Source organism: Myotis myotis, unplaced genomic scaffold (genome assembly GCF_014108235.1).
Source record: "Myotis myotis isolate mMyoMyo1 unplaced genomic scaffold, mMyoMyo1.p scaffold_m19_p_4, whole genome shotgun sequence".
In the NCBI taxonomy this organism is placed as follows: Eukaryota; Metazoa; Chordata; class Mammalia; order Chiroptera; family Vespertilionidae; genus Myotis; species Myotis myotis.
Window position 1 is genome coordinate 97,712,974 of NW_023416346.1, and position 72,089 is coordinate 97,785,062.

General features: G+C 42.1%; 1 protein-coding gene and 2 pseudogenes across 1 annotated transcript; 1 reads left to right on the top strand and 2 right to left on the bottom strand.

Moving 5' to 3' along the window:
* The first annotated feature begins 11,327 nt into the window (after nt 1–11,327).
* Nucleotides 11,328–21,494, top strand: TBX22 (T-box transcription factor 22). The gene is made up of 9 exons (XM_036304189.1): nt 11,328–11,499; nt 12,090–12,131; nt 12,186–12,345; nt 13,180–13,281; nt 14,659–14,833; nt 15,708–15,872; nt 16,260–16,324; nt 16,711–16,796; nt 20,905–21,494. The coding sequence occupies exons 1-9, from the start codon at nt 11,328–11,330 to the stop codon at nt 21,492–21,494; spliced, it is 1,557 nt and encodes a 518-aa protein (XP_036160082.1).
* A 10,739-nt stretch (nt 21,495–32,233) lies between these two features.
* LOC118654206 lies at nt 32,234–43,031 on the bottom strand (annotated as a pseudogene).
* A 12,616-nt stretch (nt 43,032–55,647) lies between these two features.
* On the bottom strand, nt 55,648–58,882 carry LOC118653531 (annotated as a pseudogene).
* Nucleotides 58,883–72,089: the final 13,207 nt, after the last annotated feature.

A 72,089-nucleotide genomic window follows, 5' to 3' on the forward strand; every position in this document is an offset into this window, starting at 1 on the left:
TTTCAAGTCCCTATGGATCACTTGGTGCTAGTTAAGTCTTCTGGCTTAAAGTTTTAGCCCTTTTCAATTCTCTTTGAGTTACCCTGGACAAATAAATCAAATAAAAATCAAATATGTTCTATTCTGTATGAAGGAAATCAATCAACCAACACATTTTTTGTATTCCCCGTGGTTTACAAATTAATATTCCTTTTGACTCTTTCCTTTTGGAGGTGTACAGTTTGAATAAGTAGCACCTCTGGACTCAGGAGGGACCAGGGCTCGTAAAAGTCTCTGTGCTTCCCAGGGCACTTAGCAGCCCTGTAGCCTGCATGGAATCCCTGAAACTCAATGGGTCCCTTAGTAAGACTTAGTAGGTGAACTGGAAGCAAAACAGAGCAAGAGCAAGCTGGGACCCCACCAGCACTGAAGCTGCTGAACTGCTGTTGATTGAGGTTGAAAAGGGTGTTTTCTTGTTTTCCGGTAAAAAATGCATTTATTATTTATTATCTGCATCATGCTTTATCCTCCATGTTAACATGGGAAAAGAGGCCAGGAGATGCCAGCTTCTCCTCCACTTTACACTCTTCTTGCTAAATAGGAACATTTTCACTCACAGAATGCCTAACCTTCACTTTGGCTTAAAATGTTCTTTTTAAATTTTTTGTCTTTATTGTTGAAAGTATTACAGATATCCCCTTTGTGTTTTTTTTTTCCATTTACCCCTTCCGCCCCACACCCACCCCTCCTAGGCCTTCACCATACTATTGTCTGTGTCCATGGGTTATACATATGTGCATATAAGTTCCCCAGTTAATCTATCCACCCCAACACCCCAACTCCCACTTTCCCTCAGTCTGTTTCATGCTTCTATGTCTCTGGATACATATATATATATATATATATATATATATTTCAGAGAGGAAGGAAGAGGGAGTGAGAGGTAGAAACATCAATGATGACAGAGAAATGATGACAGAGAATCATTGTTTGGCTGCCTCATGCACACCCCCCACTGGGGATTGAGCCCTCTACCCAGGTATGTGCCCTGACCTGGAATTGAACCATGACCTCCTGGTTCATAGATCGATGTTCAACAACTGAGCAATGCTGGCCAGGCTAGATCTATCTTGTTCATCAGTTTATTTTGTTCATTAGATTCCACATATGACTGAGATCATGTGATATATTTCTCTGACTGGTTTATTTTGCTTAGCATTATACTCTCCAAGTCCATGCTGTTGCAAATGGTAAAGAGTTCTTTCTTTTTTACAGCTTCGTAGTATTCCATGGTGTAAAGGTACCACAGCTTTTGTATTCACTCATCTGCTGATGGGAACTTAGGTTGTTTCCAGATCTTAGCTATTGTATATTGCACTGTTATGAAAATAGGGGTGCATATACTCTTTCTGGTTGGAATTTCAGGTTTCTTAAGATATATTCCTAGAAGTGGGGTCACAGGATCAAATGGGAATTACATTTTTTGTTTGTTTGTTTGTTTGTTTGTTTTAGGAAACTCCATACTATTTTCCATAGTGGATATACCAGTCTTCATTCCCACCAGTAGTATATTAGGGTTCCCATTTCTCCACATTTCACCAACACTTTTCTTTGGCTGATTTTGTTGATTGCCATTCTGACAGGTGTGAAGTGATACCACATTGTCTTTTTAATTTACATCCCTCAGATGATTAGTGACTTTGAGCATTTTTCCAAGTCTCTTGACCTTTATGTCCCCTTTAGAAAAGTGTCTATTTAGATCTTTTGCCCATTTTTTATTTGGATTATTTGTCTTCCTTTAGTTACGTTCCTTATAAAGTGTGAGTTCCTTATAAAGGAGGCAAGAGCATACAGTGGAATAAAGACAATTTCTTCAATAAACAGTATTGGGAAAATTGGACAGGTACGTGCAAAAAAAATAAAGAAAGTAGACACCAACTTACACCATACACAAAAATAAACTAAAAATTGATAAAAGATTTAAATGTAAGTCATGAAACCATAAAAAATCTTAGAAGTAACCATAGGCAACAAAATCTCAGACATCTCTCATAGCAATATGTTTACCAATGTATCTCCTAGGTCAAAGGAAACTAAGGAGAAAATAAACAAATGGGACTACATCAAAATAAAAAGCTTCTGCACAGCAAAAGACACCATCAACAATATGAAAAGAGAGCCCACTGTATGAGAGAGCATATTTTGCAATGATGCATCTGATAAGGGGTTAATTTCCAAAATATATAATGAACTCATAAAACTTAGCAAAAGGAAGACAAGTAATCCAAATGAAAAATGAAAAGTTGTTGTTGTTTTTTTAACTGTAATTACTGGGGATGGAGATGCAGGGATTCAACTTGTAAGGTCAGTCTTTTTCTGGTTCAGAGGCATTTTTCCCAAGAAACATTTGCTGGCAGTTCATATCAGAGTATAGCCTGGCAAGCAGCCTAGAAAGCTGAGGGAGGAGGCCAGAATCCCTTAGCTTTGCATCCCTGAAAGCTGAAATCAGACTGTCATTGTGTCTTCACAGCTGTCCTTGAGTCACAACAGGTTTCCCAAGTTGGAGAAGGTGAATACTGGGTCCAACCCAGAAAGTAGCAAGTGCCACTATGGCCCCTGGAGCCCAGAACATAAGTTCTCTTACATCCTGGCTCCAGGCCACTCTCCTGTGGACTTTAGAGATTAGTTGGTGCTGGCATCTACAGAGTGAATAAACCCAGACTGAGACTCAGCTTTCTGACCACAGTTGGCCTAGCTTCTTGACGCAGTGACCTACTGTTTCTTGCTTCCCAAGTAAAAGCCCCTGTTAGGCTTGGGTTTTCTTAGGGATGGCTTCAGTCAAAAGACTTTTACTCAGCATCTGCTTCTCCCATTAGCTATCACTAGGCAAGTGCATAAAGCTAGAGAGGTCTAGCTAAATTCATCTCCTTCAACTGAGGGCTTTATTACAGGGTTTTTGTGTGTTTTTGAAATTTCTACATCTGAGGGGACCCAAAGTAGAATGTTAATGTTCCTTAAAATTAACAAAGGCTAAATTTGGCCTTAAGTATCCAGTAATAGTTCCTCTCCTGATCCAGGAAATCTGTTGGAAGACCACCAGGCCCAGGAAACTGCATCGGACAGATTTAGAGACAAGGGAGCTAAAGGAAGAGGCATGAGTCATTGGAAGGTGAAAACTGTGGCCTGCAGTCAGGCCAGATCTGAGAGAAGCATACTAAGCTAAGTGCCAAGTCTCTAGCACTGAGTGGTGACCAGAAGGCTCTGAGCAGTGATGCATTCTCCTCAGGCTCTTCCCCAAGAAGCTCCAGATCACTCAGCCAGAAGGCTTTTCCTGAGCTCTTTTTGCACTCACTTGACTTCAGCCCCTTACCCTCAAGAGGGGGCCTGAGGCCTGAAAACTTAGGGCATTGACCACCCCCAGAGGAGGGGGCAGGGAGCAACAGGGTACATCAAAAGACACTTTCTTCTTTTACATATTCCTACTTTTTCTCACCAGTGTTTTAGTTAAGACACTTCTTTGTAAACACCCCACCCCTGCCTACACACACACACACACACACACACACACACACACACACACAGTACACACACCTGCCTTCAAGCTAGAGACAATACTATACAAGGAACACTGAAATAGATGTCAAGGAGTTTGCTGTAGGGTAGTGGTATGGTTGCTTTTGTACAGCTCCTCTCTATCTAAGGTTATTGGAAGGGGGGGGTGGTAATAAGAGATGAGAGAGATATGAAGAAGGGGAAAAGGACTAAACAGAAAAAAAGAGAAAAGAGAGAGAGTGAAGAGAGAGTGATAAAGACAAATTGAAACAGAGGCTGGGGGGGGGCCAGGGAGGGAGGGAAAGATTCAGTAATATAACAAGGAGATTCAAGGATAGAGACATAAAGAGACACACTGAAACTGAGCACAGAGTGGGAACAGAGCCCCATTGTCTTGTATCAGTAGATGCCTCTGTGCCAGATTGATCTAGTCTGGCTTGTTCTTTCTGCAGAACTTGAAATCCAATCTGATTTTTTTCAAACCAAAATCCTCAACCCAAACCAACTCTGATACACTGGGCAGTCCAGCTAGTGTATGGTAGCTCTAGTTTATCAATAAGTCATCTAAAGGAAAAGTGAACAGTGAATCCACTCTGGATAAACTCACTGTCACAAAAAAATTAAAACTTTCAAATATTTTCAATTCCAAAACAAAATGATGGGGAATGTAGAGTGGAACTTCTGGTTTTAAAAAAAGAAAAGAAATTACTCCTGAGAAGATGGTTCATATCACTCTCTCTGCATGTTCTCAGACATTATTCCTGAAAATATAAACCTGTGATAATTTTCACAGCAGACACAAAAACAAATACCTATTGTGAAAATTTTCTTCCAACTACAAAATTAAGAGTTATTCTAGCTAGTCCTTAGAAAAGGAGAAAGAAGAGGGGATATATATGTGTCAGAGAAAATGATTGTAACATTTTAAGTTTCCCAAAATGAAAAGTAAGGACTATGTTTCAGTTTAGGTTAGAGTTTTCTAAATTCATCTCCTTGTAATAAAATAAATCAGACTAGGATCAAAATCAGGATGGAAATCAATTGTGAAGAATGATACCAAGTGCTTCAGTATTTATTAAAATGCTAGCACAATGAACATCCTAATCCAATTATTTTTCAAAGAGTCACTGGTAACACTTCCTTGAAAAAATTCAATATCACTTTCCATGAGAAATATGTATACACACAATTTAAATGACTCTGGATTCACAGTCATAAAATAGATGTGTAGTCCACCTTTCTGTCAATCATTTTTGGTGTTTCCAGGTGAGTCAAATTTTAGCCTGGGGTATAAAGTCCAAAGTTTGAGAATTGGAAATTATTTAATTGGCTTCAATGAGGTGGTTTAGTCAGTTCCCTAACTGAGAAGTGATCAGAATGTATTGCCTCCAGGGTGTATATCATGGTCCTATGGACCCAGTTTATTAAAGTCTGGCATTCATTTGCCAACTCATATAACCATTGATTTTCCTTCATGCTTTCCTTCTCCTCCAGTAATTAAAACATGGTGAATTTAGATAGTGAATTCCTTGTTGTTTTCATTTGCTTCTCTTTTGTATCTTTCCTTGTGTACCTTTATTGCTTCATTATTAAGGCCTGCCCCTTTGCCCCTTAGAAGCAGTGATCAGGGTGTCCTAAATGTAGAAACATTCATGCAGGAGCAGAATATATATATATCCCTAATATGCAAATAGACTGAATGGAGGAACAACCAACCAAACAAACAGCCGCTATGATGTGCGTTGACCACCAGGGGGCGTGTGTGGAACATGGCGGGCATAGGCTGCTGTGGGATGGTGGAGCAGGTGAGCGGGGACGCCAGATCAAGGCAAAGTGCTGGTCACTGTCATCGGGGCTAACCTCTGGTGGTTACTGAAAATTCTTTGCTCCCTCAAGCTGTGGTCCCACCCGGCACTCACACCTGCTGCCAGCACCGGCCCCACTTGCACCCACTGCCATCAGCGGGTGTGAGCAGTGGCTGCTGGCCCTGATCACCCCTGAGGGCTTCTCCACCTCCCCCTACTCCTGAGCAACAATCAGGGCAGCAGCCACTGATCACACTCACTGACGGCACCGGCCCCACTCGCACCCACTGCTGGTACTGGCCCCCAATTGCTCTGTGCCCTCAATGGGTGCTAGCGGGCTGGTGCCATCAGCATGTGGGAGTGGCAGTGGTGGGAGTGGGGCTGCAGGCAGGCAGGGGACCAGGGGCAGCAGTGGGAGGGGCCAGGCAGGGGCGTGGAAGATGGGCCGAGACCTGCCCCTGCGCCCACCAAAGCCTTGCAGCCCACAGTTCCTTTCAAGGTGCACGAATTTGTGCACTGGGCCCCTAGTGTTAATATATAAACCCTCAGAAGGAAGATAGTGGGTGAATATAGCTTGGCTTTAAGTTAGGCAAGATCAGTGTTTGCCTACTTTTAATGTTTTTATAGACTAAGGAAAGAACTTTCAGCCTAATAATAAATCTTTCCCACTATTTGGTACTTCTGTGGATGTTAGGTATTGAAAAGCCCTGATCAAAAAGAGATCATTATGAAAATAGGGAAGGAAGTTTTTAAAACTTTATTCACTTGCCCTGAACATGATGGAGTGTGGTGTCAAAGTAAGGAGGGAAACGTATAACAAGGAGGAAATAAAAATAAATTAAATGGGTGTAAGTTTTGGTGGGCCCAGTCTATGAGTTCAGAAAGATTTCCTTCTTAGTGGCAGGATCTGTTTCTATTGGGCTCATTGTTGCCCAGATTAGATAGAACCAGAAGAAGGTGGCCCACTGATCTGAAGTCAGGTTTTTATTGTGTTGATTTCATGCAGAGTAATTTGGTGAGAGAGTGTCAGGGAAGGGTGTAAAACAGGCCTTTACCTGGTTTCAGAGAAATACAATTATTATTGTTAAATACTATATTTTCCATAACTCACTGAGGGAATGAACTTGGTATATCCTTGTTTTAAGTGACCTGTGCTGGTGATGTTTTGCTAATTGTCAGGATTATTTATTTAAAACTATCGAGCTTGTACTTGTAGCCATTTCTCAAATACTAGCCACTTTCTTTGGAGCTGATCCATAATGCATATTTGACAGTAATTCTGGCTCTTATCCTCATTTTTTTAAAGCCATATGAAAGATAATACAAAGAAAGGGAAGACTGAGTGTGGTGAAAGTATAGGAAACATATAAAGTATAAAATCCAAGTTAGAATGGACCAACATTAAATTTCACACACCACAAATGCATCCCATTACAAAATTTTTACTTCTTAGTAATCCTGATTGAGCCTTCAGTTCATATATGACTATACAAATTCATGGAGCACCAGAGAGGTTATATAAATAAAGACTAGATTTTACTCAAGCTCATTATTTCAATGGGGAGTGTTTGAGGCTGAAAAGATGCAGGATACATTTACAATTATTAATTACTGTCACTGTGCCAGGTAGTCAAAGACAGCTGAAAAGTGAATATGCAAAAACAGTGCTTATTTGGGGAATTACTCAGTTCATATCTGGACTAGTTCTTTTTGTTACTCATTAGCATTTTTTAATGTGTTAACTCTGCCCAAAATTAGTCAAAGACAAAATAGTTCTCACAATTCTAGGGGCAAAGGTCCTAGATCCAAACATTTTTAAAAATTTGCCAGCCATAAATTATGAATTGAATAGAAAAAAATGAGAAAAATAGTTGCATGCCTTTGATATACTTCAGTAAGAATGTGAAATATAATGAGCCCAAGAGTAATGTAATTATTAGCATAGGAAGGCCTTCATCATTTGAGAGCAGTATCAACACATGATTAAATTCAAAGGAATAAATTTTCCTTCAGCTAATGGTTTGGCAAGCATAAGCATTTAACTACCCAATTGCCCCATGAAAAGAACACAATGAGCACAGACAATAATTTGTCTCCCTATTCTCTCTTTCCCAACTCTACTTAGGAACAAGAATTACAAAATAACTCAATTGAAACACAGAATTCTTGAGTGATTATATTGAATTAAGCTAACCAGAAGTTGAGGGATTCAGTGTGAGAATTACCTTTAATATTTTTCAAGGTTTTTGTTTATTTGTATTTCTTATTGAATTTATTGGGGTGATATTGGTTAATAAGATTACATAGGTTTCTGTAATAGTGTCAACAATAAAAATAAAGTAAAAAACAGCTGGACATTGGTCAAATATATGGTGACAGAAAATGATTTGATTTAGCGTGGTGGGTACACAATGCAATATACAGATCATGCATCATAGAATTACTTTTAATATTAATCAGGCCAGTTCTCTTAATTTCGTGGGGTGAGAACAAAGCTGTATGTTAGAGGTCTTTATTTTATCTACTTACTATAAGAACAAGACCAATTATTACATTGGTAAATACCAAAAATATATTTCCAAATATCAAGATGATAAAATCAGAATATATATTCTATCAGATCTATTTCTCATGGGCTTTTGAAACTCAAATGCAATATTTTTATTTAATTCACTACTTCTATCTATTAAAATAGATCTCAAATTTAAGAAACATGATTACTATAAAGCCTTCTGAATTATTGAATTTGCTTTAGGATTTAACCAAAAGTTGGGGAAATTTCTTCCCCTTCTGGTATTTGTCCACAAAGGGTTTATAGCTGTATAGTTAATATAAATAAAGATTAGCACATTCTTTCATATGGCACATAAATGTTGAATAACTATGTTGTACATGTGAAACTCATATATTATTGTATTCCAACTATACTTTAATAAAAAAGAATAAATTTTGTCATGTTTAAAATGTCAAAGATTAACACATTCTTGAAATTACACTTTCTCTTCAATGATAAAAACGGCTGTGAGTGCTTACTTTGTTCTAGGCATTATGCTAAGTGGCATTTATATATTTTTTCCTAAATCCCCAGATACATACACAAACTTACAGAATCATACTCTATAATGAAGATAGTAGATGTAAAAGCATAAAAGGGTAGAAAAACTAAATGTAAAAAAATAATTTTTTAAAAGATGTGTAAATTCCCTTAGAAAGTAGCAATTTAGAATTTGAATGATATCAGTCTGAATTCAAAGTCTGACCTACATGATATACTGCTTGAATTTTACTACTTTTTGTTATTTATAATAATCCTAGGAATTTGTGTTGAAAGTAAAGTTTACTTTCAGGTTTTATGATTCTGGGATAGTCTACAGCACATAATTTTCCTAATCATAGAACCAGTACTGTTGAAGGAGTGGAAGAAGGAGAGGAAGAAGAAAAACTAGAAGAAAAGGAAGGTGATATTCCAAATTTTTATCAAGATGAGCGTATTTGTCAAGGATTATTTAAGTTGCAAGTGATAGAAACCAAGCTGAAACTCACTTAAACAAAGAAAATTAATTGTTCAAACAACTTAGCCAGTTCAGTAAAGTTGAATTCAGGTACTGAAAAGTATGTTGTAAGAAAACTGACTCTGCATTTCATGACTATGCTTTCCTGGGGGTTCATTCTAGGTAGGCTTTCCCAGCCCAAGTGACTTGTACACTGGTCTTGCACAGTGAGCTTCACTCTGCACCTCTAGGGTATACATCAGTGGTTCCCAACCTTTATTTGGCCATGCCCTACCTAAGCATCTCTAAAATCCTGATGCTCAACCTGTGATATAGAATACTTATTATTCAAAAAATAAACTCCTATTCATGTGGAGGAAGCCTAAAAGGCCATTAACTTAGTCTAAACAAGCTTCCAAAGAACATGGCACCCGTGAAAGAGAAAAATAAAAGAAATAAAGGACAGTTGAAGTCCTGAGGAAGAAATCACTAAGAAATTGTTTAAAAAATAATAATATGAAGTGATATGAAAAAATAGCAAATAAAGTTTCAAAACATAAGAGAACTGAAATGCATAAATATGTCAATACATATTTATATACTATATATGAGGCCCCTAGAACCATAAGAAATGCAAAAAATTCACTGTTAATAACTCATTCTTAAATTGCCCCCCCTTAAAAATCAAATCCCTCCCCCCTGGTGAGGCATGTGCACCAGGTTGGGAACCACTGGTATAGGTAGTGTCTTGCCCAGACCTGCATGGTGAGCAGTGGATAACTGATTATTGAACCAAACCCTTCAGAAGTATTCAGGCTGTAATTAACCCTTTGCCATACTACCTGGGATTATCAGATACTTACCTGGTTGCTTGAATATCTCCTTCACATGGACACTAGCCACATGTGCCACCCCCCACCACCACTACCACATTATCGCCATGCTTGTGCCTAAGAAGCTGAAACTAAAAATGTCACAAAAAGTTTTTTTTACTGTGAAACTCCAGTACTGACATACTATCAGTTCATTCAAGATCCATTATATTTTTAAAGTCGGATTCACTTTAAATGTCCTTTGAACACATGTATCAGAGTAGAACAGGAGAACCTTTCTGAAAAGGTGCAAATGTCATTACCTAGGATGCAATCTGCAAGAGTCCAGGGGTACCTGGTTTCTTATTTCTGATGAAAAGTGGATGACAAAATCCCACACATAGAGGTAGAATCTTAGATCTGCATGCCTAAACATGCTCCTTGGAAGTGGTAGACAATTCTCTTCCTAACAACAACAACAAAAAAAGATGGCTTTATCTAATTTAAAGAAAAGTAAAACCCAGCCCAGGAAGATATACCAAGAAATGCTGGAATCAATTATTTGAACGGAACATTTTGAGATGTCTCATCCTTGAAAGCAAAATTCCCATTGGTGCTCTGCTGGTAGCCCTGAAATCCTTAAGTTGTTTGTTGTTTAAGTCATGTGAAAAATAAGAGGTTGTGGATGAGAATACTGGGCTCCTGTACAGGCATTACTTGAAGAACTCAAATTGCATGATTATTGACAATATACATCTGGGAGTGTCCCACCTGCCCCTTACCTCCCCACCTGGATAGAAAGAACAGACTATCATGCTGCCCACCAGCTTGAGACCCAAACTTCAGAAGAATGTCCCCAGAAAGCATGGGCTCCTCTGTGTTTCTTCAGTGCACTCACTGGAGAATAGAAGACACTGATACACTCCTCTGGATTTAGTTAAATAACATTTGCACTTTTGTTGGAAAACTGGCCCCTTGTGGGCAATTATTTTCTATGTTCTTGAATTTCACAATTTAATGTAAAACAGTAACTTTGTGTATCCCACGTCTCCACTATCCTGAGTCCCTTTCCAGCCAAACCCTCAAACTCAGTCCATCCCTGCTCCCTGTCAGACTCTGAAGAGTCACTCAAGGTGTTCTTTTGTGTTTCCAATAGTTTCCAAAACAATCAGAGGAGGCTGCGACCAGCTGAGTATTCACTCAATTGGATGCAACAGCACCTCCCAATCTGAGCTGCCTGAGCCACCATTGGCGGCAGGTCAGCTCCCTAAGAGGCCCTGGTTTGCCAATCTCTGCACTCTGCCATGTCCTGAAATCAGGGAGTTAAGAACTGATGGTCCGCACATGTCCACTGGGAGGGAGGAGACCGCAGAGGAAAGGGGGACTAGACTCCAAAGGACTTTGGCTCCGGTTGGATCTTCCTTTCCTTTCATCCTTTTCATCCTTTTCAAAGAAAGAAATATATATATAAATTACACACACACACACACACACACACACACACACACACACACACACACACTTTTTTTTTCTTTGAATATTGATCCAGAAATTGTGTTGTTGTTTTTTTCTGATTTGGGGATTATTTTCTCTCTTCAGTCCTCTGCGCTCTCTCTCCCTCCCTCTCCCTCCTTAAACCAGTTCAGGTTGAAACTTTGCAGTGCACATTCCCTTCTACCCCTCCAGGGATGGCTCTGAGCTCTCGGGCGCAAGCCTTCTCAGTAGAAGCCTTGGTGGGAAGAACCAGCAAAAGAAAACGGCAAGATCCAAGAAAGGAGGCGCCGCCTGAGCTACAGGAGAAAGAGGAAGGAAAGGAGGAAGAGAGGAGCGGCGCCACAGGGAAGAAGAGCGAGCAGCCGAGTAAGTACCCCTACCTCATCCCAAAGCCCTGCTATTGGAGCTTGCTGGATCTGCAAGTCCCAGCCTAGCCTAAGACGCTGCAGAAAGGTAGATGTCCTGGCCCAGATGAATGGCTGATATTGGGCCGCGGGGACACTTCGTCCATTTGGCTGTAGGGGAAGTTTCAGAGCCTCCGAGTTCAGCCTGTAATTCTGTGGTTCATTTACGGTGAAGGGGAGGGTCCCCACATGTTTGTGGAGACGTGAGACTCTCCAGCCTCCCTGATACCCCGAGAGTCGCAAGGTGGCTGTTTCTCAGGGTAGGAAGCAGGGTACACACCCCAATTCCAAGAAGATTAAGCCTCAGGGACCGAAAATCTCCGAGAGAGTAAGGATGGGCAAATTTGAAGAAGGACCATGCCTTTAACAGAGCGCATCGTGAACCCATTTGTCTCCATCAGGGGACAACAGTGGTGTTGTGGGGAACATGGGGATCAGTCTCCAAGGTCCCCGGGGAAGAGATAGTGGGTGGACTCCGAGACAGGCATTAGCGAGAAGGTGGCGTGCGAACCAGGAAGCTTTCTCGAAAACTCTAGACTTCTCTGTATCCAGCAGAAAAGCGACCCAAGACAGAGTCCTCAGCAACTTTCTCAGGTTGCGGAGGCCCTGGAGGAGGCGGCGGCGGCAACTGTGGCTGCGAGGGCGGAGGCGGAGGCGGGGGCTGCAGCGGCGGCGGCGGCGGTGACAGCCACAACAAGGGTGAAACTCTGGAAGAGAAAGATGCTATCCAAGTGGAGCTTCAAGGATCTGAGCTGTGGAAGAGATTCCACGCCATTGGGACTGAGATGATTATTACCAAAGCCGGCAGGTTCGGCTCTATCCAAGCTGTTTAAGGTCACACAGTAGTCCCTTATTGTTCTGCTCTCATAAGATGTGATGCCTCCAGCTTTATGCTCTAGCACTCATCCCCACGTGTCCCCATCCCGACAGGCATTAGAACGCCACTGTTTCTCAATTGACCAGATTAGGATGTGCCTGGCCCATGTTAATGGCTCCTTATTTCTTTTCTGTACATTGTGACTCCCCAAACTCATTCTTGTTATGTGATATATGACAAAAATTAGACCTGCCAAGCTAGGTGCCAGATTCCAACCCCACATCTTAAGCTTATGGTCATGGTACTCTGTTAAAGCCTCATAATTTTCAGAGGAAAATATCCCATCTAGCAGCTTCTCAAATCATCATCCCTAGCCCAGACCTGTCAGAGGTGGAGCATTCCCACTTTACCTGGTGCCGTGGGGATATATTTTAGGGGCAGCTTAGCAACTTTGTGTGTGTCAATCCTAATTTCAGTCTTTTTCAAATCTGCCTCACAAAAAAGTTCCACTGAAAACTTGAGAAAGGGCAATAGCATTTCTCTCTTGCTTTCTCTTCTATAGCTTTTCTTTTTTTATGGTGGTAGGGGGGAGTGGGGTAGACAAAGTCTTGTGGTAAGGATATTCCACTCCAATCAGAAATCCTGAACTTATTCAATCAAGTATATAACTAACAGTCTTTGTTCTTGTAGCAAATGTCATTTCCTAAACCTGTCTTAGAATGGGAAGGGTATTGTGAATTCCTTCACTCCTCATTTGACCCCAACCCTGCCACACTTGAAATGTCTCTAAAAGCACCCAGGTCAGTTGCTATTTCTCTTCTGCAGGCGGATGTTCCCCTCTGTTCGGGTCAAGGTGAAAGGGCTGGACCCAGGGAAGCAGTACTATGTGGTCATGGATGTAGTGCCTGTGGATTCCAAACGCTATAGGTAACTGGGCCCTAAGGAGAGTACTACAGGCTCAGGCTGGGAATAGAGTCTGGTCTTTGGAAACCCAGAGTGCTATTTTGAAAACTCTAAAACTCTACCACAGGTAAGGGATGTGGGATTGCTTTCCTGTGGGTTTTGAGAGTCAAATTTTCTTGATCAAACCAAATTGTCTTATTCAAACCAGGGTTCAGACTGAGAAAAGGTCATTCCTCCTTTTTCCTTTCCTTCCTAGAAAGAGGTGCCATTTGCTGTGTCAGTGTTTCCCAAACCTCTAGTCTATCCATTGCTCTGGCCTTGTCTGTGCAAACTGCAGAAGGTGTGGACTCAGATGGCTGTTTGATGGAAGTTTGGGAAGAAATGCCTGAGATTCTGCATCCATACTGGGCTCTAGGTTGTGCTACTTTGGCAGAAGGTCCTGGAGTAATGCCCTGGTTTGCCATCCAATGCTAGTCTAGCAGTTACTGTACTTAGGTCCATCTTTTCTTTCTTAGCCTCTTTCCTGAGGCGGAGGTCAGGTCACAGAGAGTACAAGAAAGCTTGCCTCTTGCTATAAGCACTCTACTTAGTGCTATCTAAAAGTGTCCGAGTTAATCCAAAACCAAGAGGCCCAAAGTGTGGGCCTGCTAGCACTTTGGCTCAGGAGCTATGGGGTTTGTGCAGGAGCCACTGCACTCTGGCTGTGAGCTGAGAGCTGTGAGCTTTCTACTGAAGTGGGTGTCAAGCCTTTCTAGGAGACAGCTAGGTTTGGAGGTCAGGGGAAAAGCACAGCTCAAGAGCCTGCAGGAGCAAATATCTGGGAATAACGGAACAAGCTGTTAGCCTCTAGCATTTGCGCTGTCTTGAAAATGCTGTGCACAACCCAGGGGATGAAATTGGAAATACTGTGAAAATCAGCCCAGAGGCCACATGGGGAAGAGTTCATGGGAATATTCTGATATGAAGCCTTGTTGGCAAAAGTGCTTCCACAATGACTCCTGGCGGTGAACTGGACAGACACCTTCCTCACTTCCTCTGCTTCTTCCCTGACACTTGTGGCCCAAGGCATGAGGATTTTTTCTGGCATCTCTGTGAGATAAAACGGGTTAGATCAATTTCTGTTGTGATTTCTGGGAGGAAATACAAACCAGACTCTGAAATCCCATGACATTATACTTGTTCTGGCACTGCATTACGTTTTAATGACATATGCTTATTTACAGTTTGCTTTCTGTCCCTGAATGATCTTTGGAAATCAAGTTTGAACTTCTACTAGTTTCCTTTGGGATTAGTTGGCAAACCTTGGCTGAGGCCATTGGAATCAGATCTTGGCTGCCTTCTTCTCATGCCCCTAGATTTGGCTGGCTGCAGCTAAAGTTACATTTCTCTCTCCTTTTTCAGGTATGTGTACCACAGCTCTCAGTGGATGGTAGCTGGGAATACTGACCACTCCTGCATCACTCCCAGACTCTATGTTCACCCAGACTCACCCTGCTCGGGAGAGACCTGGATGAGGCAGATCATCAGCTTTGATCGGGTGAAACTTACCAACAATGAAATGGACGACAAAGACCAGGTAAGTGTGCAATCCTTTGTCCTGAGAAAGGGAGGGAGATGCTAAGGCATCAGCGAAGAGGTCATCTTGGATATGCCAAGGGAGCTTCTTCCAGGTGAGTTAATTGTGGTCTTTAAGAACTGATCAAGTTCAGGGCCTATAATGAAAGTAGCTCCTATGGCCTTTGGTGGCTGAGGCTGAGAGTGCTGCAGGTTGGGAATGGTGAATTAAAGGAGTGTGAGGATCAAATGACACTTGTTTAAGCCTAGATATCTGTACTGGGAGAGTGGAAAGGAATGTTTCAAAGAGCTCCCTGAAACCTCAGTCTACCAGGCAATTGCTGTGGGCTCTGATTGCCTTCTAGTAGATGGGCCCCTTTGGTGTGGCATGATGTGTTGGAAGTCTCCTTTCCAGCCACCCGCATAGATGGCCTTTTCAAGTCACTTCCATCTTGAGCTTCTTAGGTGCACTCCTTCCTCTCCCCTTCCAAGTCTGGTCCTATGCCAGCCACACAAGGAAATAGGCAATCTCCAGAAATTAAGAGGTGGGGAATGTCAGATGGTTGCCCATCGGTTACCATTAGCCCAAGGAATTTATGGCAGGCAGTCAGATCCCAGTGACACTTGGGTACAGCACATGGTTACCCACATTTGGAAGTATGGAAAAGCCCCTAGAAATGGAATCACTGATGGCTCTGATGCCCTGGTGCAGAAATCCCTTAGCCCTGAGCGTCTCTGCCTGGAGCAAAATGGCAGAGAAAAATCCTTGTGTGTGACTAGCCTTTCTGGTTTAGCTTTACTTTTGGTGTAGGCAGACTGGGGGTGCTGATGAGAGGAGGACAGTATTGGGGAGGGGAAGCCAGTTTCTAGGCAACATTTCATCATTTCTCCTCTAGATCATTCTGCAGTCCATGCACAAGTATAAGCCCCGTGTGCATGTGATGGAGCAGGACAGCAGAGCCAACCTGTCCTGGATTCAGTCCCTGCCCACCGAAGGAGTTAAAACATTCTCCTTTGAAGAAACAGAGTTCACCACGGTAACAGCTTATCAAAACCAGCAGGTAAAGCTAACTAGATCCCTGACAAGCAGTGGTGGCCCCAGAGGGACTTGCAGAATAGAAGAAAGTTGCATATGGATTGAATTTTCCTTGATTTAAACAAACAAACAAACAAACAAACAAAAACACAACATAGTCTTATTGCATTTTTACCAAGGCAAGTTTGATTGTGAATTGTGTGGGATCTTGTGATTAAGAAAGGAGCAAAACAATGTGCCTGGAGAAAAAGAAAATAACCATTCTAAAGTTGACTTAGAAATATGCTTGCATTTATTTAACATGCCAAAGTACATGTTAAAACGTGTTTTATGGTTTTTGTAACCATTAATAGCAATGGAGACAGTGTTATTACTAGTGCACTGACTTTATCTTTCTCTTTTGATTTCATAGATTACCAAACTGAAAATAGACAGGAATCCTTTTGCTAAGGGATTTAGAGATCCTGGAAGAAACAAGTAAGCAATATAACAATCATATCTAATACTTACATAGCCCTTTTCACAATTATTACAGATAAGAAAAGTGTGGATCAGAGACTCTGAGGCCTTCAATTTTGTAGCTACTAGATGGTAGGAAATGGACCTAGATTTTTTGTCTCCAAAATCTTGCTTCCTCCCACTTTCTCCCCAATCCACTTTTAAGATATTGCTTATTCTAGCTTTGTGAGTTTTTTTATTAAATTAATATTTACTCAGGATTTTATTTACAAGTCTAGCTATAAAAAGAATGATATTTCAGATATTCACCCCTCAAAATCATAAAATAACTCACAAGTTTACATAAATAATTATTTTCAGGAAAAACATTCTGGACTTGCTGAAGTTTGAATCTCTTTTTCCAGGGGTGTATTGGAAGGGCTTTTAGAGACCTACCCATGGGTGCCTTCTCTCACTCTGGATTTTAAAACTTTTGGTTCAGACACACAAAGTAAGAAACATTTTATTAATATTTATTTTTAAATGTTAATTAAATAACTACAGACAAAGCTTTTATACCAAATACTACACATGTTAGAAAATGTGTGTTTATAAGAAAGTCGGTATATATTTATCTTGATGAAGAGGTAAGAGGCAAAAAGGGAGAGAAGCTGGCATGAAGGTAAAGAGCAGAGATGTGGTAATGGTGAATTTATTGACTTCTGTCTTCTTGAGAGCTCCAGATCTCACCTAAATTCTTTAGCATCTTACTATTCGTATTCTTTAGGATCTGCCTGTGGTTCATTTGTGGACTTAATTGCAAATATGTTAGATATGGAAATAAATACTTTGTGTTTTATGAGGAACATTTATCACATGTTAAAATGACTTCCATTAAAATAATTTTAATTGAATTAAAAGTTTCACCATACTTAGCTCCACTTTTTCTATTGTTGTAGTTGGAAAAATAAATGTTAAAAACAATACTAAGCCATTTCAATTAGCTTAATTACCACAAGCATTTAAAATATTTGTAATGTATTTGTTCTCAGGTAGGACATTACATGACTAAATAATAATCATAATTAGACAATGCAGGCTTTCTCATGGAAGAATGTATACCTTCATTTACTCTGATATTTAACAATATATAAAAGAGCTTACTTACAAATGACAACAAATTATTTTATCCCTCTTGTCTTTACTTCATTAAAGTTCTTTGTTTTAGGACATAAATTCAAGGTTACAATTACCTTGAGAAATCATCAATATTACAGTTAGGTTGAGTTTTACACAGTACCATAACAACCAATTGAAATGTAAAGAGATGAAGTCTAATCATTTGGCAAAATATTTCACTGGATTGACTATATTAATTTGGTCTGGAGGAGTGCATAAAATATTTTTATATTATCACTTTAATAGCATCAAGGCAGCATGTTTTTAAAAGATCCAAGTCAACACAAAGTGCACAAATAAAGAAAAAAGCTAAAGATTATAATTAATTGATAATTTGAAAAGCACATTTTCTTAATTATTTAAGATGTCCAGAATGCTCTCAAATTGCAAAGAAAAAGGGTACAAATTTTTAAAAATAATTTTGAGCCCTAGCCGGTTTGGCTCAGTGGATAGAGCATCGGCCTGCGGACTGAAGGGTCCCAGGTTCGATTCTGGTCAAGGGCATGAACCTTGGTTGCGGGCACGCCTCCAGTAGGGGGCGTGCAGGAGGCAGCTGATCGATGTTTCTCTCTCATTGATGTTTCTAACTCTCTATTCCCCTCCCTTCCTCTCTGTAAAAAATCAATAAAATATATTTTTTTAAAAATAATAAAAATAATTTTGAATGTTTAGATATAAAATGTATTTGCCACCCTGTTGATAAAAGATTAGCCCATGTACATAAAAAACAATAGTAACACACACACACAAATGATTACATTCAGTCAATAACAAATATTTTCAATTCAAACACAAAAATAAGTGAAGAGTTTAGATGTTTGTGGACCTTATAATTATCCCTAATTTTAGTAGATGCTAGGCAACCATAAAAGGTCACCTGACAACACTGATTTAAACATTTTCATTTTCATCTTCATATTTTTTAAACTGCAAAATTGTCTTTAACTCTTGATGTAGTGTACTATGGAAGTCTTCTTTTTCATGTATGAAAAAAATCTAATGCATTTAAACATATACTTATTCATTTTATTAAATTTATTGGTTGACATCCTATGTAATAAAAGCCTAATATGCAAATCTACCGAATGGCAGAATGACCAGTTGCTATGACGCACACTGACCACCAAGGAGCAGACACTCGATGCAGGTGGTCAGTGCGCTCCCACAGGGGGAGCACCACTCAGCCAGAAACTGGGCCCACAGCTGGCAAGCACAGTGGCGGTGCCAGGAACCTCCCCTGCCTCCGCAGCAGGCAGGCGGTAAGGAGCAAGGGGTTCTGGACTGTGAGAGCCATGGATTGTGAGGGGGACATCCCCCAAGGGGTCCTGGACTGTGAGAAGGTGCAGGCCAGACCAAGGGACCCCCCCCTCTCCAAGTGCACGAATCTCATGCACCAGGCCTCTAGTTGGTTAATAAAATTTTATAGGATTCAGGTGCATAAGACTATAATACATCATTTATAGATTGTACTGTTTTAATTTGTAAAGATTACTTTCATGTGCACTGATTTTTTTTATCAGATTGTTGCTTTCTATAGAATCCCAATCAACCAATTTGTTTAATTTAGTCAAGAAGGAGGGGGCTTGGAGGACTGGAGGGAAGAAGGTAAAGGGATTAAGAAAAAAACAAAAACATACATATAACACATAGACATAGGCAATAGTGTGGTGATGGCCAAAGGGAAAGGGGGTGGGGAATAGATGGATGTGGACAAAAATGGGGTAATGGAAACAAAAAGAGATTTTTCTTGGGGCAAAGGGCACATGATGCAGTGTGCAGATGATGTTTTATTGAGTTGTACACTTGAAACTTGTATTTATTAATTTCACCCCAATACATTCAATTAAAATTACATTTGAATTTTGATGAGGATTACATTAAATCTGTATATTGCTTTGAGTAATATGGCCATTTTAACTATGTTGATTCTTCCAATCCATGAACACAGGATACTTTTCCATTTTGTTGTGTCTTTTTCAGTCTCTTTTAATAATGTTTTATAATTTTCAAATCAGTAACATTTCTGCTGATGTAATTCTTTTAGAAACTTTATGGATTCACTGTGAATTTTATTGGGTGTCTATACAATTAGAAAATAGCCATAGCCACTCATCTCTTTTTTTTATTGTTATTATATTTTATTGATTTTTTACAGAGAGGAAGGGGGAGAGATAGAGAGTTAGAAACATCGATGAGAGAGAAACATCGATCAGCTGCCTCCTGCACATCTCCTACTGGGGATATGCCCGCAACCCAGGTACATGCCCTTGACCGGAATCAAACCTGGGACCTTTCAGTCCGCAGGCCGACGCTCTATCCAGTGAGCCAAACCGGTTTCGGCAGCCACTCATCTCTTAAGGATAAGTCTTCCTCTATCTTCGGCTTTTGCTGAGATGACAATGCCCTTAAGCTTTTCAGTGTTCTGTAGAAGTCCATTTGTCTGACTGAAAGGTACTGTTAGCAAATGCCTTTTATCTTTCTGAGGTCCTAATAAAGGATTTTATACCTCCCCAAAAAATAATAATAATAATGTTTTGTAATTTTCAGTATATAGGTCTTTCACGTTCTTTGTTATGTTTATTCAATAAAAATAAAAAATGGAAAAGGAACTTTAGTAATTTTTTTAGTTTAAAAAATCTACTTTATATTTATAAGATACTAGAGGCGTGGTGCACGAATTCATGCACCAGTGAGGTCCCTTGGCCTTGCCTGAAGAATCAGGCTGAAATTGGCTCTCCGACATCCCCCAAGGGATCCCAGATTGTGAGAGGATGCAGGCCAGACCTAAGGACCCCACCAGTGCACTATCAGGGCCAAGGAGGGATGCGGGAGGTTGGCCAGCCAGGGAGGGACTGCAGGAGGGCTCTAGGGCGTGTCCAGCCCATCTTGCTCAGTCATGATCTGCTGGACCCCAGCAGCAAGCTAATCTACCTGTCAGAGCACCTGCCCCCTGGTGGTCAGTGCATGTCCTAGTGACTGGTCAACCAGTCGACTGTCTGCCCCCTGGTGGTCAGTGCACATCAGAGCTAGTGGTTGAGCAGCCTTAGCATATCATTAGCATGTTACACTTTGATTGGTTGAATGGACGACCAGACGACCAGACACTTAGCATATTAGGCTTTTATTACACAGGATAATTGGCTCTTGGTCATATTTAATTGGGCTTCTTTGTAATTCATTGGATAAATATTGCCTAGCACAGCTCTTGAGCATAGTGAGTGCCTGATACATGATACATAATAGTAGTGTTAAGATTAATAGTGGTAGTAGTAGAGATACAAATTCAACTTTCATCAGAGGAATAAACATATTCTTTCTCAAAGAAGTTAAAAAAAAAACATGCAAAAAAACCTAACCTATGAATGAAGCAGGGACAACTATGGACATGATTAGTGATTCAGTAGGGACATCAAGTTCATTGACTGAATTGTCATTCACAGGTGGAAGCAGTGTCTCATCTCCAGTGACTTCTAGTGGAGGGGCTCCCTCTCCTTTGAACTCCTTGCTTTCTCCACCTTGTTCTCCGCCTACATTTCACTTACCTACAAGTTCCCTTGGAATGGCCTGTCCGGAGGTGTACCTGCACAGTATCAACTTTCCCCTTTGCTATAAAATTTGTCCAACTGATTGTTGGCGACAGCAGCCTCTTGTCTTGACTGCTGCTGAAAATCTAGCAATCAGCAGCAGTTCTCAGTCTTTAAGCCCACTCATGATGGAAGTTGCCAATTCAAAAAACAGTTCATCTACAGAGATCAATGGGCAGTGTCTACCAGAACCTAATTCTTCCAATCAAATACTGTATGGATTACAGGCACCTGGAAACATTTTATCACCAAACCTCATTGCCAGGGAAACAGTTCATTGCTCTTTCCATCCTTCCTTTGGCTTTTATAGATACAATTTCACTATGCCATCTAGAATCGTAAATGCTTCCAGCCATCTCAAAATGAATGACAACACTCAAGTTTCTTTTGGAGAAGGTAAACACAATCATGCTCATTGTTATCCAACCATTAATCATTGCCATTAATGAAACAGTCACATTACTATAACAATTACAAGTAAGCACATAGTTTTTCAGTTGTATCCAAAAAACAGTCAAGAGTTATTGGGCTTAAAAAAACTTCATTATCAGAGAGCATTTCTCTGTTATACATTTAAAGTGCCTTATTAAATGTTCATGAGAAGTTACATTCATTTTTCACCTATGCTAAATATGATCCATAATAATCTCTGATTACAGTGGCTTTGGGCCTCAAAATAAGATAATAAATGTTATGTGATGAGATGGACTACCAATGAAAATTTACTTCAGGTGATGAAGTCTCTAATTATAGTGAAGCCAGTGTACCATATCAACTGCTCTTACACATTGACAATGACCAAAAGAAGATGGATTTAATTCTTGTGAAAGCAGTGAAACAATTTTAGATCTATCTATGAATATTGGCTTCATTGTAATTGTCTTTTTAGTAATTGCAGGAGAAAATTTCATTGTTCATTTGTCATATACTTTTATATTCTATTATATCTGTATTATATACACTAGTAGCTGATGAAGGGGCTACTAATATCAATTTTAAGATGCAAGTAAGGATGCAAACTTTTAAATATTAATATTTGCAGGCTAAAGATCATTTAATCCTGAAGGAAAATGATGATTAAATGAAATGCAATCTATTATAAATAAATTCAATCTTTTATTTCCTTTTATTTTTGAATCATTCAAAGGTGAAAAATGTTTATTTATTTCCTTTAACAAACCTCGTATTTTATACAGTTTATCCAAAAAGATTATGAAATTGGGATTTGAAAGGGAAGAATACATTTGAGCCCATAAATATAAAAATACCATTACATTGTTACAATTTAATTCCACTCCTGTGCAACAATCACAGTAAATTAGACTAGACAAAGGTAGCATAAACAAGACTTTATTTTAAACTAAAATGTTTATGAAGTTGAAAAGTTTCCTTTCACTTGGTCCTAAAATTTTTTTAAATCTTATATATATTTAAAAAACAACAACACCTATATAATAAAAAGCTAATATCCAAATTGTCGCCTTGACCGGGAGTTCGGCCAGGAATTTGACCGGGGGCGGGACCAGCCAGCCAACCACTCACAGCCCCTCCTCTCCCCTCCCCCCCCGCTGGCCCTACCTGATTGGCCCTGATCAGGGTGGGCCAGCCGGACCCGACTAGTGCACAAATTTGTGCACTGGGCCTCTAGTATATATATAACCTGTATATCTTTAAAATGAATGAGATTTTAATTTTTATGCTACTAACTCTACCATTATTAACCCATGGCTCTTCATATCACAATTGCATGACCTAACTTTTGACAAACTAACCAAACTTTTAAATTGCTTTTCCTAACTTTTCTAAAACATATTAAGAAGAACATATCATTATTTACTTTGTTCAAAATGGTTATTTCCTCTTAAATGTGCCTTATATGTATGCTGTACAGTATATGCAGTTAATTTATATGTCCCTTTATTTCTGGGAGTAGGGTTAGGACAGACTATGGTTACACTCAAACTGAGTATTCTAGTAAAGATGAAATATTATGTTGCCCCAAAAATAACTAAGCATCTTTATAAAAGTCTGAAGCAGAACACCTGTACTACCCTGGTTTATCAAATCAGGGATTAAAGCAGCAAGTACACTTTATTACTATCTACTGTAAAGCCAGAAAGTTGTAAGCTAACATTTACTGCTAAAATAAACTTTGATTTTTTAAAGCAGAAAAGCCCATGCCATATGATAATGAAACTTATTCTGATGGCTTACATGACAGATATTCAATAATTAATGACATAAAGTATTTAACTGAAAAATTCAGAAAATCTCTAAGTTGCTTTCCAAATGATAATATTTAAGAGAAGGTATTAATTTTATAGTTGCTCTAATACATGTATCCCATGCTTTATAGTTCAGACTAGAGGCCCAGTGCACAAATTCATGCATGGGTGGGGTCCCCCTGGGTGGCCTGCAGGGATCTGGCCAAAACCCTCAATCCAATACTGCCTGCAGCTCCTACCTGCCACTCCCACTCATCCCGGCCCCACTGTGCCTGCAGCAGGCTTGCGCCCCATCAGTCCCCGCAGCAGCACTTGCCAGCCATGAGCCCTGCATCTGGCGCCCTCCCAAAGGGAGTGGCCTGCGGGATCGAGCTGAAATTGGCTCTCCGACATCCCCCAAGGGGTCTCGGATTGTAAGAGGGTGCGGGCCAGGCTGAGGGACCCCACTGATGCATGATTGGGACCGGGAGGGACCCCCAGAGAGTTTCAGGGCTTGTCTGGCCCATCTCGCTCAGTCCCCATCAACCAGACCTCAGCAGCAAGTGAACCTACCGGTCAGAGCATCTGACCCCTGGTGGTCAGTGCACATCATAACAACTGGGCAACCAATTGACTGTCTGCCCCCTGGTTGTCAGTGCATGTCATAGCGAGTGGATGAGCAGCCTTAACATATCATTAGCATATTATGCTTTGATTGTTTGTTCAGTTGTTCTGCTGTTCCATCTATTTGCATATTACCCTTTTAATATCCTATCTAATAAAAGACAAAAAGGGTAATTAACTGTACCTCCGCTACACTTCCCATTGGCTAATCAGGGCGATATGCAAATTAACTGCCAAGAAAGATGGCGGTTAACCGCCAACAAAGATGGCGGTTAATTTGCATACGTAGGCACAATGATGGGAGGCAAAAGGGGAAGGATGGTGATGGTGATCGGAAACCCAGGATGCAGGCAAGAGCAGGAAGGCAGGGCAAAGGCGGCCCCCAGGGAGATCGGAGAACCGGGACCACCTTTGCCCGCCCCCAGCCGGTGATCAGAGAAGCCGGAGGGGGCAGGGAAGAGGCGGGCGCAGGCGCCCGCCTCTTCCCTGCCCCCCCCTTCCCAGGGATCGACAACCAGAGAAGCTGAGGGGGGCCAGGGAAGAGGCACGCACTGGCCGGTGCCTCTTCCCTGGACCCCCTGCCCAGGATCGATGACCGGAGAAGCCAAGGGGGGCCAGGGATTGGCGACTGGGCAAGCAAGGGCCACCCCAACCTGTGAAGTTTCGCACAAAGGTGGGGAGGCCAGGTTTGGGTGGGTTTTTCAGGCCCAGGGAAGGCGCCTTCGCTCTCTGCGCCCAGACTGTGGCCAAGGGGCCCTCTGGAGACATGTGGTGACTGAACCCAGGCCAGGCCAGAGTCCTGCTCTCACTGAGAGGCAAGTAACTGGTCACCGTGCCCCAAATGCATGGGGAGCACCAGCGGCTCCTCTCTCCTGCCCTGGAAGGTGGAAGGCCTGGTGGGATTCACAGGTAAAACACAGACACTGATGGGTCCCAGACCCCTTTTCTTTGCACACACACCCACCCCCACCCCTCACCCCCACCCCCCATCATTCTGTGAGGCTAAGGTTCCTGAGCCCTGATCCAAGGACTGCAAAGGGAACAATTCTCCTGGTGAGAACATGCAGGCAGGTGCTTCCTGCCAAGGTGGCCAAGTTTGACAAACAGCGCCTCCTGGGGTAGGGAAAACAGAGTGCCGTGGAGCAGCACCAGCTCCCAGCTACCCCGGGGGCAGGTGGCCACCACGACTCCCTCCTGGCCCCAACAGCTGGGCGGCGGCCTCTGCATGTCTGGTGCACCTAGGCCTTGCTGACCTTGTGACCCTCAGAGCATGCACCCACCTCCTGGTCCTAATTGCCTCTCCCCTCTCCACACACACACACACACACACACATGCATCTGCAAAGGTGGGAACAAGGCCTAGGCAGCCACGTCCATGCCCTTGCTGGTGAAAGTCACACTCCAAGTGGCCGGCTGTCTGAAGGGTAGTGGACACACATGCAACTCGCTCACTCTCTCCCTGGAAAATCCAGGGTGCACCTCGGCTCCTGCAACGTGCGGAGTTAGAAATCGAACTGTTTATTGTCTCCTAACTTTTCTCTGGTTTCTTTGGTCACTCACTGTGACTGGCCCCACTGTTCTGAGTGGGCCCTGGGGGCTCCTCAGCCAGACCACAAATCCCCAAATCAAACACTCGCTTTCAGAAAGCCGTGCTTCTCTCAATGCACACCGCAACCTGAAAGGTTGCCTCTCCGTGAAAAGCTTGGAGGAGCACAAAGCTGGGAAAGGACAGCTGGTGCTTGGCAGGGTCCCTGGGACCCGAAAAGGTGCAGGGAAAAAAAAAAAAAAAAAAAAAAATATATATATATATATATATATATATATATATATATATTTTTTTTTTTAACACATTTCAATTTCAAGAAGTAAAAACAAAATCAAGAAAGAAAAACTATGCTTTCGGAGCCTGAACATCCACAGGGACCTCAGTGCAATCCCGAGCCGCCACCTGCTCCAGTGCAGGATCCAGGCCTGCCATCTGCAACTGGGGGAGACGGAGCAGACAACGCAGGATTGGACGTGCCATCTGCCACCAGGGGAGCGGGCCTAAGCCAGCAGGTGGTTATCTCCCGAGGGGTCCCAGACTGTGAGAGGGCACAGGTTGGGCTGAGGGACAGTCCACCCTGCCCGGTGCACAAAAATTTGTGCACGGGCTACTAGTCCTATCTAATAAAAGAGAAACATGGTAATTAGCATACGGCCAATACCCTTCCCACTGGCTAATCAGGGCGATGTGCAAATTAACTGCCAGCCAAGATGGTGGCCGGCAGCCAGGCAGCTTAAAGTTAACATGAGGCTTGCTTGCTTCAGTGACGGAGGACTCCAAAATTCCCCACCTGCCTTGCCGGCCTCTGAGCTTGCAGTTTGAAACATTGTTACAAATATACAAGCTAAACAAAACCCCAGAAACCTGCTTTCAGCCATCCAGGATCTCAGAGCTGGAGTTGATATGGTGTTTCGATTGTAGAACCCAAACAAACCAGATACCTGCTTTCAGCAGCAGAGGCCTCAGAGCTGGAGCCAGAGCTAAAGCTGGCCCAGAATAACAAAGAAAGAGAAAAAAAAGGAACAGTTAGGAGCTTCAGTCACCCGCCAGCCTGAAAACAGCCATCAGCCCCTCACCCAGACTGGCCAGGCACCCCAGTGGGGACCCCCACCCTGAAGGGTGTGTGACCAGCTGCAAACAGCCATCATCCCCTCACCCAGGCTGGCCAGGCACCCAAGCAGGACCCCCACCCTGATCCAGGACACCCTTCAGGGCAAACCAGCCGGCCCCCACCCGTGCACCAGGCCTCTATCCTATATAGTAAAAGGGTAATATGCCTCCCAGCACTGGGATCAGCGGAGCCGCAAGGCCTCCTGGCACCGGGATCAGTGTGACAGGGGGCAGTGCCCAAACCCCCTGATCGCCCTGCAGCTCTGTGTGTGACAGGGTGTGGCGCCCCACCGCCCCCACCCCCACGGGGCCTGCTCTGTGTGTGACAGGGTGTGGCACCCCAACCCCCAACCCATGGGCCCTGCTCTGTGTGTGACGGGGTATAGCCATAACCTCCCCATCGGCCCTGCCCTGAGTGTGACAGTGGTGGTGCCCCAACCTCCTGATCGGCCCTGCTCTGTGGGTGATAGAGGGTGGTGCCCCAACCCCCCCCCCAAGGGGCCCTGCTCTGTGTGTGACAGGGTAGAGCCATAACCTCCCCATTGGCCCTGCCCTGAGCTTGACAGGGTGCGGTGCCCCAACCCCCTGATCTGCCCTGCTCTGCGTGTGACGGGGACGGTGCCCCAACTCCCCTATCAGCCTTACTCTGTGCATGACAGGGTACAGAGCCCCAACCCCCCTGATGGGCCCTGCTCTGTGAGTGACAGGGGGAAGTGCCCCAACCCCCTGATTGGCCCTGCTCTGTGTGTGACAGGGGGTGGCGCCGCAACCTCCCCATCGACCCTGCTTTGAGTGTGACAGGGGGCGGTGCCCCAACCCCCCAATCGGCCCTACCCTGAGCGGGACTGAGGGTGGCATCACAACCTCCCAATCCGCCCTGCTCTGTGCATGATGGGGTGGCGCCCCAACTCCCCAATCAGCCCTGCTCTGAGCCCGACCAGGGGCTGCACCTAGGGATTTGGCCTGCCCTCTGCCACCTGGGAGCAGGCCTAAGCCAGCAGGTTGTTATCTCCCGAGGGGTCCCAGACTGTGAGAGGGCACAGGCCGGGCTGATGGACCCCCCCCCCGGCCCCCGAGTGCACAAATTTTTGTGCACTGGGCCTCTAGTATATATATAAAACCCTAATATGCAAATAGACTGAGTGGTGGAACAACCAAACAACCAGTCACTATGACGTGTGCCAACCACCAGGCGGCACGTGTGGAATATGGCAGGTGTCTGAACATGGTGGGCATCAGCTGCAGCGAGATGGTAGAGCAGGTGAGTGGGAGTACCAGTTGCTATCATTGCGGTGAGCCTCTGGTGGTTACTGAAAATTCTTTGCTCCTGTGTGACGTGGTCACGCCCAGCACTTGTACCCGCTGCCAGCGCTGGCCCCACTCGCACCCACTGCTGGCACCAGAGCTGCTTCTCACACCCACTGCTAGTGATCGCTCCACTTGCAGCTGGCATCAGAGCCACCGCTTGCACCCGCTTCTCACACCTGGCACCGGTCCTGATCACTTGGCACCATCAGTGGGTGCAAGTGGCAGCTGCTGGCCCTGATTGCTTCTGAGGGCTTCTCCACCTCGCCCTGCTCCTGAGAGACAATCAAGACAGCAGTCGCTTCTCACACCCACTGCTAGTGCCAGCCCCAGTTGCACCTGCCACTGGTGCAGTCCCCAGTCGCTCCATGCCATCACCAGGTGCAAGCAGGGCTGGCACCGTCAGTGCATGGGAGCAGCAGCGTTGGGAGCAGGGTTGTTGGCTGACAGGGGGCTAAGGGCTGTGGTGGGAAGGGCTGGGAAGGGGCATGGAGTATGGGTGAAGACCTGGCCCTGTGCACACCACAGCCTCACAGCCCACAGTTCCTTTCAAGGTGCACAAATTCGTGCACTGGGCCCCTAGTATAGGATAATTATGGTATACGAGAGGCCCAGTGCACAAATTCATGCACCAGTAGGGTCCGTTGGCCTGGCCTGCAGGATATGGCTGAAACTAGCTCTCTGACATCCCACAAGGGGTCCCAGATTGCAAGAGAGCACAGGCCAGGCCGAGGGACCCCACCAGTGCATGATCGGGGCTGGGGAGGATGCGGGAAGTTGGCCAGCCAGGGAGGAGCTACAAGAGGGCTCCACAGCCCACAGCCAGACCCCAGCAGCAAGAAAACCTACTGGTTGGAGCATCTGCCCCCTGGTGGTCAGTGCACATCATAGCGAGTGGTTGAGCAGCCTTAGCATATCATTAGCATATTACGCTTTGATTGGTTGAACTGCCAACCAGATGATTGGACACTTAACATATTAGGCTTTTATTATATAGGATGTTACTATATAAAACTGATAATAGAGAACTATATTGGTAAAGGTAATTAATATAAAGGAGTAAAAGTTAAAATGCTAGAATCTAGACATCTTTTTAAAGTCTTTTTTTACATAATGTATATAAATTGTCATTTCATACTTTTAACCAAGAGGAAGCCTGAATAGAAAAATCAGACATGAGCCCTGATCAGTTTGGCTCAGTGGATAGAGCATTGGCCTGGGGACTGAAGGGTCCCAGGTTCGATTCTGGCCAAGGGCATGTACCTTGGTTGTGGACGCATCCCCAGTAGGGGGTGTGCAGGAGGCAGCTAATCAATGTTTCTCTCTCATCAATGTTTCTGACTCTCTGTCCCTCTCCCTTCCTCGCTATAAAAAAAAAATCAATTAAAAAAAAAGAAAAATCAGACATGGAAGAGACCTCCAGAAGTCCAGTAAGTAGTCCCCTACTTTCTGAACCAGTTACTCATCTGCAGATAGTTACTAACAATTCTTTTTTATATATATATTTTATTGATTTTTTACAGAGAGGAAGGGAGAGAGATAGAGAGTTAGAAACATCGATGAGAGAGAAACATCGATCAGCTGCCTCCTGCACATCTCCCACTGGGGATGTGCCCGCAACCCAGGTACATGCCCTTGACCGGAATCGAACCCGGGACCTTTCAGTCCCCAAGCCGACGCTCTATCCACTGAGCCAAACTGGTTTCGGCAACTAACAATTCTTACTCATGTACAATTACTATGTAATGTCATTATTTGATATTGAATAAATCCTTGCATCCTAATAGGATAGTTCAAAATTCAGAATAAAAAACAAAATACTATGGAATTTTATTAATTTCAACTGCATCAACTAAATAGTAGGCTTTCTTTAAAAACCTACAAAAATTAAAAAAAAAATCAGTCTGGTTAGATAAGGTGTGAAATAGCCAATGAAATTTGTCAAACAATACTCAATAGACCCCCAAGTCTAATAATTAAAACTGCTATATCTATTTGGTTTAAATATACATTTACCCTATGCCCCTTTTAAAATAAAACGTCTTAATTTGGATGAATAAGTTCATAAAATGTGATTCTTAACCTGACCTTATTATATAACTTACCGCAAATAAATTAAGAGAAAACAAACTTTCATTGACTGTGTAAAATCTGTACATTGAGTCAAGCTCAGACCTGTAGTTGGATTCCCTTGTCAGTAAGGTCCTATTTTGTGAAACAAGCAAACTGAAATCAAAGATTTGATTTCAAGTGTGAGCCTCATTGAAGAGCACATGTCTAAGAGGAAAATATTCATTTATTTAAATGACCAAAATATACTTTAGGTACTATAACTTAGAACATCAAAATGGTTATTTCTTTTTACTAAGCAAAGGGGTTAAGCCCTCTGGACATTACATTTGATAGTTTAATATATAACTTTATATTATATAATTGTAGAATCTTCAAACATTAATATTGTTGCTTCTACTTACTATAGTACAAAAATGAAGATTGATATTTTCCCCCTACTATAAAGGTAAGCATTCATGATATTTCACTGATATTAGGCATGGGTTCTACCTATGGACTGAGAATGGACATGACTTAATTCTTCTTTTGTAAGTTTAGAATATATTCATGGCAGGAAAAGAAATTCCAATTAGAATCAGGAAGTGATGAGTAAGTGAATCAGTCTTTGAATAATCAGACCTATGTGATAACAATTTGACAATGTGCTCCAAACAAATAAAGACAAGTATATGTATTGGACATTATGGAAAATTTACCTTTCATTCATCTAATCATTTATATTATGCACCTTGGGAAAAATCATAGTGCACATAAAGCAGGCAATGTGTCTTTCAGGTGTTACTGATTTAATGCTAAACTGAACATGATTGAAATAAATGTTTTCTATAAATATTTAAAATATATTTTACAAAACTCTACATATATGTGTGTGTGTATATATATGTGTGTATATATATATATATATATATATATATACACATATATATATTTACTAGTATATTCCCCAAAATGTATACACTTTGAATAATTATAAAGTCAGTGTTTATTAACATACAGTTCATTTTCAAAATGTAAAAGAATCTACAGAAATTAATCTCTTTTTATATCATGCCTGTTTTCAAACTGACGATCATTCTGGTCCAGGCACTGCTGATATACAAAACAATGGAATCACAAACAGGATGGGAAGAGATCAACCAAAGAATTTGTATACATTTATGCATAACCCATGGACACAGACAATAGGTGGTGAAATCCTGGGGCAGGGGTGGGCTAGACGAGGTCACTGGGGAAGAAAAGGGGACATATGTTTCAACAATAAAGATTTTTTTTAAAACAATGGAATTTTATTTTGATAAAAAACTCGAGTTTACAATCATTTAATAAATGAAGAGCAAACACTTCATTTTCCTATCCCATAACTCTTATGAAAAAAATCATTAGTAAACAAATATCTGTGAACCCGATTAAGGGTAAGGCAGACTGAATAATAAACCACCCCAAATGTTTACACTCCCTACGTGTGACTCACTCTAAAGGGGTGAAAACAACACTGGAGATAACTGAACTCTTAAGATATGGGCATTGAATCTCATTCTAATCACTCAAATAAGCCCAATGATCAATATTTATTTTTTGCTCATCATGGGCAGTAAACTATACACATTTTACTGAAGGAATACTTAGATAGAAGCACTTATTTAAGTTACACTGTGCATCACAACTATAAAAATGGCTTGAATAGTTCCATTTAACCACCATTTATAAAGTGCAGCTATATAATATTCTGCATTTTATCTGATGTCTGACATATCAAGCTAGAGTCCAGTGATGGCGAACCTATGACACGTGTGTCAGAGGTGACACATGAACTCATTTTTTTGGTTGATTTTTCTTTGTTAAATGGCATTTAAATATATAAAATAAATATCAAAAATATAAGTCTTTGTTTTACTATGGTTGCAAATATCAAAAAATGTCTATATGTGACACGGCACAAGAGTTAAGTTAGGGTTTTTCAAAATGCTGACACGCCGAGCTCAAAAGGTTTGCCATCACTGAGACTGAAAGTACCCCAGCTGCCAATTTCCACCACTTCTGAAAATATCTAGATGTGTGAAAAAGGACTGTCCCCCATACAAAGAACCAATTTCACAAACCTACTGTAAACAAATACATTTGTATAACTGGCACCTCAGGATGCTAGAGTTGTATTCATTTAAAAAACCATCCAGTTACCTTTGGTCTTTAAAAAAGCCTGCACTGTAATATCCTAAACATTATGTGCATCTCATGATGAAGAGAGTGGCCTTGCTGTGCAGAATGAGGAGAGTGCAATGTCACCATGAAGAGTAGCATGCTGTGGTTTCAAGGAACATCAGCATCACAGCATTGTATTCTGTACATCAGGATCGAGGTCATTGTTGCTGGAAGGGGGATGGATGGGGAGAATATTCAGCTCATCCACTTGCGGAGTTGGGTGCATGACTACCAGCTGGTCCTGGGGAATGTCTATGGCAGCTGCTGCAAGGTTGGTGATAGATTTACTCTTTTTTATTATTATTATTATTTTTATTTTTTTTTATTGCTTAAAGTATTACAAAGGATATTACATAAGTGTCCATTTTATCCCCCCGCCCTAGACAGTCCCCTAGCCTCCCCTATCCCCCAATGTCTTATGTCCACTGATTATGCTTATATGCATGCATACAAGTCCTTTAGTTGATCTCTTACCCCCCTACCTCCTGCACCCCAAACCTCCCCGGCCTTCCTGCTGCAGTTTGACAATCTGTTTGAGGCAGCTCTGCCTCTGTATCTATTATTGTTCAAAAGTTTATAATGGTCTCTATTATCCATGAATGAGTGAGATCATGTGGTATTTTTCCTTCATTGACTGGCTTATTTCACTTAGCATAATGCTCTCCAGTTCCATCCATGATGTTGCAAATGGTAAGAGTTCCTTCCTTTTTAGAGCAGCATAGTATTCCATCGTGTAGATGTACCACAGTTTTCTAATCCATTCATCTACTGATGGGCACTTAGGCTGTTTCCAGATCTTAGCTATGGTGAATTGTGCTGCTATGAACATAGGGGTGCATATATCCTTTCTGATTGGTGTTTCTGGTTTCTTGGGATATATTCCTAGAAGTGGGATCACAGGGTCAAATGGGAGTTCCATTTTCAGTTTTTTAAGGAAACTCCATACTGTCTTCCATAGTGGCTGCACCAGTCTGCATTCCCACCAGCAGTGCACAAGTGTTCCTTTTTCTCCACATCCTCTCCAGCACTTGTCGTTTGTTGATTTGTTGATGATAGCCAGTCTGACAGGTGTGAGATGGTACCTCATTGTTGTTTTGATTTGCATCTCTCGGATGATTAGTGACTTTGAGCATGTTTTCATATGTCTCTTGGCTTTCTGAATGTCCTCTTTTGAAAGGTGTCTATTTAGGTCCTTTGCCCATTTTTTGATTGGGTTGTTTATCTTCCTTTTGTTAAGTTGTATGAGTTCCCTATAAATTTTGGAGATTAGGCCCTTATCAGATATGACATTGGCAAATATGTTTTCCCACACAGTGGGTTTTCTCATTGTTTTGTTGATGGTTTCTTTTGCTGTGCAGAAGCTTTTTATTTTGATGTAGTCCCATTTGTTCATTTTCTCTTTCGTTTCAAGTGCCCTAGGAGCTGTATCAGTGAAGAAATTGCTTCGGCATATGTCTGAGATTTTGTTGCCTTTGGATTCTTCTAGAATTTTTATGGTTTCCTGTTGTACATTTAAGTCCTTTATCCATTTTGAGTTTATTTTTGTGTATGGTGTAAGTTGGTGGTCTAGTTTCATTTTCTTGCATATATCTGTCCAATTTTCCCAACACCATTTATTGAAGAGACTATCTTGGCTCCATTGTATGTTCTTGCCTCCTTTGTCAAATATTAATTGAGCATATTGGTTCGGGCAGATTTCTGGGCTCTCTATTCTATTCCATTGATCTATATGCCTATTCTTGTGCCAGTACCAGGCAGTTTTGAGAACAGTGGCTTTGTAATACAACTTGATATCTGGTATTGAGATCCCACATACTTTGGTCTTTTTCAGGATTGCTGCAGCTATTCGGGGTCTTTTTTTATTCCAGATGAATTTTTGGAGAGTTCATTCTAGATCTCTGAAGTATGCCGTTGGTATTTTAATGGGAAGTGCGTTGAATTTATAGATTGCTATGGGTAGTATGGACATTTTAATGATGTTGATTCTACCAATCCATGAACACGGTATGTTCTTCCATCTGTTTATGTCTTCCTCTATATCTTTTTTCAACGTCCTGTAGTTTTCTGAGTAGAGGTCTTTTACCTCTTTAGTTAAGTTTATTCCTAGGTAGCTTAATTTTTTTGGTGCGATGGTAAACGGGATTGTTTTTATAATATCTCTTTCTGAAAGTTCACTATTGGTGTATAGAAATGCCTTGGATTTCTTGGGGTTAATTTTGTATCCTGCTACATTGCCAAATTCATGTATTAAGTCCAGTAGCTTTTTGATGGAGTCTCTAGGGTTTTGTATGTATAATATCATGTCGTCTGCAAATAAGGACAGTTTTACTTCCTCTTTTCCAATTTGGATGCCTTTTATTTCTTCTTCTTGCCGAATTGCAATGGCTAACACTTCCAGTACTATGTTGAACAGGAGTGGTGAGAGGGGGCATCCCTGTCTTGTTCCTGTTCTTAGGGGAAATGGTGTTAGTTTTTGTCCATTGAGTATGATGTTGGCTGTGGGCCTGTCATATATGGCTTTTATTATGTTGAGGTATAATCCTTCTACTCCCACCTTGCTGAGAGCTTTTATCAAAAATGGGTGTTGAATTTTGTCAAATGCTTTTTCTGCATCAATTGATATGACCATGTGGTTTTTTTCTTTCAATTTGTTTATGTGATGTATCACGTTCATTGATTTGTGGATATTGTACCATCCTTGCATCCCTGGGATAAATCCTACTTGGTCATGGTGTATGATCTTTCTGATGTACTGCTGGATCCGATTTGCTAAGATTTTGTTGAAGATTTTGGCATCTACGTTCATGAGGGATATTGGCCTGTAATTCTCTTTCATTGTGTTGTCTTTACCTGGTTTTGGTATTAGGGTGATGCTGGCTTCATAGAATGAGCTTGGAAGTGTTCCTTCCTCTTGAATTTTTTGTAGTAGTCTGAGGAGGATAGGTTTTAGTTCTTCCTTGAATGTTTGGTAAAACTCCCCTGTGAAGCCGTCTGGTCCTGGGCTTTTGTTTGATGGAAGCATTTTGATTACTGCTTCAATTTCTTCCATAGTTATTGGCCTGTTGAGATTTTGAGATTCTTCCTGATTGAGTTTTGGAATGTTGTATTTTTCTAGGAATTTGTCCATTTCCTCCATGTTGTCTAGTTTGTTGGAGTAGTTGTCCATAGTATTTTTTAACAATCATTTGTATTTCTGTGGGGTCTGTTGTTATTTCGCCTCTATCGTTTCTGATTTTGTTTATTTGGGTCCTCTCTCTTTGCTTCTTGGTGAGTCTGGCTAGAGGTTTGTCAATCTTGTTTATCCTTTCAAAGAACCAGCTCTTGGTTTCATTGATTTTATGTATTGTTTTTTTGGTCTCTATGTCATTTATTTCTGCTCTAATCTTTATTATCTCCTTCCTTCTGCTCACTCTGGGGTTTTCTTGTTGCTCTCTTTCTAATTCTTTGAATTGTAGAGTTAGATGATTTACTACCATTTTTTCTTTTTTTTGAGATAGGCCTGTAGAGCTACAAACTTCCCTCTCAGTACTGCTTTCATTGTGTCCCATAGGTTTTGGATTGTTGTGTTTTCATTGTCATTAGTTTCCAGGATGTTTCGAATTTCTTCTTTGATTTCATTGGTAACCCAATCAATATTTAATAGCATGCTATTCAGCTTCCAGGTGTTTGAGTATTTTGGGTTGTTTTTATTGTAGTTTATTTCTAATATTATGCCATCGTGGTCTGCGAAGACGCTTTTTATGATTTCAATTTTCTTGAATTTGGGGATACTTTGCTTGTGACCCAATATATGGTCTATTTTTGAATATGTCTTATGAGCATTTGAGTAGAATGTATATTCCCTGGCTTTCGGGTGAAGTGTTCTGAAGATGTCTATTAAGTCCATCTGATCTAGTGAGTCATTTAGGATTGCTGTATCTTTGCTGATTGTTTGTCTAGAGGACTTATCCAGTGCTGTCAGTGGTGTATTAAAGTCCCCTACTATGATTGTATTGTTGTCGATCTCTCCTTTGATATCTTCCAGGAGTTTTTTAATGAATTTGGGTGCTCCTGCATTGGGTGCATATATGTTTACCAGGGTTATATCTTCTTGTTGTATTGATCCCTTTAGTATTATGAAGTGGCCTTCCTTATCTCTTGTTATGGCCTTCACTTTGAGGTCTATTTTGTCCGATATAAGTATTGCTACCCCAGCTTTCTTTTCCTTTCCATTTGCCTGAAAGATATTTTTCCATCCTTTCACTTTCAGTCTGTGTGAATCCCTTCTAATGAGGTGGGTTTCTTGTAGACAGCAGATGTATGGGTCATGTTTTTTTATCCATTCAGCCACTCGATGTCTTTTGGTTGGAGCATTTAGTCCGTTTACGTTTAAAGTTATTATTGAAAGGTACTTGTTTGTAGCCATTTCTGTTTTTGTGTGGCTGTTTTCTTTCTGAGCTTTTAATTTCTTCTTTTTATACCAGTCCCTTTAGCATTCCTTGCATTGCTGGCTTGGTGGTGATAAACTCCCTTAGCCTTTTTTTGTCTGTGAAGCTTCTTATTTCCCCTTCAAGTTTGAATGATAGCCTTGCTAGATAGAGTATTCTTGGATTCAGTCCTTTGCTTTGCATCACTTTGTAAATTTCCGTCCATTCTTTTCTGGCCTGATGTGTTTCTGTTGAGAAATCATTTGACAATCTAATGGGAGATCCCTTGCATGTAACTTTCCGTCTCTCTCTTGCAGCCTGTAAGATTCTCTCTTTGTCCTGAACATTTGCCATGGTAATTATGATGTGTCTTGGTGTGGGTCTTTTCGGGTTCACCTTGTTTGGGACTCTCTGGGCTTGTGTGACTTTTTTCTTCCCCACCTCAGGGAAGTTTTCTGATATTATTTCTTCGAATAGGTTTTCTAATCCTTATTCATCCTTCTGTTGTTCTGGTACCCCTATCATTTGTATGTTGTTTCATTTCATGTTGTCCCAAAGCTCCCTTAGGCTCTCCTCCTGTCTTTTCATTTTTTTCTCCAATTGCAGTACATTTTGGGTGTGTTTTGCTTCCTTGTCTTCTAATTCACTAATTCGGTCCTCCGCTTCTCCTAGTCTACTGTTGATACTTTCAATGGAGTTTTTCATTGCAGCTATATCACTCTTCATTTCTTCTTGGGTCTTACTTAAGTTGTTGATTTTTTCATCTGTTTCTTCTAGCTTCTTCCATATGTTATCGATTTTTTCATCTGTTTCTTCTTGCTTCTTGCAGAGGTTGTCGATTTTTTCCTCCATCCGGTTTATGCACTCTAGGACCCGTATTCTGAATTCTTTTTCTGTCATGTTGCATGCCTCTGTATTACTTAGCTGCTTTTCTGGAGAGTCCTCCTTCTCTTTCCTTTGGGGGTTTCTTTGTCTACCCATGTTTGATCTCACTGACATATCTAGACGTTGAGTCGTTCAGTGGCTGCTCCCTTGGTGGCAGTGACTCCTTGGTCTGTGGTTGCTCTTCGGGCGGTTGCGGTAGCAGCTGCTCTTCAGTTGGCAGCAGCTCCTCTGGTGGGTGCTGTTCACAGCTGTGGTGGCTCTTCTGACTGGTGGGGCGAGGTTTCACGTACAGCTGCTGTTCCTCAGCAGAGGGTGTGGTGCTCAGGAGGTTGCTGTTGCTTGGATCTGCTGCGTTGATTTAAAGGCACAAAATACAACACAACAAGGCACCACGTACCAGGCACTATACACAAATATATTCACGATATTAATAACCCCAAATAAAGGTGACCACCTGAATTAAGAGAATTAGGGGATAAGGAAGAAGGAAGAGAAAAAGATAAAAGAGAAAAAAGAAAAGAAAAGTAGGGACCAAAAAAAGGAGTGCAAAAATGAAATTGGGAAAAAGGAGGGGGGAAAATAAAAGCGAGAAAAGAAAAGAAAAAAAAAAGAGCGAAAAGAGAGAATGAAGTGGAAGAGGGGAAGAGACTTTTTTATATGAGGAGAATACTCCTATAGAACAGCCATTAATCCCAACAAATTCCAGCAACAGCTCCCTGGAGATGAATGCAAACTAGAAACAACCAATAATATAACGATGAAAATAGAATGGAGAACACTAATCCCAAAATAAAATAAAGAGAAAATAAAATGGCACTTTAAAAAAAATGGTAAAATGGTAGCAGTAATAATACTGGTTAAAATAAGAAGGTAGTAATTAAAAGGGTAAAATCAGGTGATGGAAAAAAGAAGAAAGAAAAAAAAAGAAGAAAAGAAAAAAAAGAAAAAAAATTGGTTTCTTAGGTAAAAGGTGAAAAAAAGAAAAAAAATATTGCAGTAGTAAAGGTCCTTCGGTTCTTCTATTCTTCAGTGTGGCTCGCCTTAGACCTGCCAGGTATTCAGGAGAGTGTTGAGTTTCCCTGCGATACACTGTTCCTCTGTGTTGTAAACCACAGTCCTTATTTTAAAGCAAGCCGCATTTGTTTCCCAGACTGCCTTATTTTGTGTTTAGCAAAGAGTCAGTTTGTGGGTCAGCCTCTGGGTGGCAGTGCTCTGGGGTTGGCCTCTGAGGCTATAGGGCCTCTCTGTCCAGTGGAAGTTCACTGCCCAGAGCTGGCTGCGTAATAGTTACCGGTGCTGTGTTGTTGCTGGGATTGAAAATCCCTCTATAGGACAGACCCTGTTAACTCCCAGGGACTGATCAGGTTATTTTAATCCTTGATCTCCTACAGGGTGGAATCTGGGTGTGGCTGTGCTCCTTGCCTGGGGGCCGGGGGGAGGAGTCTCACTCTCTGGAGAGAATGGCTGCCCCAGTCCTGGGCTCAGGGGTGTCTCAGCACTCAATTTGCTGCCACCTCTCCCGGCCCCCCTTCTCTCCTCAGTCTCTCCCCAGATTCCACTCCTCTGCACACTCTCCCTCTCTTCAGCACAGGTGAGTGTCTGTATCCGAAATGTCCCATGAACAGGATTCAGTGAAAACAAACAAACAAACGCCGGCCGCGGAAACGGGGAAGGCTTGGTTTCTGTAAGCTTCTTCTCTTACCGGGACTGCATGGTCTGGTCAGCTCTTCAGGCTGCCCCCTTTAGGCTCAGTCCTCTGTGATCACAGACCGAGCTCTCAATTCCCCCGGCAGTGCCAGGAATCCCGCGGTTCTCCTTTCCCCTGTTAGGGGCTGTGCCTGTCCCAAGGGACGCGGCTGTCTGCCACGGGGTCTCCCTCCGACTCTCTGGGCTCAGAGGTCTGGCAAACTTTCCTGCCCAAATCCCTGGTTTTTTTTTTACCTTTCCAGGGGAGTTCTGCTCTTCCCGGCTGCAAACAGTCTCGCCAGCTGAGGAATTTCGCCAATTCGGGGTGGATGTTACTAGTTTCAGCTGCTCACTCCATTTGCTCAGGGACACGACCTGGGACGCGTCTGCCTATACCGCCGCCATCTTCCGTGTCAAGATCGATAGATTTACTCTTTACACACTGAAAGTCTACATGCTGACTCTTTCCTTCTTCCTTCTCCCAGGACATTCGAATAAAGGGTCTTTGGACATAGTTGTAAATCACTTCTGGGTGGCCCCCAGGCCTTTTCTTTATTTTTTCTTTATAGGTAGGATAACCTTCTATTCCCAATCTATTCTTCTTAAGACCCCTCGCCTTCAAAACTGATTTAGTCACATCTGTTTTCAGTGTACTTCAAAAGTCTATATAATTTTGTGCTATAAATAATTTGTGAATATTCTTCTCCCAACTGGGGTGAATGTTCTTCGTCCCAATCAACCACACCATCATCTGTAAGCACCACTATGTGGCATTCTCATTCCCCACTCTGGGCACTAGCTACCATGAGAGGCAGGATCATTTCTTCTAGATAAAATTCAAACTGTCTATGAGACCATCATTTGATAACTCATGCATTAGGGCACCGAGAGCTCTACATTTAATAGTACTATATTCAAAAGAGATACAAAGAGATAATAGTCACATGCTTCTCTCAGTTCAGGAATAGCTATGTCATCAGGACATGGATTACTTAAATTTGCATATTCCATATATATATATATATATATATATATATATATATATATATATATGCAAATTTGCCCTCATGGGAACTATGGGCTGGAGCAGGTGGGTGTGGCTGCGTGCCGCAGGAGGCTGGCGGACATGAGGCTGCGTCAAATAAAATAAAATGCGTTCACATGTCCTAAAGCACAAACATCCCAGCAGATAACTCAATGCAGGTCATTGTGTAATGATTACACAATATTGATTACACAGTAAACTTATTTTCACCAAAAAAAAAAATAACATCTTCATTGAAAGATGCCCCAGTAAGGCTGCTGAGGCTTTCATCTGTCCCTTTCTACACCGAAGACAACAGGGTTCAAGGAAGAAGAGCTCCAGTTTTGTTTTCTCAGCACCCAGCTAGGAGGCCTCCCTGGGGCGGCTCTCCCCTCCATACCCTTCCGCAGGGCCAGGACCGGCGCTCTGGCCTGGGCGCCCCGAGGAGAGGTGGAACAAAGTGCTTTCCCTCCAGGACTCCCCTCCCCCTGGGAGTCCTGCACAGAGGGCGCTCTCCCTGGGAACCGGAAATCCGCCTCCCGGGCCACTACGCAGCAACAGGGCCTGGAGAGCAGCGGGAGGGCGACCTACCCATGTGGTTTTGTACACTGGCGGAGGCCACGCAGCTGCGATAGTTGAAGTCGTCCTAGATGGAGGACCCGGGTGGCGGGGATCAGAGTCAGCCATGTAGGCAATGGAACCCCAACTCCCCACTGAATGATGTACAGCACACGGACCTCAGTCACTTCCTGAGCAGCAGTCAGCCCCGACTGGGGATCAAACCTGAAACCTAAGTAGGTGCCCTGTCAGAATGGAGCCCAAATCATTGCTGTGGCAGAGGAGCTCCAACCCACAGCAGGAGCCAGGGCAGCCAGAGGGGTTTTGTTGAGGGGCCCTGACAGGCAGCCCGCAGCACAGTGGGTTAGAACCTCCTCCTGATACAGCAAGGTTGCAGGTTGGGTCCTGGTCAGGGCACAGACAAGAAGCAACCAAAGAGCATAATAAGTGGAACAACACACCGGTGTTTCTCTCGCTCTCTTCCTCTCTCTAAAATAATCAATCAATAAAAATTAAAATAAAAAATAAACCCTCTGGCTTGCAGCATTGCTAAAACAGAAAGCAAAGTCCCATCCCTTCCCATTCATTCAACAAATACTTCATATGCTCCTTCAGTAATCACACTGGGGATGGGTGTTTGCTTGTTTTTTTGGTTTGGTTTATCCTCACCTGAGGACATTTTTGCATTGATTTTTTTTTTTACAGAGAGTGGAAGGGAAGGAGAAAGACAGAAACTAATGTGAGAGACATCAATTAATTGCCTCTTGCTGAATCCCCAACCAGGGCCTGGCATTGAGCCTGCAACCCAGGTATGTGCCCTTGATCAGAATCCAACCTGGTACCCTTCACTCTGCCTGCAGAAGCACTATCCACTGAACCAAACCAGCATTTTTTTTCTTTTTAAGTCCTCCTCTAAGGATATGTTTTTTTCATTGATTCTAGAGAGAGAGGAAGGGAGAGGGAAAGAGAAAGAAAAACATTGATCACTTGCCTGAGCAATCTGACAGGGATGGAAAGCACAACCAGTGTATGTGCCCTCATCTGGAATCGAACCCATTACCCTTTGGTGCGTGAGAGGACACTCTAACTACTGATTCACACTGACCAGGACCTGGAGGTACACTTAAAATTTTTTTCAGATCTGCCCTGGCCAGGTGGCTCAATTGGTTGAAGTCTCAACCTGTACACCAAAGGATTTCCTGTTGGATTTTAGGTTAGGGCACATACTTAGGTTTAGGTTAGATCCCAGTGGGTCAGCAGGTGCAGAGGCAGTCTACTGGTATTTCTCTGTCACATGGATGTTTCTCTCTCTAAAAATCAATTTTAAAAACATCCTCAGGTGAGAATTAGAACTATATAAATATTAAAACATTTTCAGCTCTAAAATTTTATTTGGTTCTTTTTTAAATTTTATTTTTTAATTTACAGTTCACATTCAATATCCTATCCTATATAATAAAACCCTAATATGCAAATCAACTGTACGGTAGAATGACTGGTCGCTATGAACTGACCACCAGGGGGCAGACGCTCAACATAAGAGCTGCCCTCTGGTGGTCAGTGTGCTCCCACAAGGGGAGCGCTGCTCAGCCAGAAGCCGGGATCATGGCTGGCGAGTGCAGCGGTAGTGGTGGGAGCCTTTGTGACAGCACTAAGTAGCAGTGAGCTGAGCAGTAGGGAGCAGCAAGCAGGCGGGCAGTAAGGAGAGAGGAGTCCCAGACTGGGAGAGGGCACAGGCCGGGCTGAGCCCCCCTCCCCACCTCCAGTGTATGAATTTCATGCACCGGGCCACTAGTTTTTTAGTAATTCAGACTAGCTCGAAATACAGTGGAGCCAGTTCCTTCTGCCACCTCATATTCTCCCTTCTCATTGGGGCATGTAAAATTATGTTCTCTGCCAGATCCAAACATCCTGCCCAACATTGTATTTGGCTGTGCAGTAAAAATGGATGGGTTTACAACAAATCTAGTGTTATCCACAATTAGTGTCACTCTTTCTGATGTTCTTATATTCTGAGCTCCTTCTGTTGCATTTTCATATACAAACATCATCTCCCCAGATGTCTTACAGCTACCATCTGAACTTGACTGACTACTATTTCTGCTGCTGTTCCCAGGACTCCTACTGGAACCATTTGGAGATGTTTTTTGAGGACGAGGACTGCCTGGACGAGAGGAACTGTTCAGTCGTATTGGAGAAGTAACATTTCTAATACAAGGAGTGAGCTGAGACTCTGTTCTTTCATGAGATGAATCTCATGATCTTTCACTTGAGCATCTATCTCTTGAGCTCTCACGTCCCCCACTAGCACCATGTTTACTCATTTTCCTGTGGTAGACAACTCTTTTAGCAACACGTGAGGGAGTACTGTAGTCCTCTGTGAGTGTCCACAAAGGGCCTAGGCCCGTGGTCAGCAAACTGTGGCTCGCAAGCCACATGCAGCTCTTTGGCCCCTTGAGTGTGGCTCTTCCTAAGCCTCAGGAGTACACTAATTAAGTTAATAACAATTTACCTACCTATATAGTTTAAGCTTAAAAAATTTGTCTCTCAAAAGAAATTTCAATCGTTGTACTGTTGATCTTTGGCTCTGTTGACTAATGAGTTTGCTGACCACTGGCCTAGGCAAAAGCTGGGGCCAATGATACCTCCGCTTCCTCCTCAGCTGGATCCATCAGGAGGTGTAGGTGAGAACAGCCACTCGGGCAGCTGGGGCTACCAGAGCCACCCGGCATGTTGTAACAATAAATATTTTTTTTAAAAAAAGAATCATTTTTTGCCTGGCCAGTGTTGCTCAGTGGTTGAGCATTGACCTATGAATCAGGAGGTCATGGTTTGATTCCTGGTCAGAGCACATGCTTGGGTTGTGGGCTTGATCCCCAGTGTGGGGAGTGCAAGAGGCAGCCATTCAATGATCCTCTCTCATCATTGATGTTTTTATCTCTCTTTCTCCCTTTTCCTTTCTCTCTGAGATAAAAATATATATATATGTTTTTAAAAAATAATCATTTTGGTAATTGTGCGTCCTTAACCATCAACTGTTGCCAGTTTTGTAGCGTAAACTTTGTCTTTTATGTATCCCTATAAAAAGTCTAGTGGGTAAATTTTCTTTGTTCAAAAGTTAGTCTGGCTTCACTCATTATTTCAAGTTAACTAGACCTGAAGAGGAGTAAAAATTGAGTTATCAGCTGTTAAAGTGTGTATTACATTTTCTGGGACAACCTGTGTCCCCCTAAAAAATGTATACACACTTTGGATAATTGTAAAGGCAGTGTTTGTACTTTAACTGCATTTTTAAGCTTCCAATAGCATTTTAGGATGAATTCCCTTTGTTCAAAGCTTAGTCTGACTGAAAAGAAAGAAACATCAATTGAGCTATTAGCTATTCAAACATGTATACATGATTTTGGGACACACTGTGTGTGTGTGTGTGTGTGGGTGTATAATCTTATCTAATAAAGAAGGAACATGCAAATTGACCATCATGCCATAACGGTCAAGATGGCTGCGCCCACAGCAGGGGCCCTGTTCCCATAAGGAGCCTTAACGAGCAATCAGCAGGGACCTGAGGCTGCATGGCTGGGCCCCCCACCCAGTGGGGTTTGACAGGGGACCTCAGGCCACACCCCCTGCCCTGGTGCCAGGCCGGGGGACCTCAGACCATGCCCCCCACTCCAGCGCCAGGCCGGGGGACCTGAGGGTGTGCTGGGGGACCTGAGGCTGTGCCCCCCACCCAGCATGTGCTGGGGGACCTGATTCTGCACCCCCCACCCAGCGGGGCTTGACAGGGGACGTGAGGCTGAGCCTCCCACCCAGTGCCGGTCCAGGGGACCTGAGGCTGCACCCCTGCCCAGCGAGGCTTGACAAGGATGGGGCCAGCCGGGTCTGGATCTCACCCAATAGGAGTGGGGTCGGGTGGGTCTGGGTCTTGCATGATTTTGAGGCACTGTGGGTGGGCAGGGACTTGATTCTGGGTCCCGCGGTGCACCCCATACTCTGACAAGAGGAAGATTTTCATATACATTTTACTAATTTTCTTTCATCTCTGACACTTCTATTATATAGAAAGGGCAAATAGCAATATTAAAATATTTCCTCTAATTGATCCCTTTTTAATGTGCATGAATTTTGTGCACGGCCCACTAGTGTATGTTTTCATTTTTCTTTATTGAATTTATTGAGGTGACATTGTTTAACAAAATTATACAGGTGGAAGGAGACTTGACTGGGTGGTGAACACACAATACAGTGTACAGATGATGTATTGTGGAAAATTCTACAAATATATTGACAAATTTAGATGCTTTGAGACAAAAATGCAAGATGTCCATGCATACAATAAGGCAGTGGTTGGCAAACTGCAGCTCGCGAGCCACATGCGGCTCTTTGGTCCCTTGAGTGTGGCTCTTCCTAAGCCTTAGGAGTACCCTAATTAAGTTAATAACAATTTACCTACCTATATAGTTTAAGCTTACAAAATTTGTCTCTCAAAAGAAATTTCAATCGTTGTACTGTTGATATTTGGCTCTGTTGACTAATGAGTTTGCTGACCACTGCAATACGGTAATATATCTTTATCACCTTAATGAATCTCAATAACAACTTTTCCTTATCTGAATATGCAATTTGATAAATTCTAGATGTTACAGTGTAATTTATATAACCTGTGGGGTTTTAGTTTTGTTTTGTTTTTAAATAATTTATATTAATTTGTTTTTTCTCCTGCCACTACTCCAAAAAAAGATGCTATAAAGAACACCTATCCATTAAACATTTGTACTATTAATTATATATACTCATGAAAGACAGATTTAAATATACTTAGAAATATCTAATTGAATGTACTTTATTTTGTGATTTCACTTGACAGGGCAGTAGTACAATGTTTTTATTCTGATTTAGAGATTTTGTCTTTGTGGTAAAAAACTTTAATTAGCTAAAATAACAATAATATCTAGACTGTCAAACTACAGTGGGAAGGCCGGGGAGGGGAGGGGGGCAAAAGGGGGGGTAAGAGATCAACCGAAGGACTTGTATGCATGCATATAAGCATAAGCAATGGACATAAGACACTGGGAGGTAGGGGAGGCCAGGGGATTGTCAAGGGTGGGGGGAAAAAGGAAACATATGTAATACCCTTTGTAATACTTTAAGCAATAAAACAATTTAAAAAAATAAAATAAAATAACAATAATATCTAGCATCAGCAACAGTTTACCAGTTAATTTCACTGGGATTTAAGAGGTTTATCAGATCAGTTTAAAACAAAGAATATATGCACCCCTATATTCATAGCAGCATTATTTACAATAGCTAAGATCTGGAAATGGTTCAAATGCCCATCAGTAGATGAGTGGATAAAAAAGCTGTGGTACATTTATATAATGGAATACTCTGAAGCTGAAAGAGAAGGATCTCCTACCCTTTGAGACAACATGGAGGGACCAGGAGAGTATTATGCTAAGTGAAATAAGCCAGTCAGAGAAATACAAATATCACATAATCTCACTTATATGTGGAATCTAAAAAACAAAATAAATTGACAAACCAAATAGATCCAGAGACATGAAAGCATGCCAGCAGACTGAGGATTCTCAGATGGAAGGGGTGGGCTGGGAAGAGATTAACCAAAGAACTTTTATGCATATATGTATAACCCATGGACACAGATAATAGTGTGGTGAAGGCCTGGGGAGGAGGTGGGAGTGGAGTGGAGGGGATCAATGTGGGGATAAAAGGGGACATCTGTAATGCTTCCAACAATAAAGATAAATTTAAAATTACAAAATAAAGAGACTTAAAAATAAATTTAAAAAATAAAACAAATGAAATGCCTATCGTGGTCAATGGTGGCAGTTGTTTTGATATAAGTGCCTTCATATACATTTAATCTTCTTAGGTTTGGTCTGCAATTAAATGATAGTTTGTATTAAAGCTGTGCGAATAAACATGGCTTGGATGATGACTTAAACAGAACAAATAGATATATAGAACAAATAGATATATATCTGAAACATATCCAGTATTAAAACTATCTACATGTATGGTGCTGCCCAAATTTGGACATGTCATTTTCAATGAGAGGGAAAAGACTAATATAATTTCCTTTTAATGTATCAAATGTTCATGTTTACAAATTTATATGGAACACTAATAAGTAAGCATACATTATAGTGACCAGATGTACCAAGAATAATTATAGGATATTTCTACTTAGATGAAATATACACATGTATACTGGATCTATTTAAGTACCTGAAAGAGTTATAAAATTTAAAATTAAATGTCAGAGAAAACCTTGAAATTGTCGTACAATAAGTGATATCATGAAACACTTTTATCAATTTGTCATATATTTGTTATTGCTAAAGATGACAATGTTTTGATTTGGGATTTAAACTCACATATCAACACCGAGAATCTATGGCATTTTTATACACCAATAATGAACTTATAGAAAGATAAAGTTTTTAAAAAATATCATTTACCATTGCAACAAAAGAATTAAGATACCTAGGAATAAACTTAACTAAGGAAGTAAAAGACCTGTACTGGTAAAACTAAAGGAAGTTGAAAAAAGAGATAGTGGAAAACATAAATAAGTGGAAGAATACACCATGATCAAGGATTGGTAGAATCAACATCATTAAAATGTCCATACTACCCAAAGCAATCTATAGATTCAATGCAATACTCATGAAAACACCAATGACATATTTCACACACCTAGAACAAACTCTCCAAAAATTCATCTGGAATAAAAAATAAGACCCAGAATAGCCACAGCAATCCTGAAAAAGAAGAACAAAGTTGGAGGGATCACAACACCAGATATAAAGCTATATTACAAAGCCACTGTCCTCAAAACTACCTGGTACTGGCAAAAGAACAGACATATAGACCAGTGGAACAGAATAGAGAACCCAGAAATCAACCCAAGCCATTATGATCAATTAATATTTGACAAAGGAGGCAAGAGCATACAATGGAGTCAAGACAGTCTTTTCAATAAATGGTGTTGGGAAAATTGGACAGATGTATGCAAAGAAATGAAACTAGACCAGCAACTTACACCATACACAAAAATAAACTCAAAATGGATAAAAGACTTAAATGTAAGATGGGAAACCATAAAAATCTTAGAAGAATCCATAAGCAGCAAAATATCAGATATATGTCATAGCAATATCTTTACTGATACAGCTCCTAGGGCAATGGAAACTAAGGAGAAAATAAAAAAAATGTGACAACATTAAAATAAAAAGCTTCTGCACAGTAAAAGAAACCATCATCAAAACCCCAAGAGAGCCCACTGCATGGGAGAACATATTTGCCAATTTTATACCTGACTAGGGGCTCAGTGCACAACTCCATGCACCTTGATAGGAACTATGGGCAGCAAGGCTGCAGTGGGCACAAGGTGGTCTAAGTGCATCCTCCATGCCCCCACCTGGCCCCGCCCGCCATGGCCCCTGGTTCCCTGGCTGCCAGCAGCCCCACTCCCGCCACCGCCACTCCCATGCACTGACGGTGCCAGCCCTGCTGGCACCTGATGATGGCGTGGAGCAGTTGGGGCCAGCACCACCAGCAGGTGCCAGCAGGGCTGGCTCCATCAACGGGTGCAAGTGGCTGCTGCTGCCCTGATCACCCCTCAAGAGCAGAGGGAGGTGGAGAAGCCCTCAGGGGTGATCGGGGCCTGCAGCTGCCACTCATACCTGCTGACAGCACCGAGCGATCAGGACCAGCGATGGGCGCTGACAGCAGGTGTGACCAGCGGCTCCAGCACTAACTACAGGTGCAAGTGGGGCCAGCACCGGCAGCGGGTGCCAGTGGCGGCTCCATTGCTGGCAGCGGGTGTGAGCATGGCTGTCACTGGCAGCGGGTGCAAGCAGTGGCTGCTGACCCTGATCAGCTCTAGGAGCAGGTGGAGGTGGAGAAGCCCTGAGTGGCGATCAGGGATAGCAGCCATCACTCGCACCCACTGATGGTGCTGAGAGATTGGGGCCGGCACCAGGAGCCAGAAGCGGGTGTGAGAGGGGACGGCGCTGGAAGCAGGTGCAAGCACCAGGTGGGACCGCTGCGTGTGGGAGCAAAGAATTTTCAGTACCCACCAGAGGCTCGCCCGGATGACAGCAACCAGCAGCCTTGGTCTGGTGCCCCCTGCTCACCTGCTCCACAATCCAGCAGTGGCGGACACCCGATATGTTCCATGCATGCCCCCTGGTGGTCAGCACGCATCATAGCAACAGGTTGTTCAGTTGTTCAGTTGTTTGGACATTCGGTCTATTTGCATATTAGGGTTTTATATATAAAGATAAGGGTTTAACCTCCAAAATTTATAGGGAACTGTTATAACTTAACAAAAGGAAGATAAACAAGTCAATCAAAAAAATTGGCAAAGGACCTAAATAGCTACTTTTTGAAAGTGGACATACAGAAGGCCAAGAGACATATGAAAATATGCTAAAAGTCTCTAATTATCCAAGAAATGTAAATCAAAACGACAATGAGGTACCATCTCACACCTGTCAGAATGGCTGTCATCAACAAATCAACAAACGACAAGTGCTGGAGAGGATGCAGAGAAAAAGGAACACTCGTGCACTGCTGGTGGGAATGCAGACTGGTGCAGCAACTGTGGAAGACAGTATGGAGTTTCCTCTAAAAGTTAAAAATGGAACTCTCATTTGACCCAGTAATCCCACTTCTAGGACTATATCCCAAGAAACCAGAAACACCAATCAGAAAGGATATATGCGCCCATATGTTCATAGCTGCACAATTTACAATAGCTAAGATTTGGAAAGAGCCTAAGTGCCCATCAGCAGGTGAATGGATTAAAAAACTGTGGTACATCTACACAATGGAATACTATGCTGCTATAAAAAAGAAGGAACTTTTAACATTTGCAACTGCATGGATGGAACTGGAGAGCATTATGCTAAACGAAATAAGCCAGTTAGAGAAAGATAAATATCACATGATCTCACTCATATGTGGGATATAATGATCAACATAATTTGATGAACAAGAATAGATCCAGAGACAAATGGCGGGGGGGAGGGGATTAGAGAGCAACCAAAGGGCTTGCATGCATCCATATTAGCATAATCAATGGACATAGACACTGGGGCAGTGGGGGCTTGCCCGGGGTGGGAATGCCTGGGGGGGGGGGTGTCAATTGGGGAAAAAGGAGACATATGTAAAACTTTAGACAGTAAAAAAGTAGTACAAATAAAAAAATAAATAACCTGTTTGAAGAAATAATGACAGAAAATTACCTTGATGTTGGGAAGAAAAGTCACACAAGTCCAAGAAGCACACAGAGTCCCAAACAAGATGAACCCCAAAAGACTGACACCAAGACATAGTAATTAAATTGGCAAAAATCAACAAAAAAAATAATCTTAAAGGCTGCCAGAGAGAGACAGAAAGTTACCTACAAGGGATCTCCCATTAGAATATCAACTGATTTCTCAACAGAAACACACCAGGCCAGAAGGGAATGGAATGAAATATACAAAGTCATGCAACGAAAGTGTCTGAATCCAAGAATACTATACCCAGGAAGGCTACCATTCAAAATTGAAGGTGAAATCAGGAGCTTAATAGACAAAAAAGGACTAAGGATTTTATTACCACCAAACCAACAATACATGACATGCTAAAGGGGCTGCTGTAAAAAGAAGAAATAGAAAGGGAAGAAGGAAAATAGGCATAAAAAATAAAAATGGTGACAACCAAGTACCTATCAATAATAACCTCAAATATAAATAGATTAAATGCTCCAATAAAAAGACATAGGGTAGCTCAATGGATAAGAAAACGTAACCCATATATTTGTTGTCTACTAAGGCCCACCTCAGAAAAAAAGGACTCACACAGACTGAAAGTGAGGGGATGAAAAAAAAATTGTTCAGGCAAATGGAAATGAAAAAAAAAGCTGAGATAGCAATACTTATATATGGCAAAATAGACCTCAAAGTGAAGGCCATAACAAGAGATAAGGGCAGCCACATCATAATACTAAAAGGAGCAATTCAACAACAAGATGTAACTCTGGTAAATATATATGCACCTAATACAAGAGCAACCAAATAAATACATTAAAAAAAAAAAAAAACTTCTGGAAGATATTAAGGGAGAGATCGACAGCAACACAATCATTGTAAGGGATTTTAATGCCCCATTGTCACCACTGGATAAATCCTCTAAACAAAAAATCAGCAAAGAAACAGCAAGCCTAAATGACTCAATAGATCACAAAGGAATTAATCAACATCTTCAGAACATTTCACCCAATGCTACAGACTATACATTCTTCTCCAGTGCGCACAAGACATTTTCAAAAATAGACCACATATTGGGACACAGGCAGTCTCTTCAAATTTAAGAAGATTGAAATCCTATCAAGCATCTTCTCAGATAACAATGACATAATATTAGAAATCAACTACAATTAAAACAATTAAAAAAAACAAACACTTGGAAGCTAAATAGCATGCTATTAAACAATGATTGGGTTACCAAAGAGATCAAAGAAGAAATTAAAAAGCATCCTGGAAACAAATAACAATGGAAACACAACAATCCAAAAGTTAGGAGATGCAGTAAAAGCAGTCCTGAGAGAGAAGTTCATAGCTCTACAGGCGTACCTAAGAAAAGAAAGAAAGAAAGAAAGAAAGAAAGAAAGAAAGAAAGAAAGAAAGAAAGAAAGAAAGAAAGAAAGAAAGGAAGAAAGGAAGGAAGGAAGGAAGGAAGGAAGGAAGGAAGGAAGGAAGAAAGAAAGAAAGAAAGAAAGAAAGAAAGAAAGAAAGAAAGAAAGAAAAAAATGGTAATAAATTATCTAACCCTATAACTTAAAGAAGTAGAAAGAGAGCAACAGAAAAGCCTAGAGTGAACAGAAGGGAGGAAATAATAAAGGTCAGAGCAGAAATAAATGACATAGAGACAAAAAAAATACAAAAGATCAGTAAAACCAAGAGCTGGTGCTTTGAAAGGATAAACAAGATTGATGAACTTCAAATCAGTCTCATCAAGAAACAAAGAGAGAGGACACAAATAAACAAAATAAGAAATGAAAGAGGTGAAGTAACAACCGATCCTTCAGAAATACAAATGATTATGAAAAAATATTATGAACAACTCTGTTCCAATAAACTGCACAAACTTAATTAAATGGACATATTCCTAGAAAAATACAGTCTTCCAAAATTCAATCAGGAAGAATCACAAAACTTGAATAGACCCATAACGACTGATGAAATTGAACCTGTAATTAAAGCACTTCCAGCAAACAAAAGCCCTGATCAAGATGGCTTCACAGGGGAGTTTTACAAAACATTCAGAGAAGAACTAACACCTCTCTACATCAGACTAGTCTAAAAACTCAAGAGGAATGAACAATATAAAGCATTACCCTAATCCAAAAAATAAAGACACTACAAAGAAAGAGAATTACAGGCCAGTATCCCTGATGAACATAGATGCTAAAATCCTTGACACAAGTCTAGCAAATCAGATTCAGCATTACATTAGAAAGATCATACACCATGACAAAAAAAAAAGACTGTTAAAAAAGAAAAAAATATGAAAAGACAGACACAAGACCAAAATAATTAAAGGAAGAAAAAAGAAACCAAAAAGATAATGTGAAATCTTTAAGCAAGAGAAAAGAAATAGAATTAGGATAAAAAAGAAAAGAAATAATAAATAAAATAATAATTTAAAAATAATAATGATGATAAATAAAATATAGACTAGAAAAAGAAAAATGAAAAGAACAGTAAAAAATACAATAAATAAAAATAAAACAAGAAAAATGAAAGAGGAAAAAAATAGAATACAAGGAAAGAGAAATAAGAGTATCCTATCTAATAATAGACAAACATGGTAATTAGCCATACCTCCACTACACTTCCAATTGGCTAATCAGGGCGATATGCAAATTAATTGCCAACAAAGATGGCGGCCGGCAGCCAGGCAGCTGAAGCGAACATGAGGCTTGCTTGCTCCAGTGATGGAGGAAGCCAAGGTTCCCCACCTGCCACAGCCCAGCTCTGAGCTCCAGTCTATGCAACTATGTTGCAATTATAGAAGCTAAACAAACCCCAGATACCTGCTTTCAGCCAGCCGGCCTCAGAGCTGGAGCCACAACAAAGTTTCAATTACAGAAGGTAAATAAATCCCAGAATTAAAAAAAGAAAAAAAGGAGAGACTGGGAGCTTCATTTGCAGGCTTGGCCAGCCTGAAAACAGCCATCAGCCCCTCATCCAGGCTGGCCAGGCACCCCACTGAGAACCCCCACCCTGAAGGGGGTGAGGGCAGCCTTAAAACAGCCATAACCCCTTATCCAGGCTGGCCAGGCATCCCAGTGGGAACTGCCACCCTGAAGGGGGTGCAGGCAGCCTTAAAATAGCCATAGCCCCTCATCCAGGCTGGCCAGGCACCCCAGTGGGGATCCCCACCCTGAAGGGGGTGCAGGCAGCCTGAAAACAGCCATCAGCCTTTCACCCAGGCTGGACAGGCACCCCAATGGGGACCCCCACCATAAAGGGGGTGCAGGCAGCCTGAAAACAGCCATCAGCCCCTCATCCAGGCTGGCCAGGCACCCCACTGAGAACCCCCACCCTGAAGGGGGTGAGGGCAGCCTTAAAACAGCCATAACCCCTCATCCAGGATGGCCTGGCACCCCAGTGGGGATCCCCACCCTGAAGGGGGTGCAGGCAGCCTGAAAACAGCCATCAGCCTTTCACCCAGGCTGGACAGGCACCCCAATGGGGACCCCCACCATAAAGGGGGTGCAGGCAGCCTGAAAACAGCCATCAGCCCCTCATCCAGGCTGGCCAGGCACCCCACTGAGAACCCCCACCCTGAAGGGGGTGAGGGCAGCCTTAAAACAGCCATAACCCCTCATCCAGGATGGCCTGGCACCCCAGTGGGGACCCCTACCGTAAAGGGGGTGCAGGCAGCCTTAAAACAGCCATCAGCCCCTCATCCAGGCTGGCTAGGTACCCCAGTAGGGACCCCCACCCTGATCAGAGACACCATTCAGGGCAAACCAGCCGGCGGCCCCCCCCCCCATGCACTAGGCCTCTATCCTATATAGTAAAAGGGTAATATGCAAACTGACCCTAACAGCAGAAAGATTGGGAATGACTGGTCACTATGACACACGCTGACCACCAGGGGGCAGACGCTCAATGCAGGAGCTGCCCTCTGGTGGTCAGGGTGCTCTCACATGGGAGGAGCTCTGTTCAGCCACAAGCCAGGCTGATGGCTGCCAGTACAGCAGTGGTGGTGGGAGCCTCTCCTGCCTCCTCAGCAGCGCTAAGGATGTCCGACTGCAGCTTAGGCCTGCTCCCCACTGGCAAGTGGACATCCCCCGAGGGCTGCCAGGCTGCCAGAGGATTGTCTGATTGCCAGCTTAGGCCCAATCCCCTGGGGAGCAGGCCTCAGCCAGCTGATGGTCATCCCCCGAGGGGTCCCAGACTGTGAGAGGGCACAAGCCGGGCTTAGGGACCTCCCCCCCGCCCCCTGAGTGCACAAATTTTTGTGCACCGGGCCTCTAGTCCTAATTAAAGGGTAATATGCAAATTCATCATCACTCTGTCACAAAGATGGCGGAGCCCATAGCGGCCAGGGTGGGATGCTGGCAGCATTGCCCCAGCGATGGGAGCCCAGTGTCCCACGCCCCAGCCACACAGAGGGAGGGAGGGGCCTCTGGCCAGAGGCCAGGGCACGGGACGCTGGCGTCGTTGCAGGCCAAGCTGAGGGACCCTCCCACTCTTATCCATGCACGGATTTCATGCACCGGCCCTCTAGTTTGAAATAAAAAAGAGAAGCCCTGGCCAGTTTGGCTCAGTGGATAGAGCGTCGGCCTGTGGACTGAAGGGTCCTGGGTTCGATTCCGGTCAAGGGCATGTACCTTGGTTGCGGGCACATCCCCAGTAGGAGGTGTGCAGGAGGCAGCTGATCGATGTTTCTCTCTCATCGATGTTTCTCTCTATTCCTCTCCCTTCCTCTCTGTGAAAAATCAATAAAATATATTTTTTAAAAAAAGAAAGAAATAAAAAAGAGAAGAAAGAAAAAAACTTTCAATCTGCTATTTATGGAGCTTGCTAGATTTTGTTCCTATGTTGTTGAATCTGTCCCCTTGGTGTGTTGGTCCTGGACCTCCTAAGAGGTGTCCAGTATAAGGCAATGTGTGTTGCTGTCCCTGTGTGGCCTCTGAAACATGGTAGGGTGGAGCCTTAAGTATTCCAGTGGGCCTCTGACCCAGAGGCTGGGTCTTTCTCAGATCTCTTATCTTGAATGTCCTTGTTCTGAATTGCTATCCCTTCCCCCACGGCACTGGGCAATGCAGGTTGTCTGGGTCCCTCTCCCTGTCTTTTTCTGTCTTCTCTCTGCAGTCCCCACTCACAATATTTTAAATCAGCTATTTTTCAATTGGCTTCTCAAGCTGAATGTTCTGCAGTTTAGCTGCAAATCTGGTCTAGTGCTGGGAGCAAGCTGACAATGGGGCTTCCCTAGTGTGCAGCCATCTTGGAATTGAGCCTATAACTGTATAATTTAAAAGTTTTAACATATTTGCATAGTTGTGTCTCCACTATATAATTTTAGTATGCATTTTTTCATCCCAAGTAGAAATGCCATATCATGTATCAAACAACCCCTCTAACCCTTTCTTCCTCTCCCAATCCATCAGAAGCACTAATAGTTTTTGTTCCATGGATTTGCCTATTCTGGACATATCACATAAATGAAATAATACAGTATGTGATCTTTTTTCCTTTTATTTTTATTTTTGATGCTATTATAGATGTCCCCATTTTACTCCCCTTTGCCACCTTCCACCCAGCCCCAGTTCCCCCTTCCCTCTGACCATCACTACACTGTGACTCCTTTCAATTATCTTAACATTTTTAATGTTCATCCATGGTACAATATGTTAGTATTTTATTTTTATAACTGGATAATATTCTAATGTATGATTATACCACATCTATTTAGGAATTTATCTGTATGTATCTTGAGGTGGGTCCACAGGATTCTGGGATCACTAAAAACCTTGCTACAGAAATCACACTTGTGGGGCTTCATACCTATGTGACCCTAGAAGTGGATATGAAGTTTGGAAGGAGAGATAAAAACTCCAGGGCACATTGAGCACTTCCACTTTCTTTCTTTGCTGAGTAGGCCTGTGGCCCTGGTTAGGAAGATGGTTATGGATGTGGCTGTCAGGTGGGCTTTGAATTCTGTATAAGAACTGCACTCTTTGCCACAGTTACATCTGGGTGTTCAGGAACACAAATCTGCTGAACATAATCCTGGTTGTAATATAAAAGCAGTTCCCTTTCAGGAGGAATATCTTGTGAGGTACAGAAATAAATTATTTCATCATGAGTATAAGCCACCAAACTCTGCTCTTCCCAGTTACTGGCTTTGCACAAACATTATCCAATTACATTCATTTTTATCAGTTGTAACAATGCAGAATTCTAGGATACCATTGTGGTATAACTTCCAAATATGTTTATCTTGTCCATTCTGTTACTTTCATGGAGTTACTTTGGTGGCCAATGAGAGGCCCAAAGCAAGTCCACACAGGAATGGTTTCGCCAGTCCACAAAAAAAATTTGCTTCCACAATTGAGTGGTTGAGAACAAGGTGCTTTGGGAGAGAAAGCCTCACTCTGCTCTCTACTGGAGTGTCAGGCACAGAAGTCACTGGTCCGTGATCAGGGCAGTCTGAGGAATAGGCTCAGTCACAGAATGTGCACCAAATTGTGAACAAGGTTGCCATATTTTCCTTGTTTGCATTGGATTCTTCCATTTGTAGTGAAGGTGGTACAAAATAAAGACTGTTTAAAGATACATCTGTTACAGTATTCCAGGGCAGGAGGAATAGGGAAGCTGAGACAGGAAAGTTAAAACAAGGCCAAACAGTGTGGGCAATTTGCAATCATCTTGTAACTAACAAGCCATTATCTTCCCCAGCCAAGGACAAGAGAGCAAATGGTTTAAAAACCCCCCTAATGAGAGAATGAAGGAAGGGAGGGGGAAAGGGGGAAAGGAAAAAAAAGGGCAGTTTTATTCCCTAAGTCAGTGGTTCTCAACCTTGGCTGCACATTAGAATCACCTGAGAATCTTTATAAAATCCTGATTTCTGGGCCTCATCCTCCGGAAATTCTGTTTCTTTGTTATGGGGTGGGGCCACAACATTAGTAACAAAGAAACAGAATTCCCGGAGGATGAGGCCCAGAAATCAGGATTTTAAAGGTGATTCTAATGTGCAGCCAAAGTTGAGAACCCCTGCCCTAAGCAGAGAAGCCAGGAGTCTCAAGGCTTGGCAAGACAAAGTTGCCAGGTGCTTCTCATGAATTCTGGGAAGGCCACAACAAAGTAAAAAAAGGTACCTTGGAAGTTAATCTGTACCAAAATAGTCAGCAAAGGAGTTTTAAAATCTATAGACAGGACTGTATATAATGCTTCCAACCCCCACCCAACCTGCTCTTCATATTAGCTGGGAGCCCATCTGTGCTTCATAAGCCAGATGTATAGGTTTGCTTGCTTTTCTTTTTCAATAAAAGTGCATGCTTTAATTGCTTTAATAAGTTGGCTTTTTTTGGCCTGGCTAGTGTGGCTCAGTGGATAGAGTGTCAGCCTGTGGATCAAAGAACCCTAGGTTCGATACTGGTCAAGGGCAAACACTTGAGTTGCAGACTCCTCTCCTGCCTTGGGTTTGGTCAGTGTCCATGCAGGAGGCTACGAATCAATGTGTTTCTTTCACATTGTCATTTCTCTCTGTCTTTCCCTCTCTCTTCCACTTTCTAAAAATCAATGGAAAAATATCCTTGGGTGAGGATTAAAAAAAATAAGTTGGATTTTTACAACGCAGTCAAGGTCTCTTGTATAATTCATTTACAGTGGGGCCTTGACTTACCAGTTTAATTCGTTCCAAGACCGAGCTCATTAAGGAGCTTGTTAAGGAGCTCGTTAACTCAAATTACTCTATTGACTCAATGCAAAAAATCGGCCGAGAGACAGCTGGTATCTCAAAAAACTCGTTAGTCGGGACACTCGTAAGTCAAGGCCCCACTGTATATGAAAAGACAAGAATCGAAGTTGGGGATACTACCCTCCCACTGATTCAGGGAGCTGTTGGGCAACACCTCTCTGGTGTCAGTGAGAGGTGCCTATAACACATCTACTTGACCTGTTCCCATAGAAACCCTCCTGAGTGATGGAGGAGATAGCCACAGGTTCTAGGCATAGGTCAACTTCATGTTGGGAAACAGATTCTAAGGAGGTAATGTTGTGTTAGGTAGAGACAGCCATGCTTACAGAGTTGGTACTTGTGACCATGCTGTGAATGGAGTCACTGAGGGCACAGACATTCACTTGACCCAACTTGCATTGTGTGCTGCCTCCATGACCACAAGAAGTTCCAGGCCATTCCCGTGAATGGGTATCACACCACCATGCCCTACACTATCGGCAGCAAGGTTCTTGCTCATATAATCCACAGACAGAGAGGTTCATGACTTCTGGAGCCATTTGGGATTTGAGAATGCCCACCTGCAACACCATCCATTTTAAGCTCCTCTGCCATTCCATCTGTAGAGATGAGGCTGATAACCCTAGAGATGTTCTCCACAGTGATTTTTGTGTCCAAGGCTACCTCATGGATGAAAAGTGTGGGCACTGTGTATGTTCACAGAGCGAGAGTCTATTGAAACAATGCCTTGTTCTAATCCAACATTTCCATTGGACCGATAGGGATCTAGTGCTGAAGTATTATCGGTGATAGATAATGCTATATCAACATCAACATTTATAGAGTTGAGGTGGATGTACTGAGGAGGTGGTCTGTCAGCTAAATAAGATAAAATGCCAGGTAGAATGGCTCAGAAGTAACTGCTCTCCAGGTGGGAATAAGGTGGTGGAGGTAGGGTGTAGTTTCTTTTGAGTAACCCACACAACACCCCTCGATCACCATACACATTGGGAGCATCAGAAACAATGCAGATGGCAGAGCTCAGGGAGGGACCCAGGTTTGTAACTGCCACTGGCTGGCCTGAGGCAGGGATGGCATTGTGAGTGGGTGAGGCAGAAAAACCCAGGTGACTCCCTGATGCTGGCAAGGTGCTGCTCACAGAGGATGATGTCAATCGCTCCACCCTCACTGGTCTCAGGTTCATTTCATTCATCCTGTGATGTATCTGCTTGGGGCAAAGTACCAGAGAAAAGAGCACATGGGTGGCCCAGAAGCAGCATCAGGTTTTGCTTTACGGGGTCACACGCTACTGAATCTTGCCTGCAACCAATGCACAAACGCAGCCACTCATCCCTAGGCCACAACAGGCTTTCAAACTTCTCAGGGCCAGTAGCCATTCACGCGTTGTGAGATGGGACATGCAGGGGGACACCCAGGGCTTTTTGAGAGGGGGGCTGTCCAAGCTCCCAGCCACATGGGGGTCTGGGGAGGCTTGAGCTCCTGCCATGCCACTTTGTTCCTCATCCAGGTTGAGATCGCCCCTGGGGATTCTCTAGGCCCTCTGGAACCCCCCTCTCCCCTCCCCCCACGCGCCAGGGGCCTCTCCTCTAAAGTTTCCTGCCTGGCCCAACCCTCCTGTACCACAGTTTTCTGTTGTTGTTTTTTAACCACTTATTTGTTGATGAGCACTTAGGTGCTTTCATAACTTGGCTATTATAAATAATGCTGAAATGAACTTTGGTGCACATTTTCTTTTGAATTAGTATGTTGGGTTTCTTCAGATATATACCCAGAAGTGGGATTCCTGAATAATAAGGTGGTTCCATTTAAAAATTTTGAAGAGCCTTCATACTGATTTCCATAGTGGCTGTACCAGACTGATTCCCATCAAAAGTGCATTTTTAATTTGGACATTTACAGATGTGTGTTTCCTTCTAAGTACTGCTTTAATTTCATAAATGTTGGCATGTTATGTTTCAGTTTTCATTTATCTCAAAATATTTTCTAATTTTTTTGTTATTTTTCACAGTACATTTTTTTTATTTTTATTGTTAAAATTATTGCAGATGTCCCTTTGTTTGCTTGTTTCCTCATTTACTGCCTCTACGCCATACCTGCCCCTAGCAGGCTCTCACCACTCTATTGTCTGTGTCATGTGTTATCCATATATGCATATAAGTTCTCTTAAATGCTCCCTTCCAATGCCTTCCCTTTGAAATTCGTCAGTCTGTTCCATGTTTCTATGTCTCTGGTTCTAATTAATTCATCAGTTTATTTTGTTTATTAGATTCCACATATGAGTGAGATCATGTGATATTATCTTTCCCTGATGGGCTTTTTTCCCTTAGCATAATACTCTCCAGGTCCATCCAGGCTGTTGCAAATAGTAAGAGTTATTCCATTGTGTAAATAAATATACAACAGCTTTTTTATCCATTCATCTGCTGACGGGCACTTAGGCTGTTACAAATCTTAGCTACTGTAAATTGTGCTGATATGAAGATAGGGGTGCATATATTCTTTCTGATTGGTGTTTCTGATTTCATAGAATATAATCCTAGAAGTGGGAACACTGGATCAAATTGCAGTTCCACTTATACTTTTTGAGGAAACTCCAGACTCTTTTCCATTAGTGGCTGCACCAGTCTGCATTCCCAGCAGCAGTGTACAAGAGTTCCCTTTTCTCCACATCCTTGTCAACACTTATCATTTATTGATTTGTTAATGATAGCATTTTGACTGGTGTGAAGTGATAGCTCATTGGAGTTTTAATTGCATATCTCACATGATTTATGACTTTGAGCATTTTCCATATGTCTCTTGGCCTCCTGTGTGTCCACTTTGTAGAAGTGTTAATTCAGGTCCTTTGCCCATTTTTGTAATTGGATTGTCTTCCTTTTGTTAAACTGTATTAGTTCCCTATGTATTTTGGAAATTAAGCTCTTATCGGCTGTATCATTGGCAAACATGTTTTACCATGCACTGGGCTCTCTTTTCATTTTGTTCATGGTTCTTTTTCCATGCAGAAGCTTTTCATTTTGATATAGTCCCATTTGTTTATTTTCTCCTTAGTTTCCCTTGCCCAAAGAGATATATCCATAAACATATTGTTACCAGAGATGTCTGAGATTTTGCTGCCTATGGTTTCTTCTATGATTTCTATGATTTCACGAATTACATTTAAGTATTTTTTCTTTTTTAATTTAAATTATTTCCTTTTTAAAGTATTACATATGCCTCCTTTTCCCCCCATTGACCTCTCCCCGGCTGCTACCACCCCCAGCACATGCCCCCACCCTCCTGCTGTCTGTGTCCATGGGTTATGCTTATATGCATGTATACAAGTCCTTTGGTTGATCTCTTACCCGCTTCCCCTCCCCTGCCTTCCCAATAAGGTCGAACGATCTGTTTGATGCTTCTATGTCTCTAGATCTATTTTTATTCTTCAGTTTATGCTGTACATTATATTCCACAAATGAGTGAGATCATGTGATACTTATCTTCCTCTGCCTGGCTTATTTAACTTAGCATAATGCTCTCCAAGTCCATCCATGCTGTTGCAAATGGTAAGAGTTCTTTCTTTTGTACAACAGCATAGTATTCCATTGTGTAGATGTACCACTGCTTTTAATCCACTCATCTTCTGATGGACACAGGCTGTTTCCAAATCTTAGCTATGGTAAATTGTGCTGCTATGAACATAGGGGTGCATACAGTGGGGCCTTGACTTACGAGTGTCCCGATTAACGTGTCTTTTGAGATACCATCTGTCTCTCAGCCGATTTTTTGCATTGAGTTGACAGAGTAATTTGAGTAACGAGCTCCTTAACGAGCTCCTTAATGAGCTTGGTCTCAGAACGAATTAAACTCATAGTCAAGGCCCCACTGTATATCCTTTCTGATTGGTGTTTCTGATTTCTTGGGATATATTCCTAGAAGTGGGGTTACTGGGTCAAATGGGAGTTCCATTTTTAATTTTTTTGAGGAAACTCCATACTGTTCTCCACAGTGGCTGCACCAGTCTTCATCCCCCCCCCAGCAGTGCACGAGTGTTCCTTTTTCTCCACATCTCGCTAGCACTTGTCCTTCATTGACTTGTTGATGATAACCATTCTGGCAGGTGTGAGATGGCACCTCATTGCCATTTTGATTTGCACCTCTCGGACAATTAGTGACTTTGAGCATGTTTTCATATGCCTCTTGGCTTACATTTAAGTCTTTTATCCATCTTGAGTTTATTCTTGTGTATGGTGTAAGTTGGTGGTCTAGTTTCACTTTTTTGCATGTACCTATCCAATTATCCCAACAGCATTTATTAAAGAGACTGTCTTGACTTTATTATATGCTCTTGCCTCCTTTATCAAATATTAATTGAACATAATGGCTTGGATTAATTTCTCTATTCTGTATTCTGTTCCATTGGTTTATATGCCTGTTTTTGTGCCAGTACCAGGCTGTTGTGAGAACAGTGGCTTTGTAGTATAACTTGATATCTGGTATTGTGATCCCTCCAATTTTATTGTTCTTTTTCAAGATTGTTGTGGCTATTTGGAGTCTTTTTGGTTTCATATAAATTTTTGGAGTGCTTGTCTTAGATCTGTGAAATATGCCATTGGTATTTTAATGGTTATTGCATTGAATCTATAGATTGTTTTGGGTAGTATAGACATTTTAATGATGTTGATTCTACCAATCAAGGAACACGGTATATTGTTCCACTTGTTTATATCTTCTTCTATTTCTTTTTTCAGCTGCCTGTAGTTTTCATAGTACAGGTCTTTTCCCTCCTTTGTTAATTCCTAAGTATCTTAATTTTTTTGTTGCAATGGTACATGGGATTATTTTTTAGTTTCTCTTTCTGAGAGTAAATTATTGTTGCATAAAAATACCATTGATTTCTGGATTAACTTTGTATCCTGCTATGTTGCTGAATTAATTTATTGCATCTACTAGTGTTTTGATGGAGTCTTTAGAGTTTTCTATGTAAAATATCATGTCATCTGTGAATACTTTGTTCTTTCCAATTTGGGTGCCTTTTATTTCTTCTTGTTGTCTAATAACTATAGCTAGGACTTCCAGGACTGTGTTGAACAAGATTGGTGAAAGCGGGTATCTATGTCTTGGTCCTATTCTTAGGGGAAATGGTTTTATTTTTGCCCTATGAGTATGATGTTGGCTGTAGGTTTGTCATTTATGGTTTTTTATTATGTGGAGGTATGATCTCTCTATTCCCACTTTGCTGAGAGTTTTTATCAAAAAAATTATTGGATTGTGTCCAATACTTTTTTCGCATCAATTGATATGATCATGTGATTTTTGTCTGGAAATCTGTTTATATGAGATATAACATTTATTGATTTGCTAATGTACTAGCCTTGCATCCCCGGAATAAATACCACTTGGTTATGGTGTATGATCTTTTTAATGTATTGCTGGATCTGATTTGCTAATATTCAGTTGCTTTCTTTTTAGTGTCTTTATCTGATTTGGGGATTAGGATAATGCTGGCCTCATAGAAAGAGCTTGGAAGTGTTCCTTCGTTTTGAATTTTTTGGAGTAGTTTGAGAATGATGGGTGTTAGTTCTTTTTTGAATGTTTGGTAAAATTCACCTGTGAAGCCATCCAAACCAGGGCTTTTGTTTGCTGGAAGTATTTCTTTCTTTCTTTTTATTTTTTTCAACACAGAAAAACCCTTTATAATCGCACTACACCAATACTACCATTCACATTTGTCTTCTGAAAACACATACACAAATAAATACATTATTGGCTACAAAATGGTATAATGTACAGATTATTTTTTAGCCTGCTGTTCACTGACAATATTTTATCAGACTATCAGTAAGTCTTTTTTCTAAAGCATAATTTTTAATTTCATAATTTGATTATAAAAGAGTCCCATAGTAAAAACTAAAATGACATAAAAAATGAAGTGACATGTCTTTTTTACTTATTTTTTTACTTAAGTAAAAAAGACATGGAAGTATTTCTTTACTGCTTCAATTTCGTCAGTTGTTATTGGCCTGTGCAGGTTTTCTGATTCTTCCTGATGGAGTTTTGGAAGACAGTATTTTTTTTAGGCATATGTCCATTTCATCCAGGTTGTCCAGTTTGATAGGATATAGTCATTCATAGAATTTTTTATGATCTTTTGTATTCTGTGGGGTCAGGTGTTACTTCACCTCTTTCATTCCTGAATTTGTTTATTTGGGTCCTCTCTCTGTTTCCTGGTGAGTCTGGCTAGAGCAAGCATGTCAAACTCACGGCCCATGGGCCACATGCGGCCCACAAGGAATATTTTTGCAGCCCAGCCAATATAACGGTATGTAAGAAATGTTATAATAAAAATTCCGTAACTTAATTTTTACAATATCCTGTTATACATAATTATTAATAACAAACTACAACGTTTTCTAATGACTGATTACTATAATCGTGTTGCATTCATTTTCCTTATGTGCAGGCACACCATTCCTCTCCACTAATACCAGCAGAGAATATTTTAACAGCCGGTTGCCATATCATTAGTCTTGTACTGACTTATTTGGTGTGTGCAACAGGAAATATTTCGCTTTCAGAGAACAAGAAAAATAGATGTATTTGTGTTATGCTTATTAATTTGTGCAGTTATTCAGTGTCTGGTAAGTTAATGTTCAAGAAAAATATTAATTTTTATTAAAATGTTCTATTATTTTATGTTAATGATTACTCATTTATTTTCACCCTTTGTATTTAGCATGTCTCTATCAAAATAAACCTATGTTTCTATGAAAGTTGATGCTTTTGTTGTTTTGTGGCCCACATAAACTTGAACCTTGTTTATTTGGCCCATGTTAGCCTTTGAGTTTGACATGCTTGGGCTGGAAGTTCGGCCCATATTAGCCTTTGAGTTTGACATGCTTGGGCTAGAAGTTCATCAATATTGTTTATCTTGAGAGAGAAAAAGATGGCGGCATAGGTAAATACCTATACTTGCTGCCTCCCACAACCACATCAAAATTACAACTAAAAGCAGATCAACTATCATCCAGAACCACGGGAAAGCTGGCTGAGTGGAAGTACTACAACTAGAGAGGTAAAAAAGAAAGCGCATTGAGACTGGTAGGAGGTGCGGAACGGGCTGGCACCCAGGTGTGCTGCTTTTTTAATTGGGAGGGATGTACAAGCTCCCACTTGCTCTGAGCTCCAGTGCTGGGTGAGACTCTGGCGGACTCAGACAGATAAGAGAAGAAACTGGACTGTCTGGCATTGGGGCAGGAACACCGGGGCGGCTTTCTTCCAGAAGGAGGTGCTCACAGCAGTCATTGTTCTTGTGCTGGGACCTCCCCAGTGCAGGGATGACTGGCAGTCATTGCTGTTTGCTCTGCCCTGGAGATTCCCTGAGACCCTACCCCCACCCAATTTACAACTCCACCCAAGCTGTGCACAGTGGCTTTTGCATATGAATGGCCTGTCCTTTCTCAGCCTAAAACCTATCAAACTAGCTAAAGCTGGGTCAGGGACCCCCAAAGCTATCAAAAGAAGGCCTAAGGCAGGCACCAGCAGCAACCTGCCTTTTTTCACAGCTGGGCCTGTCAGCTGATTTCTCAACAGAAACTATGCAGGCCAGAAGGGAGTGGCAAGAAATATTCAAAGTGATGAATAGCAAGAACCTACAACCAAGATTACTCTACTCAGCAAAGCTATCATTTACAATTGAAGGCCAGATAAAGAGCTTCACAGACAAGAAAAAGCTAAAGGAGTTCATCACCACCAAACCAATATTATATGAAATGCTGAAAGGTATCCTTTAAGAAGAGGAAGAAGAAGAAGAAGAAGAAGAAGAAGAAGAAGAAGAAGAAGAAGAAGAAGAAGAAGAAGAAGAAGAAGAAGGAGGAGGAGGAGGAGGAGGAGGAGGAGGAGGAGGAGGAGGAGGAGGAGGAGGAGGAGGAGGAAGATGGGGAGAAGGAGAAAAAGAAGAAGGTAAAGATAAAAAATTATGAACAACAAAGTGACAATAAATACAAATCTATCAACAAGTGAATCTAAAAATCAAATGAATAAAAAAATCTGATGAAAACTGGTGAATGGAATAGAATCAGAGGCAAGGAAACGGACTGGACTGACAATTCTTGGGGGAAGGGGACGTGGGGAGGGTGCAGGAAGAGATTGGACAAAGATCTTATATGCAGATATGCAGTGCCTATGGGTGGGGACAGTGGGGTGGCGAGGGCATGGGGTGGGGTGGGAATCTGGTGGAGGGGAGCTATGGGGGGAAAAAGAGGAACATCTGTAATAATCTGAACAATAAAGATTAAAAAATATATATTGTTTATCTTTTCAAAGCACCAGCTTTTGACTTCATTGATATTTTTTGTATTTTTTTGTCTCCATGTCATTTATTTCAGTTCTGATCTTTATTATTTCCTTCTTTCTACTTACTCTGGATTTTTCTTCTTATTCTCTTTCTAATTCTTTAAGTTGTAGTGTTAGATAACTTATTACCAGTTTGTTTGTTTTTGTTTTTTGTTTTGTTTTGTTTTGGTTTGGTTTTTGAGGTTGGTCTGTACTGCTATTGTTATGGGTTCACTCAGCGAGATAGATCACCAACTCAGAATTTAAATTTAAGAGCCTTTATTAAGCTGGCCAGCTGACTACAGTTACAGCACCCTGCCGAAGCAGAGGCTGAACTGCAGCCACGACCGCAAGAGTTACAGCCTTTTTATTTGCAAAAACCACAAAGTTAGTTACAAAGCCTTGTTTACACAATTAGTTCCCAACACAGTATAGCATCATTACCTTCCTATCTATGTGTTCTAGGAACAGAGAGTACAGAGTGCCGGGAAGGGGCCATGAGACCATATCTCAAGGCCTGGCCTGATGTCAGTACCTTCCTATCTATGTGTTTTAGGGACAGACAGCACAGCATGACCCATCTGGCCGAAGTGCCAGATATGCAGCCCAGTACATTCCCCACTGGTTTTATGTACATGAGTCAAATCATTGACTCTTTTGGGTCATTGTTGGGAGGGACCCCTGAGGACTATAAGCTTGATAGAATTAATTCTTTGCAGAATAAAGTCAGTGGGCCTGTTTATAAGATAAGGGCCTGGAATGATCTCTAGAGGGTCCAAAGAGTTCTGGACTCTCTATTTTGCCTGGGCTGTCTTAAGCCAGGTGTGATGAGGCCACATCAGGATCCCGTCGACCTTGACTGCTATGGGAGTGGTCCTTTCCAGGCAGGAGTCAGTCCTTGGGTGGCAAATTTCTTTACCCAAACAGAGTCACCAGGTTGGAAGGAATGAACCGGATACAGGCAGATCATCTCGGACGTGCTCCTGGTCTGCTTTCTGGGTAGACTGTAAAGCTTGAAAGAACTTGAGTAAACTGGTGAGATGAGTAGTTCAGGGTCTGGAAGAGTCACTCAAATCTGTAAAGGCCCCACTGGTTTTAGGGCAGCCTCCCGGGCTTCTTCGTCTGCATCCTAGTTCCCTCTTGCTTCTGGGGAGTCCCCTTGTCTTACGTACATAGCTGGCAGTGCCAATTGGCCCATCGTCCTTGCTCTGCTCATGTCTGTCTAACTGCCTACTATATTACCTCAAGGATCCTGGCTCTGAATTCTTTCAGGGAAAATGGGTGTTGGATTTTCTTCTGCAACTACTTCGAGCTGAGGAGGGTCAGAAGTTTCTCTCAGAGCCAAGAGATCCTTGCTATCTGTCAGAGGGACGATGAGGCCTGGGCATACAAGGAGGTGGGCTTGTGACCTGGCAGAGACAAACTGTAACAAATGGTCTGGTGGGAGGGAAAGAAAACATTTTAGTTTTAATAACCTCTATTGAAATAGAGTTTTTCTCCTTAAAATTACCCATCCGTCTACTAAAATACCAATTTATTTAATGTATTCAATTTGGCCTGATTGTTTGCATAAACACAACAAGAATGGTAACTGACTACCTTCGCTGGAATTTTATGATTGAATCTTAATGTGCCCCATAGGGCCAGGAAGCCAAGCCATCTAGGTGCCATCAGGCTTGCCTGCAGTATCTGCTGCCCATTGTCCTTGCTTCAAGGCCCTTCTCAGCAGCCCTCCTACTCGTCGCGGCCCAGAGTGCATGGGGGTCCTGCAGGGACGCAGAAGCGTCCTTATTGCTCCCCTTCTACTCTGACCAACTGCCAGTGATGGTATGGCATGGGCCTGATGCTCCAGCGCCAGCCATCTTCAGGGCTCCCAAGCAGGATACCAGGCTTTTCTTGTGGCACACTTATTGGTTTCAAGTCTTCAGAGCTCAGACAGGGCTCTTTAAAACATGATATTCCAAAGTTTTAGGTCAATAAAACCACTATTGGAAACCGGTCTTATTGAATTTATAAAAAGAAATGTATTGCCATGATTATTTATTAAGTATTGCCAAATTTCAGAGGAATTACATGAGGAGAAAAAGCTACTGACCTGTCTTAAGATCTTCTGATTTTCCTTGCCAGTCCTTTTTATGGACTCTCCAGAGTTATAACAAAACAGTAGCTGTTTGGATTTCTTTTATCAGTCCCTCCTAAGTACTTTGGCATAACTATTTACCCTCTGTTTAGGGGGGCAGAATGTAAATTATTTACTCTTTCTGGCTTACTTGCCTGTATCATTTAATTAATTTCCTTTTAACATTTCTCTTCTCCTTCTTATTACATACACAGCCTTTATAAATTTCAAACTTTCAAATTAGCCTTTAAACCTTCTTTCCATGTCCTTTAAAAATGCATAACCATGCCTCAGACTTTCTACTCAGTAATTCCTTATGCTTAGAAACCTCAATCCTTTAATGATTACTATAAAGTAAACAGCCAGTATTTCTTAGATTACTAAGAACAGGTAAGAACTGCTTCCTTATGTAATTACAAGTATATTGCATCGGTCTAATTTAGTATTGGAAGGGTTAAAGAGAACAAAACGGAGAGAACCAAGATGGCGGCATAGGTTAACGCTGGAGTTTGCTGCATTGAACAACTACTTCAAAAGTGAAACCAAAAAACGGAAGGGACATCACCCAGAACCACAGGAACGCCGGCTGAGTGGAAGTCCTACAACTAGGAGGAAAGAGAAACACATACGGACACTCAGAGGAGGCGCAGTGCTGAAGTCAAATTCTGAGGTGCGGAGTGCGCTGAGCGGGCTGGCGGCGGAGGGCGCGGTTGGCGTTCTCAATCGGGAGGGAGTCGCAGACTCTGAGCTCCAGATCCGGGCGAGTCTTAAGGGACCCAAACTCAAACGGGAGCAGCGGGACTGTCTGGCTTCGGTCAGAGCGAGTGCAGCTTTCTCTCTGAGCTTTGCAGCGGGTGCTGGGACTCAGAGAGGCAGAGCCCCTGGGGACAGGACTGAGAGCCGCCATAACTGCTCTCTCCGGCCCACCCTGTTGATCCTGTTCGACCCACCCCGCCCAAGCCCTGCACACAGGCATTTGCCGGATAGCCTCAGGCAAAGGCTAGATTAGCACCTCCCTAGAGTACAGAAGTTCTCTCACTGCTGACACAGCTGATTCTCATAGCCACTTGGCCTGGAGGTCAAACCCTCCCTGGAATTAGCTACAACAATCAAGATTTAACTATAAGACTTCGAACAAAGACCACTAGGGGGTGCACCAAGGAAGCATAACAAAATGCGGAGACAAAGAAACAGGACAAAATTGTCAATGGAAGATATAGAGTTCAGAACCACACTTTTAAGGTCTCTCAAGAACTGTTTAGAAGCCGCCGATAAACTTAATAAGATCTACAAGAAAACTAATGAGACCCTCAATCTTATATTGGGGAACCAACTAGAAATTAAGCATACACGGACTGAAATAACGAATATTATACAGACTCCCGACAGCAGACCAGAGGAGCGCAAGAATCAAGTCAATGATTTGAAATGCGAGGAAGCAAAAAACACCCAACCAGAAAAGCAAAATGAAAAAAGAATCCAAAAATGCGAGGATAGTGTAAGGAGCCTCTGGGACAGCTTCAAGCGTACCAACATCAGAATTATAGGGGTGCCAGAAGATGAGAGAGAGCAAGATATTGAAAACCTATTTGAAGAAATAATGACAGAAAACTTCCCCCACCTGGTGAAAGAAATGGACTTACAGGTCCAAGAAGCGCGGAGAACCCCAAACAAAAGGAATCCAAAGAGGACCACACCAAGACACATCATAATTAAAATGCCAAGAGCAAAAGATAAAGAGAGAATCTTAAAAACAGCAAGAGAAAGAAACTCAGTTACCTACAAGGGAATACCCATACGACTGTCAGCTGATTTCTCAACAGAAACTTTGCAGGCCAGAAGGGATTGGCAAGAAATATTCAAAGTGATGAATACCAAGAACCTACAACCAAGATTACTTTATCCAGCAAAGCTATCATTCAGAATTGAAGGTCAGATAAAGAGCTTCACAGATAAGGAAAAGCTAAAGGAGTTCATCACCACCAAACCAGGATTATATGAAATGCTGAAAGGTATCCTTTAAGAAGAGGAAGAGGAAGAAAAAGGTAAAGATACAAATTATGAACAACAAACATGCATCTATCAACAAGTGAATCTAAGAATCAAGTGAATAAATAATCTGATGAACAGAATGAACTGTTGATTATAATAGAATCAGGGACATAGAAAGGGAATGGACTGACTATTCCTGGGGGGGAAAGGGGTGCGGGAGATGCGGGAAGAGACTGGACAAAAATCGTGCACCTATGGATGAGGACAGTGGGTGGGGAGTGAGGGCGGAGGGTGGGGCGGGAACTGGGAGGAGGGGAGTTATGGGGGGGAAAAAAAGAGGAACAAATGTAATAATCTGAACAATAAAGATTTAATTAAAAAAAATAAAAAATAAAAGAAAGAATGTAATGAGTTCAATTTAAAAAAAAAAAAAAAAAAAAAAAAAAAAGAGAACAAAACGGGGCAGAGAAAAACTTCCTGTGCTTAGCAGCTTTCGGCCTTGAGTCCAGCATAGTTCAGATAAGTAAAAATCAACAAAACTTCTGGTCTGCTTTCCCTGCCGACTGCCCTCCTCTTTTCTGCATTAACCATTTCCTTAGCTGCTCTCCCTCCTAGATTTTTCCTTCTTTAAGCCCCAGAGGCTCAAATCCTTCTCCTCTTTTTACCACTTTTGACCTATCTGCCTCCAGCCTAAGGCTCCTACATCTCAGCAGGCTGAGAGCCTACTACCCTATCTAGTGAATCCTACCACCACTACCCTATCTCACACCCACTCCGAAGCAGTTTTCAGCTCTCTTCCTCCCCCAGTTAGAGCGGATGCTGTCCCTAACAGAGACCTACTGTAAATCTATCAGGAAGGGCAGGCAGGTTGCAGGTCTCGGGACCACATGATAAAAATCCAGCAGTCCCTCTCCCTCACCCTACACAGGCTATGAGAAAATGTACTAATCTTAACCTAACAAGCCTTTGTTAAACTTCTTTGGGTTGCAACCTTATACCTTTAAATTAACCCTAGACTTCTAAAATTTTAACCTAACACAGCAAAATTATACCTCAGGGAAAAGCAATTAAAAGTTCTCTACTTTCTTCCCCTTAAAGCAGGGTTTGCCCTATCTTTAAACAAACAACAGAAAGAGGTAACAAATACTCTTATTTGTATAGCCAGACAGCACAAAGTAGTTTTCACTTCCCACAGACTCTTACACTTACATTCATACACCAGACAGTCCAAGTTTTGACTTCTACCAAATGTTTACTCAGAGTTTAAGCCATCCAACCAATTCCTGACTAATTACCTAAGGGAGCTCTATGGCTTCCCGGGAGGTGATCAAGCTCCCCCTTCCACTCACTTGGAGTGGGCCAGACTGGTAGGGGGTCGACAAAGATGACTGACCCTAACCCATTTTGACAAAGACAAAGACAACAAAGAACAAAGACAAAATAAACCAGACAAATGCAACCTAAGGTTGCCCAGAACCTGCAGCTCGCTCCTTGAAGTCCTGAAAATTTTTCAAAAAACATTGCAGCAGGGTGCACACAGAAGCAGATGACTTTTTGACAACAAATACCAAGACAACAAATACTAGACAGACAAACCCGGTACAGCCTACAGCCGCACGAACCAGAGATCCCGGCCACCGTCATGGCCGCAGGTCAGGACCAGGAGTACCGCTGCGTCCAGCCCTCCGTATAGGTCCTTCCGTGGGACGTCCCAATTCCAGTTTAACGACCGGTCTTCCTTACCTCTCTCGAGAGTCCAGCTGGCTCGGTTTCTGAATTGAAAGTTTTGGGTGGAGTCTCCTCCACCTCCCTGGAACCCGGGACGGAGACTGGAGGCCTCCTTGGTAGTCGTTCCCCACAGGGATGTGGGGTATCTCGCTGTGTGCCCGGAGATAAATGGTGGAGAGCCTCCTGCCTTAAATAGGGGGTCCCTCTCACCCCTGCCGGGGGAGAGCCTCCTGCCCTAAATAAGGGGTCCCTC

Bases quoted from the DNA above. Each gene is read 5' to 3' on its own strand.
- TBX22 (XM_036304189.1), top strand. From the start codon at position 11,328: ATGGCTCTGAGCTCTCGGGCGCAAGCCTTCTCAGTAGAAGCCTTGGTG. The intron at 12,346-13,179 runs GTTCGGCTCTAT...TCTCTTCTGCAG, and splicing joins ATTATTACCAAAGCCGGCAG to GCGGATGTTCCCCTCTGTTC. The intron at 15,873-16,259 runs GTAAAGCTAACT...TTGATTTCATAG, and splicing joins CAGCTTATCAAAACCAGCAG to ATTACCAAACTGAAAATAGA.